At 40.9% G+C, this 72,089-nt stretch overlaps 1 protein-coding gene across 1 annotated transcript; it reads left to right on the top strand.

The window, feature by feature from the left end:
* The first annotated feature begins 28,845 nt into the window (after window positions 1-28,845).
* SLC30A8 (solute carrier family 30 member 8) lies at window positions 28,846-49,949 on the top strand. Its single transcript, XM_017826396.1, has 8 exons — window positions 28,846-28,925; window positions 37,164-37,368; window positions 41,259-41,397; window positions 45,056-45,209; window positions 45,717-45,906; window positions 46,300-46,405; window positions 48,667-48,801; window positions 49,807-49,949. The coding sequence occupies exons 1-8, from the start codon at window positions 28,846-28,848 to the stop codon at window positions 49,947-49,949; spliced, it is 1,152 nt and encodes a 383-aa protein (XP_017681885.1).
* The last annotated feature ends 22,140 nt before the right edge of the window (window positions 49,950-72,089 follow it).

Here is a 72,089-nt window from a genome sequence, read left to right on the forward strand (position 1 = left end):
TAGAAGATAGCAAACAGCCTGAATTCTTTGAGCCCTGCAGGGGTAAAACCAGATTAGAGCCACCTATTTCCTCAGCTTTAGCTCATGGTCCAGAGAACAGGAGTGTGCTGATCCTGTGTTGGTGTCCCACAGCAAACACCTTGCCATAATTTGTCACTTATCTAAACTGCAGCAAGAGGATGGTGAAAATCAGATTTCTTCTATTACTTGTGGAAACCAGGAATGGAAATAAATAATTTACTCAGCAAAGCATCTCCCTTCTTGGAGAACTCTCACAGCGATCTTTTTGTTCCTCAAATCCGATATGGTTTAAATCCATTGCTTGCTTGGTTGTATCCTCTTTTCTGCCTGACATTTTTGACAAGCCAAAGTAATTCTTAGAGTGATGTTTTTCCCTTTAAATGGTACAATCTGGTTTTACACCTAGTCATACTTTCAGACCTAACACAGATTCCTCTTTTTGTCACATTTTAGAGAAAGCATAGCAGAAAAAAAAATTACATATATATATATAAAGCCTTTCCATTAATTCTACCACATTTTCTGCTCTCCACCTTCCCTCTCTGAAGTAGGATTGATCCTCCCTTGCCCAGTATGCATAATGAGCTCAATGCTCCTGCAACTCCACTTAGCAAGTTCCTACTGCAAAGAGACAGCAGGTCAGTGTCCTTGTGTTGTTAATCCATTGAACTAACAACTGAAACCTGGGAGGATTTTTAACCAATTATAAATGAGCAAGTTATTAATGATTAAAGTTACCCAAGCATGACTTTGTACTCCTCGCTTCAACCCCACTCCCTTTTGAACAGTGTCATCATCAGATAAAGAAAAACCTCGATATTGAAACGTTCTTGTACTCACAGACTTGGGAAGAAAGTTATCAAAAAAAAATCTAATGCTTACTGACTCTCTGTTATGTAGAAGTTGAATTGTTTTTAGAGAAACTTGGTACCTGATAAATGAACCTCATCTGAGATGAATCCAGAGCCTTGAGTTGTTATTTTCCAGCATGCTGTTACAAACAAGGAGAAAATGAAACTCATATCCTCAGAGGTGGATAAGCACACCAAGGTCAAGGGGTTTATACTGCATTTCTCACCTTAAAAAAATATTATTGCTGTTCACTGAACTGCTCTAGACATCTTCTTACAGCAACCAAACCAACCCTGTCTAAGTGGGGGGTTGTTCCCAGTGTGATATGCTCTCCCAGCCCCTGAGCATGGTACACTGACCAGAAGGACACGCCATCAGAGGCCTGCTGTTTTGTTAATCTCCTCAGGCATTTCATGAGTTTTTCTGCTCTTACAAAGCTCAAGCAGCTTCACAGCCATTTTAGCTATCATTTAAGCATATGGTCTTATTTCATGGTGAATTAAATTTTAGGTTTTTCCAGCAGAAGGAAAGCAGCAATCATATATGATTTCCCCACAGCTATTCCAGGCATGTAATAGCTGAAATGCACTTGAAAGAAGAGGTCTTGGTCAACGCAAGAAGTTTTAAGACACCCTATCTAAGTTACAAAGTTATTCTGTGGACTCCCCAGGTAATCAATGGAAAGAGGATCCTGAGAGCAATTCAGAGCAGGAACCTAAATTGGACTAAATTTCAGATGTCCATCCTTCTTTTTCTTCCCTCCTACTGGCAGCCCAGTTTCCCAGCCTAACTCTGACTTGAGATTCTTCCTGTCAACATTTACTTCTTGACCGTAACTCGCTGCAGCTTTTTCTCACTCCTGTCCATAACCCTGGGCAGATGACAGGGTTTATGATGCAAATTTTTAATTTTTTTTTTTTTAAGGATCTGTGCTATTGTGAGTAAAAATATTACGTAAAGCAACCTAAAGACGGATAAATCACTACCAACCAGCACCCCAACTAAACATACCTTCCTGGTTTTGCTCAGGTGAGAGTATGGGCATAAGTAGCACAGAGTTTCTTATTGCTTGTTTGTAGTTGTAGGGTCTGCAAGGATTTTCATGAAATCTTCCCAAATCCTGAAGGGAGTCCTGGTGTTTCATTTGTGTTGCAGAAATAAAAATCAACATCAAGCGTAAATATTTTATGGATTTTACCTGTGTCACATCAAAGCCTGGCCAAGTCAAGCAAAACAAAGCAGAACTGCAGGGAAGCATCTGCCATTTCCTCCTTACTCTGATGTGTCCCATAAGCAAATCTGATAAGTAACTTCTGCAAAATGTTACTTGAAATACAACATTTTAATGAAATGCCATAGAAAGTGGTAGAAGTGATACTTAATGCACAGATCTCTTTTGTTCTATTATGCATTGATGAGGGAATTTGCATGATCATTAGGGGATGACTGAAGTTTGGAATCTTTTTAATGAATATTACATTCTCGTCTATTAAAGGGAGGAATGACAGTAAATTCTTCTTGTAGCAAGTTTCTGCCATCTGTGTAACTTTTCCCTAGAGCATCACTAGGAACCAAGTCAAAGGAAGCACCTAAACAGTGCAAAGGAAAGAATTTCAGCAAAGTAAGACCTAACCAGGTTTCCATGTAGCTGGTACCTTCTCTCTGTGGAAGTTTGACTTTTCTTTATTCTTTTTCTTTCTCTTTTTTTTTTCTTTTTCATTTTGCAAATTGACCTATGGTCCATGAAATTCAACTGACCTGTCTTCACATTCTTTTTGTATGAAGTTTATGAAATATTATCAGACATACAAACTTCTTTTATTGTATTTACTGAAGCGTATTTGACAGAAAATTTGGCATGCATAAGTAGGTCAAAAGATACAGTCAGTTTTGCAATAATTTTCTTTTTCTTTGACTCTAAAATTTTCAGGTATTTTCATAGTTTAATTAAAGGAAAGTCAGATGTACTACTTGCCTAGTTTTCAAGAGCATAGGTATATATATTCAACCAGAATTTCATGTTTATGAAAGAAACACGACTTTCTTTTTTCTTAACTGAATATACATTTTAAAAAGATAACAAGTCCCGATTAAGAGGGGTCTGAGCAACAAGTACTTAATCATATACTTAATCAGCTAGCATGTACTAACTAGAACTGCTTAGAAAACCTTTCCCTCCCACTAATTATGTTGAATCCTGAAATCAGTGTAATTTATTCTCAGAATGCTTCTGAAAACAATTAAAAATACAGAAGGTGTGATTTGCTCAAACTCACCATAATCAAATCTCATTAATTTATATATGTCGTTATACTTGTCTCTCCCTTTTTATTGAGAAACTATATACCTCATAAGACCTTTCTGCAACAAAGTATAATGAGAACTGTAATCTTTGTATCAACATGGCAACATTCTAGTAAAAGTTGAACCACAAAGGTATCAAACAGCATATTTGTACTGAAAATAGAGAGAAAACATCCACATTTCCACAGAGAAAACTTTTTGTTTGCAAAGTAATTTATCTGCAAAACAAATGGATTTGCTCTGTTTTCAATTATTGTAGCTGGCAGTTTAATTAATTCTTCAATTTATTTTCAAACTTCAGCCTCCAGCCATTCGATATTGCTGTTAGGGAATGACCTACTATTTCTTTTGAAATCATGCTATTATCTGATATCTTTCTCTTATAGACTCTTCTAACCACTCTGCAATATTCTTTGGCTTTCAAAACTTAAGTTCACTTCCTTTGATTTTCTCTCTTCAGGTCAGAAATCCTTCCTACAGTTTTCCTCTGAATTCTTTTTAACTTTCAGAATTCCTTATGGACTATTTTCTTTGAAAGTTTTTAGAAACTTGTCTTTCCCTTGTAAGCACACTCATAACACTCTTTCTGCTAATGTCATTGTGCAGGTTCAAGAAGACAGGAATACATCTGACTACTTACTTAAAATGTCTCACCACCCCCTCATGCACCAAAAGTAACTCTGCTCCTAAGGTCTGATGTCAAAACTGCACCAAGCCTGTCTGATCCTTGGACCTCTGAAAATGTCTGAAGTTTCAAATCCTTGCTATTGAAAGGATCAGAGCTAAGTAGGACCATGAAGCAGGTTCACCAAGACCCCATAAATAGGTAGGATGTAAGACGGACAGCGTTCTTCAGACAACAAAATTGCTCCACAGTGTGGGTGCATGAAGCTCACATCAGTCATGCCACGGGCAAGAGACCTGTGAAGATCGCCTGAAAATGTGCTACACGCTCCCACACAACATATTTCTCATCTCTTTGGCTACTTTCCATCTTGTAGAGATGGAAGAGAAGGCAGTGAGCTTTGTGTGACCTTGCTTTTCTTGTTTCATGGAGCAGCTGTGACTCCTACTGGAGATTTGTTACTTACCAAACCCGGAGTGCTTTTAGCACTCATTGCATAAATGCGCACATTGGGTCACCACTACATTAAGGAGAAACATGCTTCATGGGAGGCTCCAAGAAAAGAGGCCACTTCTTCTGGAAATTCATTCATACACTGAAACAGATGACTGTTGAGATACTGGTTTCAATGCTCCTTCCACAAAACTCCCTGCGAAGAAAGAGTGGGAAGACCTCTCCTTGAGCTGTTCTTCCTGCACTAGGTGTAGGAGAACTGGTCACCGTGATCTCTTCGTTCAGCCTGTGGCAACTCTTGAGAAAGAAATGAAGCATCGAGTTAAGTGAAGGAAGCAGGTTTTGTCTCCTTTCTTTCACTGATAGAGAAAGCTGAAGCCATCAGTATGGTTTCTGACCTGGGAGAAGACAACCTTAACAACCCATGCCAGTGGAGAGCTGGTGGACTGCAATTTCTCAGCTCTGGTGGAGAAAAGATCCTGGGTGAAGTCTGTAACCACGACCAGGCTGAAACTTGGGTTCCACTGTCTTTGGGGACTTACTAAGATTTAGAACAGAGGTCAGGAGAAGAAATCAATGTAAAGACGAGAAGATACTGTTAAAGCATTTCCTAGTCTATCTGAGCCAAGACCCAGTAGAGGTTAAGTACTGAACTGTACTGCCAAAATGTTTATTGATCAGAGTAATTGTCTATCTTGCCACTTCCAGGAATCCAAGATATGTCTTTCTTCTATTTCCATGGTAGTATTTTATGGAAACCACTAGAAATAGAATATTCAATTTAGGCTGAAGTGAAATACCTGAATCATATGTAGCCATCAAAATCAATAAACTAATTTTCAGAGATGATAATTATTTCTCAGTTCCTATGGGGAAAAGGAGTCCATGGTTGTTTGGAATTTAAATAGACATTTTCTATTTTTATTTGTCTTGCTCCAGTAAACCTTTACTCACTAAGAATATGTGGGTTGTTAGCTGTTAATTATTATTCTAACAGTATTCTACTAAAGGTGGTCTGGAAACCTGTTTTCCCACTTATTGACTTATCTAATTTGAAAAAAGAATGTATTAAGGCTGTTTAAAATAACTGTGACATTGATATTTTATCTAATTCCTGTTTTAACAGAAGCAGTCAATATCTTCTCTTTGTATGAGCAGATGAAACTGCATATTGCCACTCTAATTCTCCAGTTCTGTGACTGGATTTCTTTAGCCTCTTAGGCTTAACAGCAGTGCGTTCCACATATGGAAAGATTTCGTATCCATAAAGATCCTCCCCATAATCTGTGCTACAGGAGGAGTCCCTACCTCCCTCTGAGGAACATGTGATTCTTGCAGACTTCTTCAGTGATTAAAGGTAACTCAGATTCAAAAATCCTTTGTACACAGTACATTCAGCTCAAGACTGAGACATCTAAATTAAGATGCCTAAATGTAAGGTCTTGATTCAGGTGCCTAAACATAGATGCCTAAAGGTTTTCAAGATGCCCTTGTAAATTTGCTGAGATGCTCATTTGGCCTTCAGTTGCAAGTCTAGAAGAGCACAGGTTTCCTGCAGGTCATGGCTATATGTGCCAGCTGTGGACATTTCCTAGGTCATCTGAAATGACACTGGACACCTATGTTTACTAATTGAATAGAACCCTAATTACTATTAGGCTGAGGGACACAGAGAGAGTCAGTAGAGGGATTCAGCTCTCGCCAGGTTGGCAGCTGGATCTCCCTAACCTCCACTGAGGGTACTGACTATAGCAGCTGTTCAGGCACCAAGATCACCTATAGACACTTACCTGCAAACACGTAATTTTAGGTGTCTTTATCCCAAACTGAGACCAACCCACGAAGTGCTCATTGTAACAAAGGATGAATTCAGAAATGGAAGGCAGAACACATGAAAAGGAGGAAACTGTCAGTGACTCAACAACAGATACAAATACTGGCTGGTAGAAGTCCCCCTCTGAATGTTTCAGTGAATGCCATGTCTAGAACAAAGGTGACTATGAAAGGGTTATCTTCTCCTTTTACCTTCCACTCTCTGAGGTTAAACAGTGCTTCTTCTGTGGAAGACTTATATCAGAGAGCAGCTGTAATCCAGATACGATGACAGTTTTTGTCATAATTGTCCTGTTCTTTTATTAACACAATTGGCTTAAGCACCAATCACTGCATTAAAAGTAACCTGAACCTTATTGTGCCCTTCTGTTTCAATCAGGAGCATCTACCATATGCTTGACAGAAAAGGACAATATTGGATGGCAGAACATTTGAAATGCCTCCAAAATTAACCTTTCAGTTTCTTAACACTATTAAAAGCAATTCTCTCCTGCTGCTCAGTGCAATTTGCAGGAGGTGTTGGGAAGGAAACAACCTTGAGTTTTCTTATGACACTAACTTCCATTACAATAAATCTCAAGGTGAAAGCAAACAGGAAGATATGAGCCTCTCTTACAACCATGTTTCTGGATGACATTATAGTCAGAGATGTTCTTTATAGTCTCTGCTGGAAAAAATACACCAAATTTTATTGGCAGTGTCTCTCTGACAGATGCCACTACTGTCCTTGTTTAAACCAGCATCAAATCACTAAATATAACTTGAAAAAAATAAAAACCAAAATGGTGTTATGAGAATTTACATTACAAAAGTAAAAAACACAAACAAACAAAAACAAACAAACAAACAAAACAGAAATTAAAAATGAAATTAGAATTTGCTAAAATAAAAGTACTGCATTAAAGGTGTGTTTTGGAGAATGCTGAATTCCAGAAACTAATCCAAATAGGTGTAAAATGGAATACTTTGAAAACCTGACAAAAGAAGTGCTAACTGTGCATGTTAAAACCCCACTTTCTTTCTTAACCATTCACTGATTTTTAACTTGTTTAATGTCTACGTTTAGCAGACATTTAGCAGACGTTTAGTCTACATTCTAGATGCAGAGCTAACTATTTAGAAAGAGTTTTACAAGACAGTGCCATACCAATAACATGAAATATCACTTTATAGGTTCTTCCTAAGGATTACAGTCCCAGAAACAGAAAATACATTCTTCCTTTTAAGAGCAGAAAACTGCATCCTATCTGACTTGTCATCTTTGCATTTATCAAGATTATTATCACAGGTTATTCTGCAGTTCAGAAAAAAACCCCAGAAAGTTCCCTGGTACACATGGCCAACCAAGCATTAGTCTGAGTGCCTCGGATTCTTGCTTCACTTTCTGTATTCACTGTCCCTGTGATAGCCTAAGTGAGATTTTCTGTGGTAATGTACTGAGTCTTCCAGAAGGCTAAATATAGTTTTCCAATACATAATCCTGCAATCAGGACCTCTTGCACAGTTAGCTGCAACAGCAGTAAGACTCTGGGCATATAGTGAAAAGCTCTGGAAACCGATGTAGAGCTGCTGCTGAGAAACTCACTTCTGTGAAAGATAATAGCCTTCCAGAAATCCCAAGTCAGTGACCTGAATAGGAATGAATTTAGATATTCCAGGCCCAGTTTCTTGCCTTATCTGGTCTGGTGGAGATCTGTGATGTCAATGGAGCTGTGCAGTACAACAGGAGCCATGTGTGGTCATGAAATTGCTTGTCTCATTTGTAATGCTGTTATTAATATTGAATTCCAACATCATAAGCATGGAGTAGCATATATTACTTGTGTACCATTACTTGTGTTAGTGTGTTTGTAGCACATTCAGCAGTGACCTGCTAACTCATTATGAACAGAATCATAGAATCAAGCAGCTTGGAAAAAACCTCCGAGATCATCAAGTCCAACCCTTGATCCAACACTGCCATGGTTACTAGAACAAGTGCCACATCCAGTCTCATCTTAAAAACCTCCAGGGACTGTGAATCCACCACCTCCCTGGGCAGCCCATTCCAATGTCTGATTACTCTCTCTGTAAAAAATCTCTTCCTAATATCCAACCTAAACTTCCCATGACACAGTTTGAGACCGTGCTCTCTTGTCCTACTGCTCATTGCCTGGGAGAAGAAACTGGTACCCACATGGCTACAACCTCCTTTCAGGTAGTTGTAGAGAGTGATGAGGTCTCCCCTGAGCCTCCTCTTCTCTAGGCTAAACAACTCCAGCTCCCTCAGCCTCTCCTCATAGGACTTGTGCTCCAGTCTCTTCACCAGCCTCATTGCTCTTCTCTGGACCTGCTGCAGCACCTCAATATCCTTCCTGAACTGAGGGGCCCAGAACTGGACACAGTACTCAAGGTGTGGCCTCACCAGCACTGAGTACAGGGGAAGAATCACTTTCCCTGGTGCTGCTGGCCACACTGTTCCTGATCCAGGCCAGGATGCCACTGGCCTTCTTGGCCACCTGGGCACACTGCTGACTCATGTTCAGCTTCTTGTCAATCCAAACTCCCAGGTCCCTTTCTGCCTGGCTGCTCTCCAGCCACTCTGTCCCCAGCCTGTAGCACTGCATGGCGTTGTTGTGGCCAAAGTGGAGGACCTGGCACTTGGCCTTGTTGAACCTCATCCCATTGGAATCAGCCCATCTCTCCAGCTTGTCCAGGTCCCTCTGCAGAGCCCTCCTGCCTTCCAGCAGATCAACACTCCCCCACTGATCCCTGGGGGACACCACTAGTGAGCAGCTGCCAACTGGATGCAGCAACATTCACCACCACTCTCTGGGCCTGGCAATCAGCCATTTCCTAACCCAGTAGAGGGTGCTCCTGTCCAAGCCATGGGCTGCAGCTTTTTCAGGAATATGCTGTGGGAGACAGTGTCAAAGGCTTTGCTGAAGTCCAGATAGACCACATCCACAGCCTTCCCCTCATCCACCAGGTGGGTCACCTGATCATAAAAGGAGATCAGACTGATCAGACAGGACTTGCCCTTCCTAAACCTGTGCTGTCTGGGTCTGATCCCTTGTCCATCCTGTAGGTGCTGTGTGATTGCACTGAGGATGATCTGCTCCATAACCTTGTCAGGCACTGAGGTCAGGCAGACGGGCCTGTAGTTTCCCAGGTCCTCCTTTAGCCCTTTTTGTGGATTGGCGTGACATTCCCCAGCTTCCAATCATCTGGGACCTCCCCAGTGAGCAGAGACTGCTGGTAAATGATGGAGAGTGGCTTGGCGAGCTCTTCTGCCAGCTCCTTCATCACTCTAGGATGGATCCCATCTAGTCCCATAGACTTGTGAGGATCCAAGTGGCTCAGCAGGTCGCTAACTGTTTCCTCCTTGATTACAGGAGGGCTATTTGGCTTCCTGTCTCTGTCTACCAGCTCCGGAGGCCAGCTATCCCAAGGACAACCTGATTTACTGTTGAAAACTGAGGCAAAGAAGGTGTTAAGTACCTCAGCCTTTTCCTCATCCTTGATGACTATGTCCCCCCCATGGCCAACAAAGAATGGAGGTTTTCTGTGCCCCTCCTTTTGCTATTGATGTATTTGTAAAAGCACTTCTTGTTATCCCTATCACCATAACTGGTCTACTCTGGCCTCCAATCGGGAGGTCTGAAGACACACCATCTATAACGCTGTTGATCCTTTTGAGAACACCCGCAGGATCACCCTTGAGGAGAAAAGACAACGCAGAAAGAACCGTGTCTTGAATACACCATCTAAGGAGTCTTTCTGCTGTGCCTTTTGCAATCAGACATGTCTATCTCGTATTGGCCTTTTTAGCCACCAACGCGCCTGCAACAAATGTGGGTAGAGCCCTCCCCAAATCTTTGTTCGCGAAGCCTAGCCATGAGTTTCTTGTTATCCCTAACGAAGTGGCTAGATTGATTTCAAATTGTGCCTTTGTCTCCCTAATTTTTTTTCTACCTGACCTAACTATATTGTTAAACTCTTCATGAGTAGGCAGCCCTCTTTTCCATAGTCAGTAAGCTCTCTTTTTGCCCCTAATTTCCTTCAAAATCTCCCTGTTAAGCCAAGCTGGCCATCTTCCCTGCCAGCTCTCCTTTTGGCAGACTGGGACAGCCTGCTCCTGTGCGTTCAAGACTTGCATCTTGAAGCATGTCAATCCCTCCTGGACACCTTTGTTTTCAAGGGTTGTTTCCCAGGGTACACTCTGAACTAGTCTTCTGAGCAGGCCGAAATCTGCCCTCCAGAAGTCCAGGGTAGAAGTTTTATTGATGGCCCTCCTTGCATCTCTGAATATTGAAAATTCTATTATTTCATGGTCACTGTGCCCCAGACAGCCTCCAACCACCACATCTCCCACCAGCCCCTCTCTGTTTGTGAACAGAAGGTCTAGTGGGGCCCCACCCCTGGTAGGCTCATTTAGCAGCTGGAGCAGGAAGTTATCGTCTATACATTCTAGAAATCTCCCAGACTGCCTCTTCTCTGCTGTGTTAAGCTTCCAACAGACATCTGGCAGGTTAAAGTTGCCCACAAGAACAAGGGCTGGTGACTTTGAGACATCTGCCAGCTGCTTGTAGAATAATTCATCACCCTCATCACCCTGATTGGGTGGTCTATAACAGACTCCCACCAGGATATCAGCCTTGTTGGCCTTCCCCCTGATTCTGGTCCACAGGCGCTCAACCTTATCGTTACTGACTTCAAGTTCTACAGAGTCAAGAGAGTCAGTAACATACAGAGCCATCCCTCCAGCTCTCCTACCTTGCCTGTCCCTTCTGAAGAGCTTGTAGCCACTCATGGCAGCACTCCAGTCGTGCGAGTCATCCCACCACGTTTCTGTGATGGCGACTACATCATAGCTTTCCTGCTGCACGATGGCTTCCAGCTCCTCTTGTTTGTTACCCATACTGCACTGATTGGCGTACATGCACTTCAGCTGGCCTGCTGATTTCACTTCTAACTCCGGCTTTCCACCCTCAGGCTCATCTCTGGAGAGCCTGGTTTCAACCCCTTTAAACCTAGTTTAAAGCCCTCCCAATCAGCCCTGACAACTTATGGGCTAGAGTCCTTTTGCCCTTGCTAGATAAATGAAGCCCATCTGACTCTAGCAGGCTAGGTACCATAGAATTTGTCCCCTGGTCAAAAAAACCAAAATTCTGCCAGTGGCACCAATCTCTTAGCCACCTATTGATAAGATGGGTTTTCCTAGTCCTCTCCTCATTCATCCCTGCTACTGCAGGAACTGAGGCGAACACCACCTGTGCTCCTGTCCCATTACTAATCGACCCAGCACCTTGAAGTCCTTTTTAATTAGCCTGGTACCTCTTTCATTAGTGTCATCACTGCCAGCCTGGACCACTAGCAGTGGATAATAAACTAAGGGCCAGATTAGCTCAGGGAGCCTCCTACTAATATCCCTCACCCGAGCCCCGGGAAGGCAGCAGACTTCCCTGTGGGATAGGTCCAGTCAGAATACAGGGCCTTCAGTTCCCCTCAGAAGGGAGTCACCAACTACAACTACTCTTCTTTTTTTCTTTATAGCTGTGGTTGTAATCTGCCTGGTAGATGGGGTGCAACCAGGAGACCCTCCAGACAGATCCTCTTCTTGCCTGCCCTCTGCCTGACTCTCTGGGTCCAGGGCCTCATACCTGTTCTTTAAGGGTACCCAGGGAGGTGATGGGGGTCTGGAGGGGATTCCTTTACCTCTTCAATCAGGGACCTGTTTCCATTTGCCCCCATTACTTGGTTTGCTCCATCTGCCTGATGGCAGGAGGGGCAGGGCTTCATTGTCTCCTGCTGGACTTCCTTTGGGGTCGAAAGGGTATGAGTCCACTCGTCTGTTTCCCTTTCACTCTTCCTGATACTTCTGAGCCTCTCCACTTCTTGAGCTCTGCCACTAAGCACAGGAAATCATTCACCTGCTCGCATCGTATGCAGGTGTCTCTCACACGGTCCTCTGGTACTGACTCCAGGCTCAGACACTCTCTGCAGCCAGAGACCTGAAAGGCTGTGTCCTTCCTGGGGGGTTCTGCTTAGGTTAGCACACTCCCCCTGAGAGCAGCAGCAACGGCTTTCACTCCTTTGGAAACCATTGCTGGGTCCAGCTGAGTTGCAGGGGAAAAAAAAAATAGAAAAAAAATACCCCCACCCACCTCACAAGCCACCAAAGAGAGAGCTGGAGTGTGGCTGTGCCCTGCCTGAGCGAACTGCTGTGCCACACCCCTGTTTGCTTGCTCGGGGTCTCTCGTGCTCCCTGGAGCAGTTTAACTCTCCCGGCAACGAGCTCGGCTCCACCCCCTGCTCAGCTGATTAAGCCTCTCAGGGCAGCTGGGCTGAAACAGTTAGGGAGTGGACCTGTCTGGCCATTCTGGAAAAAGTGCTTGAGAGTCTTTCTATTATTACTTTACAGTATAGAAGAGTGTCTGAAATATCAGTTTTTGCTGTGCAGTAAAAGTGTTGCCTGCACAAATACAATCACTATGATTCTGAAAGCTCCTGTTTAAAAAATTTTCCTTATTTTGCTGTCTCTTGTGACAGCAATTCTCATTTTTATGATTCAGACGTGAGAGTATTAAAAGCCTACAATGAACGTGTACCTTGTTTGTGCTCTGACACTTTCTATTTTCATTTGCTATATATTTTACAGATCATTCTCACTGATTTCAGTTTAGCTTAGATGCCTGGGCATTTTTTACTGCCAGTACTGTTCAGTATTGTTTATTAGTCAGCTACGTACATTTTCAGATACTTCCATACCTTTACATTCTTGTCCTTAGTAATTCTAAGTATTCTGACCTCCACCATCTTGATCAGTATTCAGTAAACCTATACTGAAGTAGAATCAACAAAACTATGCCAGACCCTAGCTCTTACCAAGAAATATTTCTCCTGATACTGCATTAAAGAGCCATATATGAACACCTCTAAGGCAATATGAGATGGAAAGCAAATGCTTGCATCAATAAGTCATTAGCAGCAATTAGGACAGAACAGAATTGTCATCTGGCTATTTCAGATGATGATAGAAGTCTAATTGTAAAAACTATGAGAATGTAAAAGAGGTATTGGAAATCCATATTCAGTGAACTAATGCAGGCAACGTGAGCACAAGCTGCAAAAGTCACTAAAATTTGACAAGCATTTTTGAGCAACACAGTTCTGAAAGCAGAGAAAAGGCATATGAAGTGTGAAATAGTCTGTAAGTTAATAGCTGATAGAACTGCCTAGTCTTTTCCCAAGTTCCCTTACTAGTTCTAAATAGTCAGCAGCAGAGTGAGTATAAACATAGCCAGTCTTCTCTTGCACAGGTGTTACTGCATTGATGTCAAGTGAGTAGCATTTTGTTAGTAAGAATAAAATTTGGTCTATGATGAGAAAGCAAAGCAGAGATGAAATGTCATTTGATAAAATATGGCAAAGCAAGTGACAGAGTGGTGTGTATACAGCTCACAAGTGCAAGCAGGTGGGAACTGCAGGAGATGGGACAGGCACCCAGCATATTCCAGCATAAGGCAATTGAAATAAACTCTACACTGCATTTGGATACCTTCCTACTAGGATTCGTCTGCAATAATTCAGACTGATTTAGACACCCAGCTATAAGTGTATGGATCTCCTGCATGTATCAGTCATGCATGAAATGGCCCAAATTCTCCTTAAATCTGGAAATTTTTTCGCTATTCATGGGGTATTTATTTCCCCTTTGCTAGCTGTGGAAAACAACATGGCTTTTCCCTGCAATGTAAATATCAACACTGGTATTTTTGCACTTAAAAATCTAGTAGTTTTTGCATGTGCAAAAAATATGTGGTATTTTTATACCTGTTGTCCAAAATACTCTGAAATTCCACAGAAATGACTGCTAATGAATGTAGCTTAAGTCTAACATTTCAGTCTCTGTGTCTATTTAGTACTCAGCACTTCTGCTGTGATTACTTCTAATGGGCTGAAAGGCAGATGCCTGTGTGGCTGGAGGCATATTGTTACTTCAGGTGCTTTCATGCAGGTCATTTACCCTTTCTCTGCCCATCCTTATTGGAACTATCCGCATGACACTACACAAGACTTGCATACAGACTTTTTTATTTGTAGCATTGTGTAAGGCCTAAAGCACTGCCAATTCAATGTGAGGATCAAACAATGGTGTAGCAAAAGAAGGATCTACGTTGGCTCAAGGAGCCTGTGCTTGAGGCACAGGTCTGATTTGGAGACCACTGAAATAGCTGGAATGAGTATAGTCATTTCCAGTGAGCTTTGGAACTCTCTTCTGGTTGCATTTGTGAAGTCCTGAGTGTGAAGCAGAGTGGCAGTTGTGGAGCTCTTTGTGTTTATGACTATAAACATAATCCTTCACTCAGATGCTGTGATGCTGAAAGCTGTAGAAATCCCCTAGGCTCATATAAAGAGTAAAGCTCTTTAATAAAAAGGAGAGGGTTTTTTCCTCCTTAAATTACTACAAAACCATGTTATTTCCATTTATTTTAAAACAGCTTCCAAGCAGCCAATAGATATTTATATTGATGGAGTATCCATTTGAGTATGGCGACTTCCTGATTCCAATTTGGTTTTTCTCCTACAATGCTATTAGGTTGCTTTTGTCTCAAAATGGTTTCCAGAGAATACCAGTGATATTATTTGGCTTTTACAGCTAGAGAGACTGAAATCCTCAGAACTTCATCCCCAAGAGCTCTTCCTGGCCCTACTATAATTCAGTTCAAAAATTCTTAGCCATGCACACTTGTCTCACCGCATTTCCTAGTGGATGCATATGAAATGAAATCCTGAAGGAATTAACTCTTCAGAAGAGCTATCACTGATGTTTCAGGTGATGTGATATGACCAGCAGGTTGAGGGAGGTGATTTTCCTCTCTACTCCCCTTTCTCAAGACCCCACGTGGAGTACTGTGTTCAGCTCTGTGATTCCCAGCATAAGAAGGGCATGGACTTGCTGGAGTGAGTCCAAAGGAGGGGCCATGAAGATGATCAAAAGGCTGGAGCGCCTCTCCTCTGAAGACAGGTTGAGAGAGTTGGGGTTGTTCATCCCAGAGAAGAGAAGGCTCCAAGGTGACCTTATAGCACCTTCCAGTACCTAAAGGGGCCTACAGGAAAGCTGGAGAGGGACTTCTGAAAAAGGCATGTAGTGACAGGACAAGGAGGAATGGCTTCAAACTGAAAGAGGGCAGGTTTAGATTAGATATCAGGAAGAAATTCTGTACCATGAGGGTGGTGAGGCACTGGAACAAGTTGTCCAGAGAAGTTGTGGATGCCCCAGTCCTGGCAGTGTTCAAAACCAGGTTGGATGGTGTTTTGAGCAACCTGGTCTATTGGAAGGTGTTCCTGCCCATGGCACGGGGGTTGGAACTAGATGATCTTTAAGGTCTCTTCCAAACCAAACTATTCTATGATTTTATGCTTACATGATATCTGTCCTCAAACTATTAATACTTTCACACTGTAGTAGAGGGGACTTGTATCCTTGTTTGTAAATGAAAAATTAATTCCAGAAAAGTTATAGCCACTATTCACCTTGCTGTTTAACTAGAAAAATAAAAAAAAAAAAAAAAAAAAAAAGAAGGAATTATCTATGGCTTATTTTGTGTACAAAGCAGAGCATTACTTGACCTTTGATTCTCTGAATTTTCCTCAGTGTGGCTGTCTTTCGTTCTTTCAGAGGTTCCACTCTGTGTGTAGTCAAGAACTGGAGAATAGGTTGATCACAGATCCAAAAATCTATCATTACCTCTTTGGAATAGACATTTCTATATTTTCTTATATAATAGGCACATTTCTTCTTTCCTCCCCCCGCCTTTAAATATCTTTCATGTTATTTTTAGCCCATCCTAATCTCCAAAATACAGTGTAGTCTTTTATTTTGAAACTATCAGTCACTATGTGAAACCATTTCATGTGCAGGTGATTAAATTCATTTAACTTAATTGCACAGATAATGCTAAGAGAAGTATCAAAAGTCTCAGAAGGCTGGTTGCAAAGCAGGAGCTGCAATGTTTTGAACTGAATTTTGTACCATCGTTGCCCTCTCCACACTAAATATGTAGGAAAAATCATGTGGAAAGAACCTTCAAGGATGTAGTAAAATGTACAGTTTCTCAGTCTGGGAAATGCATACACAGATTAAATACAAGTAGGGCTTTGTTCTTATTGCTGACAGACATCACTGCTGGGTCAGGAAGTATAGTTTGCATACAGCAGATGATAGGTCTTATCTACCAGCTCCGAAACAGTAATTTAAACTACATCTCTATTACTTCCTGATGCAGGCAGGCCATTATTAATTTGCTATCTCATCAGGCTTATGTGCTTCTAAATTTGTCCATCAAGAAAAGATTTTAACAAAGAGCTTCAGTTTACAATGACAAGTAGTGAAAGCATAGAGAATGTGCTCTTTTGGGAAAGAGTAAAAGCAGTGCCATGGGAATTAATGAAGTGATAATTGGTGCAGAGGATGCTGGCGCACACAGTGTGCCTAAATTCGAAATTCAAGTTTTCCTACAGCTGTAAGTGTGGTGTAGCTGCGGATCAGGGATGTGCCTGGCTGTGCAGCCAGCACACTCCACCCTTAATTCCTGATCTCAGAGCTCCCAGCCAGCCTCTGCATGCATGAAAAAAGGGGTCTGCCCAAGGCAGTGCCTTGTGAGGAGGGGATTGCCTTAGCTCTTGGCCCCAGCACAGCAGAGCTGTTGGGCAACTGCTGCAGGAGCCCTCCAGGGGGAGCATCAGACTGGCCTGCAGATTCCCCTGGGCAGCTCCTGCTGTGCCTGGATGGATTGACAGGCAGTATTTATGTGTGAGATGTGTTGATTAACCTGGACAAGAACCCAGCCATCCAAAGGACCCACCCAGGCAGTTTCTGCTGCAGAACTGACCAGACTGTGCATAGGTCATCATGGCTGGGCTTCACGAACAAAGATTTGGGGAGGGCTCTACCCACGTTTGTTACAAGCGCGTTGGTGGCTAAAAAGGACAATACGAGGTAGACATGTCCGATTGCAAAAGGCACAGCAGAAAGACTCCTTAGATGGTATATTCTGCAAGACACGGTTCTTTCTGCATTGTCTTTTCTCCTCAAGGGTGATCCTGCGTGCTTTCTCAAAAGCATCCACAGCGTTATAGATGGTGTGTCTCCAGACCTCCCGATTGGAAGCCAGAGTAGACCAGTGATGTTGATCAATATGGCCAAGGCTGAGATGTTGTTTCAGGGAGTCCTTGTATCTTCTCTTCGGGGCTCCTCTCTTGCGGCAGCCAGCGGCAAGTTCACCATAAAGCAAGATCTTAGGGAGGCGGTGGTCCTTCATCCTGGAGACGTGCCCTGCTCAACACAGCTGTGTTCTCAGCAACATGGCCTCAATACTTGTGACTGCTGCTTGTTCTAGGTAAGATACTGGTGAATAGTGGAAACTGCGCAGATGCAGAAATGGACACCTAGCACAGTGTTTGGTACATAGTCAAGATAGATATTTTGCGCATAATTTAATACTATCAGTAGAAGCAAACCATACATGTGCTGGAGTGGTCATGCAGGACCATAACAAGTGAGCAGAGGTTTGGGGAGTCTCACCAGATCTAGCTGAAGGTGCACTTGCAAGGACACTCACAACAGAGACTCCCATGAACATGTGGACAGTAACCAGCCATGCTGTTTGATGGACTAGAGCATTACCCCATGCAACAACCCTTCAAATCTATTTATTTTTAACAAATGCTCTGTCTGTGAATGCTTGTGCAACAGTAGTGCAATGCTCCTGGGGCACTGAGAGAATGTGCACAGAGCAGCCCTGGACACATTCAACCCTCAGAAAAGAGAAACATAATTTTACCTCCATTGGAGCAGCCCTCCTTTGTCATAGAAAGCAAACAGAACCTGTATGTTACTGCTGAAACTCCTGTTTTGGACTTCAGGTCTTGTGCTGATGCATATTTTATTATTTTACTGAAAGTGGGATCTGTAACAAATATTTTCTGTCATCTTATATGTACCATGTGGTGATTAGACAGTCTTCTTACAGGGAGAATTGAAGGAAATATTATCATATATAATTAAACATGGATCCTACGTATCTCAGGAGTCTATCTTTGTAACTTTGAGTAAGATCTCTTGCAATCTTATCTGCCATCTTGCTTGGGACTCCTCTTACTAATAAAAGCCTACTTAAGAGCTGGGAACTCATGGCTACCCTTATAGGGTGCATTTTGAAGGAGCAATTCATATCTATTTTAAACATTTCTCAAAATCTTTGGTGATGGAAGCTTTGGTGATGGAACGTTTGTGCCCTTGTTTACTTGTTGTTTTGTTTAACTATTCTAACCAGACTGTTTCTTGTCCAGCTTTTTGTTTTACTGCTGCTTGTCCTTCTTGTCCTCTGCACAAGCTCTGTGATATCACCTTTCTTCTGCTTTTCTACCAGCCTGCTAAGCTAAGTCAAACCTTTTGTATTTCAGTCATGCCCTACAGAAAATGTTTTCAAAGTGCCACTTTTCTTAACATCAAACAGAGGGTCTTTATCTCTGTGGATATGTAACATCTAAACAAGGACATGGCAATCCTTGTCAAGCTTTAAAAGTGCTGGTGAGAGGAGCACTACTGTCCATTTTCCAGGACAGAAGCTGCCTTTCTGGCAACAGCACGACATCAGTTATGTTTAGATTACAATTCCCTACGACGATCTTTTCTGCTGTGCTGCTTCTGCCCAGTTATTTTTCCTTTATCATTTTGTTCTACTTTCTAAGTGTACCACTTTTTGCTGTTATCTGTGCCTTGCTTCATCTTCCTGGCTTCAGATCATTTCTCCAATGCATTGTTTTAAATTCTAACCCTCTCAAGTGCTTTCAGTTCCCCTTTTGCTCATTATTTTCACATTTGAGGACATCCATGCTTTTCTGTTATCCAGGTCATTAATGGGAATATCATACAATACACCTAACCATGTAGGATACAGCCTGTGTGGGTTATTGAAAATTGAGTGCAATCTTACAGCAATTTGTGCACTCACCTCTGTAGTGTTTAAATCCACTAAATTCATACTCATTTCATAAACTTCATTAAAAAAACAGAGCTATACAGGCTAGGCAGTAAAAAACAAAGTGTGATTATGAAGAACTGGATGGCCAAAGTACCCATTTAGATTTTCAGCAATAAAACATTAATCAAGCTTTTTATAGAAATCTCACCAAATCCTTGGCAAAACCTCAAGTTTCAGCAATGGAAAATATATGGGAAAATAGGACTGACCTTTTCATACTTTACTTACAACACTTTATGCCCAAAAAGCTATTACTCACTATCACTGCTAAGGTTATGTTTTGAACTCTCCAGAATGTCTTTTACTTTTCATTTCTTTTCATAAGATCCACTACAAATGAGCATCTCTCTGGACATCAGTGTAACAGAAAGAACTGTTATCCACGTACTTCTGTGAATAGTTCAGGAAAATTTGGCTCAGTAAAATCTAGGGCTCTGGCTACTGTTAAAGTTATTGCTGGCTCAGGTTACTAAATTTTTTAACTCCTTGATAAGTAATTTGAAACATAAGCTTCCCAGACTGTTTCAGTTTATTACTCTTTTTAAGTGAGCAGATCTAAATTAGAATCTCCTCAGATCAATAGCTCATTTTTATCACAGAACATTTGGACTGTACCATATAGATCAGATAAATCATCTTTCACTGCACTCAAAAGTTTTAAACTGCAAATCTGTGGTGAAAAACTACCATAGATTGAGTGCTAGGAAAATGATGCATTACAACTGCTTCTACCTACCAGTGGCTCTTCCTGAATAAGTGCCATTTTCCGGAACAGCAATTATTTTAATTGCAGATGTTTCCTCAGACTGCATGACATATTTCTCTCTCTTAAAACAGGCTGTTTACTTTTACATTACAGCCAGAGTCTCTTCACTGAGTGTCATAGGTGCTGTTCAGATTATTTAAACCATGAAAAACACTAAATAACGTATTTGACTACATGTGCAATTCAGAGCTAAATGCATGAGGAGATTCAAAGTGGAAGTTAAAATCACAGCAGTGTCCTTGTCAGTGTACAAATCACAGGATCATGGAAAATTCATGCTGGAAGGGACCTCAGGAGGTCTCTACCTCATCCTCCTGCTTATATCCAGCCTGAATTTCTCTTTTTTTTTTCTTTTTTCATTTTATGCTTATTGTCTCTCATCCTCCCACTAGGCACAGCTGTGAAGAGCCTGGCTCCATCTCCTTGATGACCAACTTATGGACGTTGGGGGCTGCTTTTAGGTACCCCCAAGCTGTCTCTTTTCCAGGATGAGCCAGCCCCTGCTCCCTCAGCTTGTCCTCACAGGGCAAGTGCTCCCACCCTGAGCATCTCTGTGGCTCTCAGCTGAACTCACTCCTGTTGATTGATGCCTTCCAAAGATGATTGCTCCTTGGTTTTGATACTACTACAACTCATATATTAAGCCATTATATGTTGTTTGCTGATCAAAAACTGCCACAGCAAAGGTCATTACAGGACTTCAGAGGCAGATGAAATGACACTGAATAGAACCAACTGAAATTTTTTTCTGAAACATTTTTTTTTTCCAAAGAAAAATAACCTTGAAACCAAAACAGGTTTTTATAGCAATTTTTCTTTTTTTTTTTTCTTTTACTTCTTTCAACAGAAAAAGTTCTTGAATGCTTAGGAGATGTTTTTTCCTTAATTTTGCCTAATTCATATGCAAAAATAAATAAAGGACTTTTAATCTCAGTTTAATGTACAATTATTTTTAAACAAATAAACCTCTTTGCAAGCCCTGTAGAAAAGAGGAAGGATCCTGTGAGTTTCAGGGCAGAAGGAAGCCTGATGTAAATGGGGACCACGCAGAGCCACGAGAGCAGAACATGTGCTCACTACCCCAGGATACTGGTGTGGAACTGCAGTCACCAAATCCCCACAATAAATCAACTCTCAATGCCTTGAACTGAGTCTTTCCATGTGGTAAATATGAACAGCAAACTTTCAGAAAAATAACAGGTACAGACCAACATTTCCCCATGTTCTTGGGCACAGGTGTTAAAGAAATTCCTGAGGCCTTTTTCCAGGACACCGTCTGTTACCCTGGTCAACGCATGGTTCCAGAAAGGATTTATACTGCTGTTGGAAAATAAGGATAACTTCCAGAGTTTTTCACTGTGCTATCACTGCTTCTGTTGGTCTTGCAGCCGTATGTTACAGCATCTCCATGACGATCACAGGTAGGCATTCACACCTGTGAATTCCGTGATAGATCAACTGAAAATAGTTTACTCTAATGCACTTTAATTCAATAAGGGTTTCATGGTGGTTTGTCCTTCACCATCATTATTCTTCAGTATTTTCATTATTGCTATGGACAGAGGCATAGAGGATATGCTTGTTAATTTTTCAGATGACCCCAGTCTGGAAAGGGTTACCTGGAGGACTGAAAAATAGGATTGGAATTCAGAATACTTTTGAAAAATTGAATAAATTATCAAAACAAAAAAAGAAGATGCAAGTCAATCAGCCCAAGTGAAAGGTATTTATACAGGTGGTGGTAATTGTCTACTCAAATACACAGTAGCCAAAGTGGGCTAAGCTTTAGTATAACGGCAGAAGACCCAGCTGGGGAGAGAGGCCACTTAGTAAATCACAAGATGAACCAAAGTCAGTAACATTACAGTGCTTCCAGAGAAGTATTTATTGCCAGGAGACTTATAAGCAGGATTTTGTCTTTGTGACACGTAGTGGAAATCTTTCTTCTTTCAGCACTGGCATGGCCCCAGCTGGAGGGTGTGCCCGGCTGTTGCCGCTCAGAAGTGATGCAGCTGCTGGTGTGTCCAGGAGAGAATGGTCCAAAACAACAGCCTGAAGGAACTGAAGCCTTTTGCTAAAGGAAAAGAACAGAGAGGCATGACTGCCACTTCTAACAGATAAAAGGTGTAGAGAGGTAGAGAGGGAAGGAATTAATTCTCCATTATGAAATAATGGCTTAAATTACAGTGAGGTTTAAGTTAGGCATTTGGAAAAGCTTTCTAATAGCAAAGGTAATTTAGCACAGAAATAGACTGCACGAGGAATATCCATCATTGGAGGCTTTAAGAGGAGTCTGTGTAAGCTCTACAGGAACATGCAGCCCAGACATGAGCCTAAAAAGGGGGAAGAGCTGTTCTGATTTGGGTGCTAGCAAGTGGATAAGACTTACACTTTCCAAATGCAAATCCTATGCTGCTGTCTGCATAGCACTAGCACACAGGTGACCTGGAGCAATTACTTAATTTATTGATATGCATAAACCTCAACAACAGGCCTGTTTTTACAGGTGGCACCTCGAAATGTTAGGAACATAAGGAACAGGGCATCAAAGCAAACCCTCTGATTCAGCCCTTGCTATGAGGTTAGCTCAGATGCTCTGCAGGAATTGGGGTCCAGCTGACACTGCAATGTCCTAGTATTGATATGCAGGAAAAAGCGTAGCAGCTGAGTACAACCAAGCTTTGTAATAATCAGCATGGTCTTACTTAGATGCCTTCCTGACAGATTTTGCTTAGATCAAATTTTTATTGGTGTTTGAAAACCCCAAACAGTGGGGGAGTGTGGAGGGAGGCTGGTGAAGAATTTTTTTTTGTAGTAGGAATGCTAACTTGTATTTTACCAAATCAGCTCATATGTTGGTATCCTACAGATAACTACAAAACCCAAATATTTTTAAAAGAGAAAACTAGATCCAAATTTATCAACAGGCTTCAAATATTTGAAGAAAAAAAAAAAAAAAGGCAAGAGCCAGAGTCTTTAAATGTCATATTCAATGCAGACTTATTCTTATTTACCAGCTTGATGCTATCCCTGGTATCATCAGGTAGCTCGGGGACTTGATTACAGTCATCATGACAATGCTATAATAAAAGATTATGAATAGCTTGTTGCTGACTTGGGAGCATTCTGGAAATCTCATATCATAAAACCAGCATTCAGTCTCTTTAACTTTATTATATTAAAAAAGTTATAAAAACTCACTGTGTAATTTTTACTGTGCTTCATACACAGGAGGGCCATTATTTAACTCTTCATTTAATTTCCAGATGCTTCATATACACCATATAAAAGGTATCCAGAGAATCTGAGCAGGAAACAGACTTATGGTGGCAGCTCAAAGGTATGCAAGTGGGGAAAATGCCATTAAAATTATAGCTTATCCAGTGTGATTTGCTTCCCTAAACTAGAAGTGTTTCAACTATTTCCACAGGTTGAGCCTCAGGCTGCAAGGTCAATGTCTCTTCGGCCTGTCTGGGAGTCCAGGTGGGCACTGCCTGGGGATCACATATGTGCTACACCTCTGAGATGCTGGATCCAGGATCCCCCGGTGTTTTCTGCCTTGAAACACATGTAGTGTGTCCCATTTGGATCCCTTACATCATGGGAACATCGCTGCGTGCAAGCAGTGCAAGAATGGCAGTCTTTGAAGTCCCAGTCTTGGACTTATGCTGGACTTTTCAGTTTTACTTTAGCAAAAAGAGAGAGAAAATATGTGGCTGCAAAGAAAGTCTTACCCAGGTAGCAATTTCCAAGACCCATTCTGCATTTCACCAGAAGGTTTCAGGCATGCCATGCCTGTGCAATGACACAAGTGTGGCTGAGGAGCCTTCACCCTGCAGCGGGGGTGCACCCAGCCCCCATACCTGAGTGCGCTGTACATCCGCAGAAACTAGAGAGGGAGTAAGCAAAAAAAAAACCAACTCACTTCTTGAAAGTTTCATGGTTCTTGAGCATTTGAATTGTGAGCCCTGGTTTCCTTCCTTCCAGTCGTATTGCCCATTATTGAAAAGAAAATTTTGGAATTCATGCAGGAAAGAAAAAGTGCTTGAGCAATGGCCAGTGCCTGCATGGCCCAGGCAAGAAGGACCTGAGGACTGTTTCAACACTCACTGCAATTCAACAGGCTTGAGAAATCCTGGTTGCTGGGAAGCCTTTACACAGATTGTCCCTGCAAATGCTTTTACCAGGTCACTCTGTCCTTTTCCTAATTCAAACTGCAATTATAGAGATGATAAAATGGAAAATAAATATATATGCAGTAGCTGAGAAAAACCAATTAGTTTTGCACCAGTGAAAAATAATGCAGAACTCCTTGTGTCTTTAACAAACTGGCTCTCAATGTATATTGTAATGCATCTTCATGATCCAAATATGCTTAGGAAGAGCATGACAACAAAATATATGTTGGAAGTGTAATAAAGGAACTAATGCAGTAAAGTTACTATATTTTATTAGTAAAAAAACCCAATTAAAATGATATCCAGGTAGTAACTTAGGAGCCAAATGTCATAGCTGTCTCTTTTGCTGCCAAAATATGTGTACTCTCTTCCTAACAGTCTCTTTCCCCAAGGAAAAATAAATGTGTCTAAGAAATACTTGTTAGCAATGCAATTACAGGCTTAATTCCCCAACCAACTTCAGACATCATAAAAACAAAACCAAGCAGAAGCCCTTTGCAATTGCAATGGAAAACAGACAGAAAACCACTAAATGCTCCAAGAAAGATAATATATTTTTATAACAAAAGCTGACACACTCTTTGACAATAACATTTGAGATGACATTAGCATTTGTTTTTCAACTGCACTTTCTTTTTCTTTTAAGCTACAGCCTAGAATTAAAAACTTCTTCTAAGGGTAGGCTGTGCTACTCCTGAACAGGACTTTTGGGACACTCAGACGCCAAAGTAGCTTGCCAGACTCTCAGAAAAGCAAAGCAGCTTTGTATCAAAATAACATTTCTTGGCACTACTTACTTCTGAAGGTCTGATATCTCCAAGGAACTTAATGAGAGCTGGGTTATTTGTACGATGTGGATTCAACCATGAGAGATGAAACACTGGGAAGATAATTCAGAACACTTCTGAAGTGTTGGTGCTAGCAAAATGAGATCAAAATAAAAGTTTGAATAAATAAGATGAAAAGGACAAAAAATGCTAAACCTTACCTTTTTTTGTTTATTTCCTGCTACCATACAGAATAGATCCATATTCATATCACAGTTTGGAAAGAAAACCTTCAAGAGGCCTGGCACAAACCATGGGAAGTTCATAGCTGTGCAAGCCTCATGTCTGTGGTGTTCTTCAGGATTCCCACTCTGGGGTCTAGATTCATCCATATTTCCTCATGTATTTACCACTGTGCTCCCTGCCCAGCCTGGGCACCCTGGGCTCTCTCACTATCCAAAGCAGGGTCTTGAGCTCCTCCAGAGATGCCTGTCTAGGGAGGGGCTGTCTCATACTATTGGTTTCACCAGGGGAAACTCTGAACTTGGACACTTTGCTGTGTGGGGAATAGATGCCTGATACTCCTGACCTGAAGTTCCAGGCTCTGTAGAAGGATTCCCACTTCATTTGGTAGCAGCATAGACTTTTACTGTTGGAGGTACAGGTGTACACCACAAAATAGTGTCATACTGTGCTCCTGCTAGATCCCCACTCCCAATGCAAACTTGAATTTCTTTGACAAGTGGCTGAAAAGTCTTTTTCTCCCCAATGACTTTGTGCAATTTCAAATCCCATCTAAAACATTGCAGATGACTTCTACCTCTCAGTTCAGTTACTATCGAAAGTTTCCATTCTTTTGAAATGCTGGCAGCAAACCCAAGATAAATATATTGAAGTTTAAAAATTTATTATTTTAAAATATTTAACATTAACAAGTTTTTAATGATTTTTAAATTGGATCTAAATCAGGGTAGATATTTTCCTTTTGACACTCACTTATAAAAGGTTACTCTATTCATAGGTTCACAAGAAGAGGAACGTGGTTTTTCTTTCAATTTGTCTTGCCTCCAGCCTTGGATCACAAAATGACAGATGGCTGGAAGGCACTGGAGCTTCACTAGGTGAAAAAGCATATTCTCACTATGAATATAAAAACTGTAATAACCAAGCCCCAGAAATCACAAATGCCAGGATCCCTGGGTTACAGGCAATACAGTATAGAGCTACTAGAGCTGATGCCAGAGAAAGGTAGAGAGGAACTTTGCAGATGATCTCTAAGATGTCTCATGGCTCATAAAAATGATCGACTTCACTGGCATTTTCAATTAATAGATGCACCAACTTTTCCTCTGTACATTTAAACTGTCAGTATCTACTCCCATAATGACAAGATAGAGGGGATGTTTTTTTTTTCCCCATATTTAAAGTGCTGCTGATTAAAGTTAAAATGGGATCAAGGATATGCTTTTTTTAACTAATGGAGATTTTGGATAATAATGATGAGAAGCTTTCATTTGCAAAAGCCAGTGTGATGCCTCACATGTCTGTATTGGATGTAAATCTTGAGAAATGTCCTTGACTAGGGTTATTAGAACTGGTATGATTGGATATGTGACATTTTTAATGTAGACTCAGAAACAAACTGCTTTATTATTGAAAGGCTAAGATGAATTTATTGAGATGGTCTGAATAATTTTTCTGAAACAGAAATTCCACAGACAGCTGCTGTCTCTCTCTTAATGAGTTTCAGAGACTGTATAAAGAGGAAACCCAAGTCTTTGTGGAAAGCTCTGAAGAGATTTCTTTCTATCCTGCCTCACAGCCTGTCTCCTGAGAAGCACAACCATCAGCACTGACAATAATAAACACAAAACAGAAGTCTAGATTAAATGCCGTGAATGATCTATGGCTTTGTTTTGCTGGTATGCACCTGAGGCTCAAGACCCTTTTACAAAATGATGGAAACTCATCTCACTAACAAAAGTTACATGGTTACAGTGATTTGAAACAGAAAATGGCTTTATCGGCAACCTTCTGAGGTGGATTTTAAATTTCCCTTAAATTGAGGGTACTTAGACCTGATACTTCAGCTTAGCACCTTAGAAAGGCTGAGATCCACTGTAAATCAGGTCCTAGGCCAGGTTTATTTTTCAGGCATCTCCAGTCTGTGACAGGATGTTGCTGTTTGGTAATTTCTAAAGGAAAGATGAGTTCAGAAGCTCAGAGAGACACTGTAATAACACTAACATTGATGGGAAGATGAGCCAGCAGAAGCCCTTGTTGAGCATGAATTATAAGCCTTTGTCAGGTTCCAGGGTGCACAGCTGGAAAGGCTATCTTCTTTTTCCTGCTTTACTCCCTCTTGGCAGCAGAATAAAATTTCTACTTAATGGCCTTTCTGAGGTGGTAAGAAGTGTGGTACTTCTGTTTTGTAAGATTTCTGCAAATGCCCTGAGTCCACACTATTCACCCTTCGATGCGAGTTTCTTCTCAAACCAGCCTTGCCAGCATTACACATTGTCACGTCCAGCAACTTTAAGTGGCAGCAACTTTAAAAAACATTAAAGACCAACCTTCTAATGTTCAGAAGGTGTTAGGAAGTTCCAGACATGAGTCATAAAATCGATCTCTTCCACCAAAGAGACTAATAAGGGTGCAGAGGTGAGTATAAGCACCTGGGAAAAGGCTCTCAAGGAAAGAGCATTAGAGAGGCAAAGATGATAGCACATTGTGGAAAAAATCCATGTATTTCTGCTGTGGCTGTTCATAAAAGCACCCGAGATACAGTCAGCTACTTGGCTCACAGGTTCCAGGGAAATGTTTGCACAGCTGATATGCAGGAGGCAACATGTGGATCTCTGATGACATAAACCCACCTTTTGCATTTATATCATGTACAAATGTGCCATGTGGATCTCTGATGACATAAACCCACCTTTTGCATTTATATCATGTACAAATGAGCCCCCCACCCTCATGAATCTCAGAGAGAGTATGTGTTCTGCAAACTGGGGGAAGGGAGGGGAGATCCCAGCTCATCATATCCACATTAGGCTACCCATGGTAAAAAAGACTGCAGAATTTAAGCACGGTCCCCAGCATTTGCTCACTGCCTAGTGCTAATCTCTTCTGTGAAGGCTGTGCACAGGTAGGGATCTCAATCACAGTCTGTTTCTGCTGAGAATATAGTAAAACACAGACAGCACCGGTGCAAAATTTCCCATTAGTGCTGAAGTGAATGTCTGAGGTCAGGCTGTGAGAAAGGTGAGGCTGGAGGTCTTCTCCCCTCCAGGGACTGTGGCTGTTGACAGAACTAACAAACTGAATAAAGCAGAAATAACAACCTGCAGGCTTCCTGCTGAAATAAAGATTTCAATAACCTGTGTTGCAAATGGCAATAGTAAGCAGTCTCTTCTGTTTCAAACCATTAGGAGCAAATATGACAGGGGTAGAAATCAGTCTTCAGAGCAACTGCTTACGTTAAAAGGCTTGCACAAAGCCGGAGTGATGGAGGTTTGCTTTCCTCACAAGCCAAGGAAGCAGAAAGGCAAACAGGGGTTTGACTGTTTCCAGGCAAATGGGCTGTTTTAATCACCTTCCTTCTCCCTTTCTGTACGTCCATACGAGCGCGTGTGAGGACTTTGATGTGTGCGCGCTGTGCTTGACCCCCAGCCCATGACTGCAAGAGCACGCACCCAGCGCGTGACCAAAGAGCATATCCAGCATCAAACATGGAGGGGAAAAAAGAAAAACAAGGAGTGAGGCCCGAAACATCCAATCTGCTGTGCTCAGCAAGTTACTGGCTGTTATGGTAGTGACGCCATCGGGACTAGGAAAGCAGCTTTCTCTCGCAGTGGGATTATTGAGAAGATTATTAAAACATTTTCATTTAAAACTATTTGGCAGAGACTTCTGCATAAGTCAAGAGGACATTTCTGCCCATATCTTCTTCCGACAGAGACAATAGAGTTTAAGGGGGAAAACAAAACCAAGCAAAACCCCATCGACTTTCCTTATGGCTACCAAAAAGGGTCTTGAAAGAGCTTGTCTTGTGAGCGAGAGGGACACCAAGAAGTACTCCTTGGCCCTAGACAGGTAACGCAACTCTTTGTTTCCTTCACTGCCGTTTCTGTCTCTGAGCAATAAGAGATCACCACTCTGCTGAGGGGCTGCAGGAGTTAAAGCCTAGAAAGTTTTACAGTGTATAAAGGGAGTATCTTTTACTACTTTCAAAATGTTTTGTTTGATTTTTTTCCTTCCCAAACTTTCTTATTAAATGTTTGAAGCATTTACTAGACAGCAGTCTGATGTGCCTGCGTATGTGATGGATTGAACCAATCTACTGTTGAACCAAGTGTCTCCTGCTATGTATTTTATAAGCTTAGTAGATTTATTGTAGGATGCAAAACCTCATGGATTATGCTGCAATTTTAGATTGAATTATAATCGTGCTATTGACACCGTGTTTGATTCAAAGCTCCTTCATGCTTGAATGTCTAAATTATCCATTTGGTTTGAAAGAAAGGTGATGCTTTATTCCCGTTGATGGTCTATTGGACTTAGAGCTGAAGTACCTCTCATGTGCCAGAGATCTTGTGAGTAAATGCTTGTTTGAGTGAAGAAAGATCCTCTGAAAACGTAAGATATCCTGTAGCTTGGGTTAAAAAATTAGTATAAATGTCCATCAGAAAATAGTTTTGCAGTTTAACTTATTTTCATTCTTCCTTTTGACTCAGACCAGAAAGTATTTTTAAAAGAAAATAGCTGCTCAGTTACAGCTTAGCACCTCTTGACATTTCCATTATCTCATTGGTTTTCAGGTTATTTATTGCCTGGCTCTCTTAAAACGCGTGGGACAGAAACTTGGCGTAAACACTGTCAGTTCAAATGGAAATCTGTCTCTCCATGTTCTTATACTGGGGTCACTGCCATCGTATTTTAGTCATTTGAATGTCTGGGTTATTATTTAAATATTACTATGTGGCTCCATAAATATACATGGCACTGTCCAAAATGACTTTTGTGGTAATATTTATATTTCAGAAAGATCCCATATGATTCTGCAGTTCATTTTAGTTACTGACGACTCTCAGAGTTTTTTTGAAAGTTTGCAGTTTTGTGATTAGAGCTTCAGTGCTTGAGGTCCTTTGGTCTCTCATTACCTCTGGACACCAAGGACAATTCTGGACAAACCCTGAGACAGGGGCAATTGTTAGGCTGCCTTCTGAGGAAGCCCTTGGTTTCCCTGGATCACTGGTAACAGGGAATATTCCTGGTAAGAAGAGGGGTAGGATGCACACTGGGGGAATGAATACCTGGCAGCTGATCCTCCCCTCTGAGCTGACTCACCTTCTGGAGGAGTTGATTTGGTTTTGATAATTATTTCTTAATTTAGGGTTGAAGTTAGTTGGGGTGAATCACTGCAGCAATTGCAATTGTTGGGCTGATGGCTGCAATTACCTCCAACAGCCCCTGAGCTGGAGGACTGGTCCCAGGAGGGTTCCCCAGTAGCTGTCCTGAGGTGGCTGAGTGATGGAGGTGGTACACAGCACTCCAAAATGAGGAGGATTTGTCATCCAGCCATGTGGCTTTTGTGCTGCACCTCCATTTGGCTTTTTCTGTCACATGAAATCTGATTAATTGCACAATCTAATTAGTCTGTCCATTCCCAGAAATAACCAGAAACAGGGACTGAGAGCCAGTCTCCCTCCTTTTGGGAAGAGCTGGCAGCCCAGGGTTAGTCCTGCTCCCCATTACAACCCAGAAGTGCAGGTTGCCAGCCCAGCTACCTGGGGTGCCAGCCCAGTGACCCAGGGTGCCAGCCCAGTGACCCAGGGTGCCAGCCCACGGGCCAGAGCCAACCCATCAGGGCATGCAGCCCACTGGGCTTGGGCTTACACAGACCAGCTGCCTGCACAGCTTCAGGTGTCTTAAGCTGATCAGTAGCAATAAGCTCATCTTAGCCTTTGGTATAAATTAACACATTTTTCCATTTCCCATGTGTAGGCTTAATGAACAGCTCTAATGCTTTCTACAGACTTTATTTTGCATACAGGTTGCATATTTCTTTGCCATCCTCCAGCTTCTTTCTGATACGTGCCATCATTACGACACACACGGAACAAACTGGTTTTATCTTGACCATGTGAGTAGGAAGCCTGAAAACAAACCCCTTTCCTTGTACTCAGGGCTGGAGGAGGGTATTTTGCACATGCCAGGCCTTCTGTAGTCACTAGCAGATTTGGATGCATTGAGGTTTCCCATGCTTAACTTGAAAGGCTTACAAGAGGGCGGGCTTTAACTGAGCCCTCTGAAAAACAGATCAGTTGTAAGCTTGAAGAATAATTCACACTGGAAAGGACCTCAAGGAGGTCTCTGGTCCAACCTCCTGCTCAAACCTGGGTCAGCCAAGCAACTGAACAAGGTTGCTCAGGGCTGTCTCTGGTCAAGTCTTGAAAAAAATCTCTCAGGATGGATGCTGCACAACATCTCTGGGCAATCTGCTCCCAAACTGAATTAATCTCACAGTCTTTTTTCTTTTTTTTCCTCATATTCAATCTGAACTTGTTTCACTTTATGACCAATGACCTCATTCTTCCTCCATGCACAGCAATAAGGCTCCATCTTCTCAATAGCTTCCTCAAAAATATTGGCAGGCTGCAGCCAGGTGCTTATGGAGCCACCTTTTCTCTAGACTGGACAAGTCCAGTCCCTGCAGAAGTGCTCCAGCCTTTAACCATCCTAGTTACCCTCTACTGAACCTGCACCACTTTATTGATCTTTCACATTAGGGACACCAAAACTGGACACAACATTCTAGATGTGGTCTCACGAGTCTGTCTGTCCCATGTGCATTACTTTTGATTCATCCATCCCTGTAAAATTTCAGAAGGCTCCTGTTGACCCCTTCCTCCAGCCTGTTTATGGCAGCCTTGTCCTCTAATCTATCAGCTGCACCCTCAGGTTGGCATCATCTGCCAACGTGACCAGGTGCACTACACCTCCTCCTACAGGTAACAGACAAAGACATTACACAGGATGGGTTTCAGGAGAGGACACCACTTCCCACCAGCCTCGAGGAAGGGTATGAACCATAATGATAAAAGGGTCTGAAGCTGAGCGCTCAGAACCTCCCGCTTCATGCAACAAGTGTTGTCTGTAAGTCATCCAAAGATACATTTGTATCATCTCTCTTTAAATTAGGTCTGAACCAGGTGTCTAAGGTGGTTTTCCATGGTTTTTTCACAATCAGTTATAGTGGTAAGAGAGATAAGTTTTTCCAATGATTAGCCATTTATTATGTCATTTTTTTATTTATTATCACCTATCTAGTGATCTAGATAACCACTTATCACAGTCTAGATAATATCTCAACCAAATTCCTGAAGTTTCCAGGAATGAAGACAGACCAGATGATTTTATTTCTTGCTGTCAATAGATCAGTGTAATATTAAATCAGTGAATATTCAATATCCCACTTCATAAATATGTGAATTTACCTCTGATTGTGCCAGTTATACTGTGAACTAGATTTTGGCTTGGTTCAGTATGATTTTCTGAATTTCTGATTATGTCCTTTATATGTCATTATAGTGGGAATTTGAATACCATCACACAGTGAAACTCAAGGCTTTTAGTCTCAAGGTTTTGAGTTTTATTCTGTCTCTGAGACAAGAGAAAAAAATGAGTGGGGAACAATTCTGAAAGCAAAAAGAGATGTGTTAAAACCTTAGGGCTTGTCTTCATGCAAAAGTTTTAACACAGGGCATTAAGGTGACCCGTAGATATTGCTGCCTATCAGTCTTAGGCTCATGGTTGATTCCTGTCTGCCAGGCTCATACCAATAGGCAAAAGTTTGAAGCGAGCCTGGGAGATGATTTCTTCAGGTAAAGAGTGATTTGTATAGCAAGCACATAGGGAATATTTTCTTCTTTTTTTGCCTTCCTGCAGGCAATATGAAAACTCTTACGAGATCAAAGAGTCCTCATCAAATAAAGGCTTTCCACCACTCATTATGCTTTACAGAAGTGAATGCTTAGGAAAACTGTAGGTGTTTTTCATGACTTCTGAAGTGTTTTAGCTGAGGGCCCTGTGATTATATCTCCTTTGTACTGGCTTGCCAGCTGGTCCCAGTAGCACATAGTATTTTAGCAGACTCAGCAAAACCAATCCCATTGCCTTTGCCCTCCTGTTGGTAACATTAGGACCCTGTAGAAAGGACTAATGTCTAAGACTGTGTCTGCCCAGTACTGGCCACATGCCACCTCTATTATGCCCACTTCAATTATGGCCACTTCATCTCAGAAAGAAAATTAGAACGAAGATAGTAAGTGGTATGAAACAGAAATTAAATGGCTAGGGCATCAGCTCAGAAAATTGATAGTTCAGAGGTATAACAATGATACATAAAATCATGAATGATGTGATGAAGGTAAACAGGGAATAGTCATTCATTATTTCTAACAGTACAAGAACTAATTAAAATAGCAGGCAGACAGCTTCAGAGTAACAAAGGATGTATTATTTTTACACAAATCATAATTAAATTGTGGAACTCAACACTTTCAAGTCAGCTGGGTTTGTGGAATAAAGATCTGTAAAGGGCTGTTAGACAGGAGCTCTGGTTCAGCCACCTCCCAGCCTCCAGATTTGTGTAACTGGGAAGCAGTCCCTCTCTGGACATGTTCATTTTTGGTTCTTTGTCCTTATGCATTTCCTTCATGATCATGACAGAGTCTGGATACTTGGCTACATACACCTTTGGTCTATCTCTGGGCAACTACTGCTTTACTGTTTTGCAGAAGGAAATTTATTGACAATACATTTATATATATGGGGCCAGGTCCTCAAAATGTGATTAAATAAAATAACCAAGGCACAAATTCCCAATTACTAGACATCTAAATGTATGCAAATATATAAATATTTGCATTTATTTTGTGTCCACAATAAGGAAAATGAGAAACTGGACAGCCAGGCTATTAACAGGGTCTTAAATGCCTTGGAAATATTAAAAATCAAAATCAGAATTGTGCCAGAATAAGGGAGGTGACTGTGGCTTTGATAAATTTTTCTCTGAAGGCACTTTCATTATCCTTTCAGGCACCAGAAAATTACTATTTTCCCTTGTGAAGGAGATGATCTCCTGTGGGAAGTGCAGTGATTCCAAATTTTGCTCTTTTGACTGGGGAACTCATAATGGTCTAGGAGGATGGCAATTATTCCCATCAGCCTGCAGATCAAGGCACCCAGCAGATCAAGTGAAAACAAACAAAAGGAAGTTGTAATAAAAAGCTGTTGCTAATGATTTGTGTGGAATCTGCACTATGTATTAATATTTTTTACTTTCCCCCTTCTGGGCATGACTCAGTAGGAGCCTTTCTGTGACATTCCCCTGACTATCTTTTTTACAAAGAAAAGAGAATTTGAAATGGAGAAAAGATTATTTTTTTAATCTGTGACTCTGTAATGTGCAGGTGCAGAGATCTGATACTCAAAGGCTACATCTTGCTCTAACACACTCTGAAGGGGTTTCTGGTTTAACAGAGCTGATCTTTGCACCTTAAGCTTTTGATTCACACTTTTATAAAACTACCTCTTAGATTCTTTTAATTAGTGGCAGGCTGCTTTTGGAAGAGAAAAATAATGCACAGGAGCTGGCAGGAGTTTTTGCAATTCATCAGGCCAGATGCGGTTCTGTGAGTTCAGTGAATGCTCACCACCTCTGGCAACTGGGGCACTTTTATTTAGGTGCCCTTTAGGCAGAAAAAAGTGACATTTGTGGGTTTATGTTTTCTCTGTTTGCTTTCGCATCTGTCCAACAATATCTGTGGATAGTGCTTTCCTGCCCCTCTGTGATGCCCCAAGGTTTTGTTAGCTGATAAAGAGACCTGAAGATTAAAAAAAAAAAAGGGAGGGTGATCAAAGAGCAACCTATTTTGTTAACAGCAAGGAAAGGATTTGGTGGCTCAGAAATATGCAGCTGCAATTTTGCCATCCCTGCCCTGACAGGCTGTTGAGCTGATCGTGACTCATGTAATTAAGATGATTTTAACGTTTAATGCCAGCTGATGAAAATTGAGGTAAGGGGAAATTAATTTTACATGCAAACTATAGAAAAGCATTGGAAGTTAACTCCAGAGAGAGATCACGATAAAGAAAATCTTGCCTGCCCTGATCTCCAGGGGAGAGTGAGAGAACTGCAGCATTTTATTCAGCCATCTGGAAGGAATTAATTTGTGGTACCTTCTGTGTCTAATTCATCAGGAAAATACTGTACAAAAGTGACACAGAGCACATGAGGACCCTGATGAATGTAAAACTAAAGGACTGGAGAAGGACTGGCTAGTGGGGAACCCAGCTGCCAGATGGGTAGCCCGTTCCCCAGACAGTCCAGCTCCCATTTATTCATTGTTGTGAGGAAAATAAAGAAAAATGCTGACAAAAGGACTAAAAAAACTCACTGTCTCCAAGCACTAGGCATTAAATCTGACCAGTTGCTCTTTCACACAAGCTCCTCACATACAAGGGGAATCAGTCGCCTTCACTGAGCAAACAGAGACCACATGCTAACCAGGCTGGGAAACAGGCTGACTCAGGGGAATGTTGTATCCTTGGAACATCTCAATAATATTTACAAAACCAAATTCACACTGATTATCTACAGTTGCAGGGCTTGGCTGCCAAGGTAGGTCAGCTTTTCTCCTTTTGCCAGTACCTCTGTGGTGCTGGTGAACACAAAAGGCCAAGGCATCCATAGCTCTGCAGGTGCCTTTGCCTCTCGCCCATTGGTGTGGGGCATCTGGCAGGACTTCAGACCCGCTGAGCAGCTGCAGCCCTCTCAGGCTGCCCATAAAAAGCAGCTGGAAAAAGCTTGTGATTTCAGTACAGTTTTTTTCTTGACATTGACTACTGCAGGTTGGCAGCCACCAGCTGATTTCTTTCCAGCGAGATTTTAGGCATCTTGACACTTCAATGATAAGAAACACTACAGATAGTCACTTGGATCCATCTTACTTCCTGGAGCCCAGGTTTCCTTCACTTAGCTGAAGAAACAATTCTTCTGTGTCCCAAAGGAAAGTCTGAAGTCAGAATGGGGAAAAGAGGCTGTTATTACTGGGGCAGCTAAGCCCAGTCCCACATCCTGCCTCCAGGCTAATTTCAGACTTGAAATAAAGCAGTGGAGTTTGCTGTGTTCCTGGGTAGGCCATGCACACCCAGACCTCAAATAGCTGCAGCTCATGGTTATATGGATGTTATGTATGTGCATCTCAGCAGAATTCGCATTCTGATGCCACAGTCTCAATACACGGTTATCACATCAGAAGTAGCTCTGGCAACAAATGTTTTATCTGGAGAGATGTAATGGTTTTCAGTCAAGCTTTCTAGGACAGAGTGAGCCTTTGGGTTTTTCTCAGTTGAAAGGTAAAGAGAAGGGAACATCCTTGCTCACCAAACCACCCTGGTGGCTCCCCCGGGGCAGTCTCTGTGTTACTTTAGTGAAAGCCCCAGATGTCATGGCAATCCAGGAGCTCCCACAGTTGTAATGCCGTGGCCCAGGACCTCTCTATCCCCACTATGTATTTGCTGTGCAGGAACCCTGACAGGGACAACACTGAGGCTTTTTGGCAGAGCAGATTTGGCTGGGAAATCACCTTGTGATGAAGAAATGCTTGAAGAGCCACTTCTACTGAACTTCTCACTATTCCATGAAAGCGGTGGCACAAAGGGGTCAGCATACTATGAAAAAATTATTGCTTTGATTTTTTAAATACCTTTGAATTTTCTATGCTCAGGTTCTGCAGGAATATTGGTAGTTTTTGTACATATCTGGAAATTTGAGATAAAATAGTTCTGCATGTAAAGAAAGGAGAGAAATATCTTTAGCCATTTATATTTGAGAAAAAGTTTTTATTTTTTTACTGGTCTATCTGACAAAGCTATTGGGAATAAAATCCTGAATTTTTCAGTAGAATTGTCTCTGTGATATGCTGAATTTGGTAACTATTTGCATGAGGTATGACTTTTTGAAAATCATATGGTGTGCAAGAAATACACAGCCTAAGAAAGCCACCCTGCATTTCATAAACTGCTAAATGATGTAGGAGAGCCCAAAGAGCTGGGAAACACAACCAGAGCAGTCATTTCATGTGCAGCTCCCTCCCACAGAGACCTGCTTGTGCGAGCAAGCCTCTTCTGTGGCCTGTGCTGCTGTTCCCAACTCTGCTTTTATCCTTTGAAAACATTAATTACATAGTTTCTGGGTCTGCAGGGCTAGAAGCCCAAATAACCAGGGTTTTTCTTTTTTAACCTCTGTTTCTTTCTATCCTGAAGGATGAGCTGGCTTCAGAAGAATTTAAATGAAGACAGGCAGCAGCAGGAAGCAGAAGTTGCTGAAGCTAATCCAGCATATCACTGTCACGGCTACTCACAGGCCTATGAGAACAGAAAGAGGGAGCAGCATCAAGCCAGGAGGAAGCTCTGTGTAGCATCAGTAATTTGCATCTTCTTCATGATTGCTGAGATAACAGGGGAGTATGTGTGTTCAAAGAGAGCTCAGTCTGGTGCCCAGCACAGCCACATTCATGCCTTCTCTATACACTGTGCCTGCAGGGACCCACAGTGCACAGACGTGAACCCACCTGGGATTAAATAAACCTCCTTTGTCACCAGTCATTAAAAGAATCATGGGGGAGGGGTGTGTGTGGGGGTGTTAAGTGAAATTATCAAAGTATCTTTATATATTCATTCAAGGATTGCATCTGGGTAGGAATACAAAGATCAGTTAATAGCCTGAACTGTTCTCCCAGGTCTTTAAACTTGACTAAAAGTGACTAGCATGTCTTAGCATCATGTCACAAAAGGTTTCTAATAAACTGGATTTTTTTTTTTTAAAGATTAAAGGATTTTACATATTTATCCCGGCCAACAAGACTCAGCATTGATGAAGGTTGCTAGCAGCATAATCTGATAATAAATGCAAGAATCTTCACAAAATCCAGGGAAATCCAGGGCCAGATTTGCCATCTGTTTTTCTACAGTTAAGTCAATGTATTTATATCGGGCACATTTATCTTTTAAATTGGCCTGCTGGTGTGTCTCTGGATCAATGGAAGATTATTCCCCTACCTAATTAGCTTTCACTTCTGGACCCATCCTACAATATCCAATATAAGTATTTGGCTTGCTCATAGAGCATTAGCTTTCATTTTGTCCCACTGGTCTGCTCTTTCCATGGATTCTGTGATATTTATATCCACCTGATAGTTCCTGGCTCTTTAACTTGTCCTTCTCCACGGTGAGGTGAGGTAGGGAAAAGCATGAGAAATCCCACAGACTTTTGCCATATGTGCTCCAGGCGATGTAACAAAAATCAGCCAGGAAAGCCTCTGAAACCCATACTTTCCTAGCTCAGGGACCTCTGGAGCCCCATGAAAATGAAAGAGAAAAGCTTTGTCTTCCCCACAGGTGAGAAGTGGAGGCACTGAAAGAGTTGTTGCATTTCTACCTTCTCCCCTGGCTGCCAAACCCAGCAGGGACTTCTCAAACTATTCCCTCCCGTGCTCTCCATCTGCATGAAGCCCTGTTGTTTGTAGGTCACGTGCATTTCCCCTGTGAAAACCCATGCATATTGCTAATCCCCATGCAGTAATTTCCAGTGCCAGAAGTAATGCATTATTAACAAAACCATATAATCAGTAGGCTTAAGTTTGGTGAATGCAGCAAGGCTAGAGGATAATTGGAAGGACAGATGATATGTTAACTAAATGTTTCATTTTGCTTAATGAATCATACAGCTTTTTTGCAGTGACAGCTTAAGTAACAGGCTTGAAGACCATTTTGCTTCAGACCATTAAACTTTGACAAACCAGTTATTAACTGCAGTTACAGACAGCACTCTATGGAGATTTTTGTAATTATGAACCATACATTTAATTTTTTTAATCATTAAGCAAGACTGCCTCTGCCTGATGATTGACCACTGAGTGACTGACAATTTCTACTGCTTGTGGTATACAAAGCTATAAACATCCATTGTAGGGAATAATAAGCCATAAAGGCCCCTTGTTGGGAGTATTGATACAAGGCAGGAAAAGCCTATAACTATTACACAGGCTTTACTCTTGAAAGTAAAGGATATGTTCCCCTTCCTTCTACTCTAAGGGTAAACGGCTTCTGTGGGCATTATTATGTTAAACAGAAGAAACAAAACTGCATCCCTCTCAGAGGTTGAAACGTTGTGCTTCTTTGAATGCCTAAGTATTTCCATGATATTTTTGCTCAAGCCATCTCTGCTGGCCATTACTGCTGTCCCAGAAGGGCTAAGCCTGATACACTGTCTTTGAAAGACAATTATCTTCCATTCTTCTAAAGCAGACCCATCACAATCTCCATAGATTTGGAGATATCAGTCAAACCAATAGCACCCAATGTAAAGCCCTGATATGAAAGTAGTTTCCAAAGATTTTTAGTGGCTATGGACCAAACGTGGATTTCAAAGTACTTCATTTCCATTTGAGCACTAGAAAGAAAGACAAACCCTGCTTGCATCCTCATGTCAGAACAGAATATAAAGACTTGACCAAGTTGCTAAGATAAGCAGACTGAGATCTCAGAAATTCACCCAAGGCATTAGTTACACCAACAATACATAAAGTAAAAATTTGCAAACATTTTTCAAAGGCAGAAGGCTAGAAGCAAGCTTTTGAGATGTTGTCCCACAGAATATGGAAATACAGTATCTAAAATGTGATGGGGTTTTGCATGCAGCTTGTGTTTTACATATTTGTTTACTGAAAGATAGCTGCTGCCTTGGTTGTTAACATCTGTGCACTGTGAGACAAGCCTTCCTCCTTTTTCTATGCAAAACTGCCTCCCACTTGAGAGTGAAAGTCTAAGACCTGTGTCGTGACCAAAAAGTATATGTGTATTTATACCTGTGCATGTCCTGGGAAATATCTGTTCTGCTGAATTTACTGCAAGGAATGAAGTGCCCCCAAATTCTGCAGCCATGCTTGCTCCCTTCTGGGAAGTAACTTTCAGGCAGTTGTAAATGGGAGGCAACAGAGAAAAATAATATATGCCTTATATGTGCAAAATACATTCTCCTGTGGTGACAAAACATATGATGTGTGGTATTCTAATCTAAAATCTGCATACAGGAGGAAATTAAACAGTCCATCCTGCTGGCATGAAGACCTTGCATCTATAAGGAAACAAGAGATGTGCCTACATGTCCCTTTGACAGTGATATCCTGCCAAAGGTTTGAATGAGTCATTTTACGAAGTTTGTCAGGATTCATTGATTCTCATATGGACTGTGGTTAGGAGAAATGGGTGAGCTGAAATTAATTAAATGACTGAAGAATGGAAATGTATTGCCAAATGCAGAAACTAGATATTTTGGCTCTATTATTTCACATTTCCATTTTTCTACATTTGCACTCTGATGAAAAGATTCTCCTGCTGTAATGAGTTGGCAGGACATGTAATGAGTCCTGCCTGTGATCCTTGTCTTCTCCTACAGCCACCAGCAGTGGGGATAGTTTAGAACAAACTTTTAGTTCATCTGGGTTTGCCCTTAGCCCTGAGACATGGTTAGAAGAATTTGGCAAAACAATGATATTTGGCTTTAGTGGGTAAAAGAAATGTGGATTACAATAACCTAAAATGGTTTGAATTTGGTGTTTGGGGTTTTTTCTTTAGAATTCACATAAAACCCAACCCTGGCAAAATAAAATTATATTCAGCCACATTTTTTGAGCTTTAGCAGGAAAATTAAATCATGCATTACAGATGTAAAATGATAGATTAGTCCTGAAAACAGAACATTTTTCTCCATGCCCTCACTAAATTGGTTAGTTGTTTATCACAGGCCTTCTACTGGGACCTTTCCATGTATTCCTGTTTTAGTGTTGCCTGTGACAAATAAACAGTCGGGCATCCAGCCACCCAAACCTCAGGAAGAATATGCATATTTTCCTATAACAAATAGGAAATGAATCCCATAAGCTACATCTCTGAATGTTTGTACATACATAAAAATATCAGAAAAGATAGTGGGACAATACTGGAAAAATTATTCCTAATACAGCTTTTCATGAAGAAATCTGATACTAAAATAGTCACAGTAAAACAGTCCAACAGTAAAATAACCACAGAACTAATGTATCACAACTCTTAATGTTCTTAGGTCTCTCTTTCTCACAAAGAAATTTGGCTTATGTGTTTCTATTAATTCATACCTTTTATTACATGAATGAGGTAGAAAATGAAACGATCTTTGAAGTGGTTTGAGTCTTGTGTATGATGACTGAAAATTGAGTGTTCCCTCTTATTCCCAGCAAAGCAGGTCTTGAGTCTGATCTGGTTGACTCAAACTTCTGACCAGAGCGATGATACGGATGTGTGTTTCACACAGGTGGGCAGATCGCCGGGAGCCTGGCGGTGGTCACGGATGCGGCACACATCCTGGTGGACCTGACGAGTTTCTTAATCAGCCTCTTCTCACTGTGGCTTGCCTCCAAACCTCCTACCAAACAACTAACTTTTGGGTGGCACCGAGCAGGTAGCAAACATCTCACAGTATGAACACGTGGAAAGGGAAAGGTAGATTATCATAGCCAGGGACTGGAAAACGTGCTGATGTCCAACACAGTTCTGCAGGCATTTAGAGACAGCGCACTAATGCTCTCAAAGCCCCCAGGACTCAAGACAAACAGAGTAAGACAGTGAGCTTCAAAGAAGTAAAGAGCATCTCTTGTCTACAAGTGTGTCTTTCAGATCACTATTTACTATAGTTTTGGGTTGGTGCTAGCTTTGGCTGAGGTAACAGCAATTTCCCTCATTGAATTGAGTGTGAGGAGGACTAAGCCCTCAATCTGTAATGACAGAAACACAAGTTTCTGTCAAAGCAGCGATACCCATAAAAATGAAGGTTTCCTCTATTTATAAAGAAAATTATTAAATTATTTTAAAAAGTCAACATTACATTTGTAGAAAAGTGAGATCCTTTAACACTTACCCTTTTCTAGATCCTCTCTCTGAAATTCTCTTTATCATTGCTTGTTTTTATCAGATGCAAACACAGGCAGATTTTTAACATACTCTACCCCTAACCAAAATCAATACTTTTACCAATGACACCTAATATCAAAAGCCCGATAATCAAACACAAGTGTTTTTACAAAGACAAGACATCAGCAAAACATTAACCATGAGAAAAAGTTTCTCGGAGTATGAGTCTGTTCAAGATTTAGACACCTAAATATCAATGCTACATATACACGAGCACATATAAATACAGGGTCTGATACATTCAACAGAAATGTAGACTCCATTCAGCTCCATAAACATAGAAGTCTAGTGCTACGTCCCTAGAATGTCTGTCTTATGCATGGGAATGGCAGCTGTCGCACAAGTCCCGCAGGAGACTGCACAGGATGCCAAGCACAAGACCAGGGCATCTCAAATGTGATCAGACACTCATAGTTAAGAAACTAGTATGTGTTCCCAGTCAGCCAATGGAGCAATCACCATTAATTTGACATCCATTGTTCATAAAGGTAGCTTAGCTCACACCTGCAGGTAGACATTTCAATTTAATTATCTCAGTCTGGAAGTGAGTCTCCTGCTGGATGTCTTGGGACTCAGTTTAGTTGCTTGTATGTGAATGATTTGTGCTTTTTGAAATCCAGCTGCCACTCCAGAAGTCCATGGATAAATTATACATCTTGTGTCAAGCCATACATGAAGGTGCCAATGTATCTTAAATGACTTTAGACACCTGTGCACCTGACCCAAGGACTCAGATGATAAATAGTGAACATCAAGGATGTTCAGTATGAAGGCCCAGAAGCAGCTTCTGACTCAGGATGTCTGTAGGCCAAGGTTGTTTGTAGCCACAGAAAGTACCAGGGAAGACATATGCCATGCTCATCCTGTCTTTATGTAGCTCCCTAAGTATATTCTATCAACTCTGCTGGAAACAAACTGGGTGAGAGGGAGGTTCAGTATTACTCAAGCACTGCTGGTATTATAGAGACAACACACAGCTGAATTTTGTAGCCTTAGAGAACTACTACTTACCATCAGTAAATCATTCATTACTTTTTGTGTTTATGCTCTCTTAGCCTGGGGGAAAAAAAGTGAGAGACTTCTCTCTTGCTGATGTAGGCAGGTTCAGCCACCTCATGTAACTTCATCCTCAGTCTGAATTATATTATTTCTTTTTCATTGCAATGCAGAAGTTCAAAATCAATCCTTTCTTGCCTTTTTGTATGCAAAGAGAGCCCTATATCAAATGTTAGAGGCTACTTAATTGCATTCCATGATTGCTATCCTGTTTCTTGCTTATTTTCCCAGCTATATTTCCAGTGTAATATGCAGATGGGTACCTTAATAGAGTAGCCGAGGGCAGTCAGGCGACAAAGTCACTCTTCACTGACTACCAAGGTCTTACAGGTGCAGCCCTCCACGATACTGGAAGCTGTTTGTTCACTGCTTCTCTCAGACTGATAGATATTGCCATGAAAAGACTGTATGACACGGTTCAGGCTTAGCAGAGGCCATGTGAGTGCCTCCTGCCCTCCAAGCCAGAACCAGTGCAGCTACTTTCAGCAACACAGATTGAAGCACAATATTGAGTAAGACTGATAGTGTGAGCCAAACCTACTTCCAGGTACAAAAACTCACTTGCACCTCAGTTTCCCTCTGCTATGATTCACAGATTCCCACACAATCCTACACTATTGTTTGCTGTACTCTGTTCGTGCCAGTAGTTCTAAAGAAATTTACCTCACAACTGAGTGCTGCTGAACTGGTCTGTAAACTTAGCTAAACTTTTGCTAAGATAACACATTGAAAATTAATATGTATTTTCACCTATGTAGGTAAAGATGAATTCTAACATATTCTGTTGTGGAGGATATGCACACATCCACACAGATATGAACACAGGTGTTCACAAAAGCTGTTGGCTGCTTTCATGCCCATGATAGCACAGCCATCAACACCTTCAGTTGGGCCAAATTTGCACTTTCAACCTGTAACCTGAAGAAAAAAAATTGTATGCTTTATTTGAGCTTCTCTCTACTTTTAAGCAACACTAGATTCCCCTGTCAGTGCATTTTCATTTGTTATTTGCCAGTTTTAGAATAAAATGGTTATTTGATAAGTATTTGGAGCCTGGACTGCTGCAAAAGGGGTGACCCTCATAAAAATATATTCAAAATCATAAGCTGTTTTCAGGGATTGTTAGTGGAATTCTGTGCAAATGCTTTCTGGGTATCTACTTCCTTTCACTTTACTGTGAGCTTTCATTTTCCCTGGTACTCTCTCAGTTGTGCTCACTTACCCATTCAAGTCACATGGCAATTACTAGTCCCACATCCTATTAGAAGCATGCTGCACATTCATGTGCACTTCCCTGGACCTCTTCTATGGCAGTGCAATAAAAGGTGGCCTTGGGGACTGGATTTATTTGAGCCCAACTCAGAGCCAATAGAGACAAAATTAAATTTTGCTGCCCCAGGGAAAAAATAACTTCTTTTGTTCTCATCACAGCTGGTGGCACAAAAATTATTTTGTGGCATTGGCAGGACGAGTTCCAGGATAAGTTTTGCTGGCAGGACCTCTTTGGGGGCTGTTACTGCTTTTCTGAACTGTGAAGTGATAAGAAGTGTGCAGAAAGAGGGGAAGGTAATCGACAGGGATTATGTCTGCCAGTGTGTTTGAGTGAGCTGTGCCTTTCTCCTTCCCTCCAACTTCTGCTCCTGTGATCAAGATAATCTTGTTGGGGAAGGAGGGCTGGTCTTTGGAGTTTTCACACCACACTATCAGGGCCAGGAAACTACACAAGATTTGCTTTTTTATCCTTCCTTCTCATTATAGTTCTTTTTGCTCCTACCAGAACTGCCCAAATTACCTTTTTCTTCTCTCCAATTTCTTTGAATGACACACGAACTCAACACTGAAAAGGAGCCAAAAGTAGGGGCAGGTAGAACAGGGTAAGGCTATCACATGCATAAGGCTGCCCTGGGAAGTCACTGGATTTACTATGACCAGAAAGGGGTTTAACCCATTCTTTGTATGCATTCTCTGCCAACATACAAGAAGCCAGTCTCCTGGCTATAAAACTCAACAAGTCTGGAACCATTACCATCAACCTCTTAAAATTTCTTGCATTTCTGTTCTGACTGTTAAAATCAGATTGTTTTAATTCCTAGAAATTCTGGGAGCTTTGATGTCTATGATAATTGTCTGGATGGTGACTGGCGTGTTGATATATTTGGCTAGCATGAGGCTGCTACACCCTGATTACGATATTGACACTACAGTGATGCTCATTACTTCTGCTTTTGCCGTGCTCGCCAACATCCTGTAAGTTATTTTGTTTTCCTCTCCATATAGTATTTGAAACTTGAGCCTGCTGCTGTAATTCAATAAAAAACTATATAGAGATATTGGCCTCAAAAATATTAAGTACTTATGATGTTCATGAGGATATGGAAAGGAGTCGAGAAGAGAGATCGTGCTTCTCATTGAAAGTTGCAGTTGCTCTCCTACTTTCTGTTAGCTGCCACACTGAGAAGGCAAAATTCCAGGAAAAGATTAATCTCCATCTCGCTTTTTATTCGATGTCAGAATATTCAAGAACTCTGTAGAAAATGAGGTCTCATTAATTACCCTGTTCATAGACTTTCTTGTTTGTATGCAAACCAGTGAAACACGCAGGAATTATCTGCTTAACCACTCTGTATTTCTACCTAATGTGTCAGATTTTACCGTTCAGCATTCAGAAGTGAGAGGGGTGATGATGTGTGTGACATCACTGCTTTCAGAGATGCAGTATATCCGCTGGTATTTGCAGCTTTACATCTCTTGCAGACTAAGCCTGATTCTGCACCAGACCAGCCACGGGCACAGCCATGGGGCACAAGCCATGGAACACGTGTCAGCCCCTCGAGAAAAGCCAGCTCTGAGCAATGCCAGCCTGCGGGCAGCCTTTGTGCATGCCGTTGGAGACCTATTCCAGAGCATTAGTGTGCTAATTAGCGCACTTATCATCTTCTTTAAGGTTAGTTTTATTAGTTCACTTGCCTTCCTTGCAATTAAGGATAAGTGTTACTTTCACAGCGTTGTGACACCGAGTACTCTGTAAATATTTCCTCTGTCTTAATGATACACATTGTAATTTAGTCGAAGAGAACTATACTTGGGAACTGAAATGACTGTTGAGAGTGTAACACTTGCTTCTTAGTGTTCCAAGCGGATACTTCAGTGTCTCTCCATTTTGTCGTTTGTAGCACCTTCATTTTCTGTACTGAGGCTGAGGCTCCCTGACAAAGGAGGCCAGCACTCATTCTGTACTAGATTAATTGAATATATTATTCTTTGATATTAACTAATAAAAAATTCCAATAACAAACAAAAATGAAATTAACAAAGTGATGTGTTCATATTTTTCTAGCCAGAATACAAAATAGCTGACCCAATCTGCACATTTGTGTTTTCCATCTTTGTTTTGGCAACTACCATCACCATTTTAAGGGATATTTTGATTGTGCTAATGGAAGGTAGGACCCGATTCCAGAATCAATAAACTTATATTTTGGGTTTGTTTTCTTCTATCTCTTTCTCCATAATGCTTATATGTGCTGAAAAATTATAATAACACACTTCTACATCAGTTTCCAATATTCTTAAGATTCTGATCATACTTTAAACTACTTTTAATTTTAATCAAAACTGTTTTTTGTAAACTCTAGGTTTACACATATGCCAGTTTTTGTAAAAATCAGTGTATTGGTGTTTTGCTAATGAGCTCTGAGTTGCTTTTGTCTGTCGTATGTGTAGCATTGCTTTTTATCACCATTTTGGCATATGAGATGCCTACTCACCTCATTCATCGTGTATTTCCTTTACTTGTGTGAAATAAAAGTCTTTGTGGAAAAAAAAAAAAAAAAGAAAAAGACTGTGCCTTGAACTGTTTCTGTTAAATGGACTGAGTGCAAGAGGCAGAAGTTTGAAAGATTTTTGGTTACACCAGTCTAGAAAAGCAAGCTATTGGACCTTTCCAGTCAAGTTAAAGTGCACTGGAATAGACAATTCTCAGTACATCAGCAGCAAGAAGAACTAAGCTTAGCAATATTTAATCCTGTCAGCTATGGGCTTGAACATTTGATTTGTAATGCCAAATGACTTGAGCATTCACAGAGGCATGTTTTTGCCTTCCTCACACTGAATAATATGATGCAACCTCTTTCTCAGCCATGAAAACACAAGGATTAAAGGGAAAAGTAGCTCTAATGGTGCAGGTTTTTAATGGATACTCAGTATGACTGTCTGCATGGCTATTTACTTCTCTCTTTCACTTTGCACCTACTTATGTTTCAAGAAATAATGTTTCCAATATTGTTTTACAGTAAAGCTTCATTCTAGCGTTGTTTTGCTTTCAGTGATTGTGAGATAGAGATACATCCATGTAGAAGTGTACCTAGACGAGAGTGCAGCAACTGGCTGTATTCTGGCTGTCAAAAAATCAGAAGATATCTTCATTACTGAAAAAAAATCAAACTACCAGGAAGGTCTGGCAACCTCTGACACCTGAGTCTCTTTCTCAGGAGCGACTTCTAGGTTCTACAAGCAGCGCTGACATGCCAAAATCACAGTGCTCTGATCCCGCTTGCAGCAAGACCTTTTACACTGTCCTCCTGGAGAGGGCTCTGAAACCAGGCTCCTCTCTCCTAAATAGCATTCTGCCCAGAGTTTTCTGAAGACAAATTGGATGTTGGAGCTGGTGCTGGAGGTGGCTCTTATCTCATGCATCCAGCCTTGTCTCAGACCATCAGCTCCACAGCCCCTGTGACTGGCTGTGTCATGTAGGCACTGACTGTCCGTGGTTTTCTGTAAAAGAGCATGAGCATGTCAGCATCATATTCTATTAAGTCAGTACTCCATATAGCATATCATTCTTGTAATAAATGGATAGGACAAAGCATAAAACACTGAGGTCATTGACAATCACAAATAAGTATCAGTTAAGGTATGAAAGACAAAATTAACCAATACTGTGCTCATCATTATTATACTTCATAACTGGTGGAATTAAAAATATTTTTCAGTTTACTGATCCAAGCAGATCATGATGAGCGTCCTAGCTCATAGCTGCTCACATGAATTTGCAAATTCCCAGGCCTCACTCCAGGGATTATGTGTTGTTAAACTTCTTATTCAAATTTGGACTTAAATTAAACTCTGAATTTCATGTTGCAACTCATCCTGTCACAATTGTCCTCACTCTGAATGATGGTCACCACCATCATGTATTGTAAGAAGGCTTGTCTAGGAAAACAACCACTGGCTACTCAATAACTAGACCTGGGATCTAATCTCGTTTAAGATTCCTGAGTCAAACCATTTTAACCTTTACATTCACCTTTCCTTCCCTGCTAAATAGATGCTTCTCTATTGTGTGAATGTATTGAGGACAAAATGCCCCAGAGGTATTCAAGTGATGCCATAGAATCTGCACTCACAAAATATGTTGGTGCAAAACTAGGACATGTTCTGGCTAAATAGCTCATCCTATGTAAACTGAACCCTCAGGGTATCTCCTAAAACATGCATGAGTCTACACCTTCCATGGACAAGTGTATAACAAGGGATAGGATTAAATAGCACAGTGAACTCTGAAATAGATGGGCTTTCAAAGTATTAAATATTTTTATAAAAATTATACATTTAAAGTGAATAAAGGTTCATGATGCATTTTCCTCTATCAATCATCATTTCTATTCCTTAAAATATTCTTTTCCCATCAATTTCTCCTTTTCAGGAACATCAAAAGGATTTGCTTATGATGAAGTGAAAGCAAGAATTTTAGCAGTTGAGAAAGTGGAGTCTATTCACAACCTTCATCTTTGGTCTCTGACAATGAATCAAACTGCTCTGTCTGCTCACGTTGCCACAGGTCAGTAAATTTCTGTAAGCAGGGAGTAAGTATTCAGCTGCTGTCTAGTAAAGGTCAGTCTTTCCTGATTTGGATGAAACTGACTGTATATCAGTTGCTCGTTAAAAAACTTGGCATGATTTTGTTGGAAAAATAAAACCAACAACAATAACAAGAAAAGCTCTCAAATCCTCCTCTCGGAAATCTTGCCAAAACAACAGGGACCTCTACTTAGTCCAAAATTTGAAAATTACAGAGGCTGTGAAGCAAGGAAGTAAACCACAAGGTATTTTAAATAAATTAGAAGAATTGGGCTCAGACTGTATTTTTTTCACAAATAGATTCTGGCGTGGATTTGTCAAACTTGAAAACTGTTGATCCCTATAACAAAAACTTACAGGGCCAATCTGCATTGCAGATGCATCTCTAGTCATAAAACAATCTTTAAACATAGTTTGGAATGTAGAGAAAACTCCATGGGAATAGTTAATATTATAAAATATTTTTTAAACTGTAATTCTTATCCCAGTTGACAAATTGTGCACTACCCAGATCAATTTTCTCATCCATATGTTTGCTTTGTGTATATTAAGGTCTATTTAAGAAAAAGAATCCACCTGTGTTTGGCCAAGGACAGGTTCAGTGGTGAAGTCCTCCATGGTGTCCCTACTTCCCAAAAACAGAGGGTCTATCAGCCACCCAAATCACTTGGCACTGCTGCTACTCTCTGACTGGATGAACTAATCTTTATTAAGTATTTCTGCTTTCCTCCAGTCTTCTGCCAAACTGAATTTCTATGGTGATTACTCTTAGCTTAGCTCTTGCCAAAAATTGCATATTCCAACCACATTTGAATGAACAATCTTTTGCTGACATGGAGGTTCCTGAAAGAAGGATAAAAAGGACAAGAAACACTTCTCAAACAAACTTCTTGGTACAAGTTTCTGTCAGTAAACATTTACTTTCCTTTAAAGTATTATAAAAATGTATGTATTTTGATTATTTTCTGCTTGCTATCTATAGCAGACACAACGGACAGCCAGAAGATTTTGAGAGATATTACCCAAGCCCTATTTGAGCACTACAGCTTCCACTCCATCACTATTCAGATTGAATCAGGAGAGGATCAGAAACAAGACTGTATCTTCTGTCAAGAGCCCAGGGACTAAAGGGAGCAGTACTCTGTGCCAAATAATGATTACCCCTCTTACAGGTCAATGGAGACTATATTTGCTGGTTTATGTAACTGATTAACAACAAATGGCAATTAACTGACATAACAAGCCCTGCCATTGCAAGCAGTGCATGGTCCTTTCATTGCTGGTATCATCTACCATGAGAGAACATGTATTGGATCCATCCATCAGCCAGATCGCCTGTCCATCAGCAGTTTCTTTCAACTACAAGAGAAATTTCTAAATTATTCTTGACTAGAGCAGCAGATTGGCACTAAAGCAACACTTAAAGAGTGGCTGTTTGTAATTAAAGGTAACAAAAAACTAATCAACCTTCAAATTACCAACAGACCAATTATCACAAAGCGTAATGAAATGTACTTTTAGTGTTAGCAAAGCTCAACATTTACTCGGGATGAAAGAGAAAAATTAAATTACCACAAGGGATGAAGGGAAAGAAAGTGATGGTGGCATGTCTGCTTTTTGGCAGACACTCCTCTTCCTGATACATGTAAGTATCAGATGTGTACCATGCTCTGCAGCATGGATCACAAGAGAATTTGCTCCATTCATATTTGGCAAATAGGTCTTTGGTTTTTTAGCTAGCCCTCAGGCAAACTCTTTTCTGCCAGACATGAGCAGTATTCTCTACTATCAAGACAGCCCAAAACTCATATAGCATTGCATCATGATGAGTTATGATAGAAGATTTGAGGTGGACTTTTGCGTGTCTGTGTCACAAGGTACAACTGAGTCATGACAATAAAACAGATCAGGTGCTCTTAAAAATGAAAAAATAATTATAGCAAAGGAAGAATGGGGCCCATTCTGAACATCCTGTCTAGTGTCATAGTTCATGGTACAGCCTGTGGGGTGTTCCCCAGTAACACTACATCCTGAAGTTAAAAAAACTTTTGGCATGTCACACAGCCATTCACTGTAAAGGGAAGAGAAGCATCTCTCCTTCAGGTAGCTAATTTCCACATTTCCTAACAGGATGTGTGTTGTGGGTTAGGAATGGTATTCCCCAATTTTATGTTCCTACCAAAACATTCCAAACCACCACGTGCTGCTAGCTCACTCCCCCGTTTCCCTCGCCCCTCCCCTGCAGCCAGATGGAGAAGAGAATTGGAGTCACAAAAGGTAAAGATTATGGATAGAGATAAGAACAATTTACTGGAAACAGCAACAGAATAAGAAAATGAACAGTAATAGCAACTATATTAATAACAGAGTGTAAAGAGGTGAACCATTCCCAAGGGAGTGCTCACCACTACACCACGCGTAGACCCCCGACAATACCTCACCGTGCCACCACACTACATGACCTGTACAGAACCCCTTCCCCTGTCCCTGGAAAATGTTTTGTGGTGTTGTTTTGATGTGAGGTGGTACAGAATAACCTCTGTGTCTTAGCCATGCCCCCTCCTGGCTACTGCAAAAATCAACCCTGTCTTGGCCAGAACCAGGGCGAAGTGTCAAATTTCCCTCCTTTTTATGCCTGAACTTTGCCTCCTTTTCATGGCAGAACTTTGAACAAAGAGTCAGGTCTTGCTGTGCCTCTATTTTTGCCCAAGCAACTGAATTAAACTCTCACCTGTTAGCAAAAGCAAGGGTTGCACTTCAAAATGTATGCTCCAGTGCTTCAAAAAACAACTTCAATTCTGCCCCTGGCCACAATAATGCAGTTTTGTTTTCTCTGTGGAACTGACCAAATGTTTTGCCACTCTACAATCCTCTCTCCAAGAGCTGTAGGGCTCACCTTACTAACAGGTTTGTTAGAACAAAATAAATTATGTCATACCAAGTGGTACTGAGTTTCTAGACTGACAGGTGGAAAGACCATTGTGTTATTAAGGTATAAGTAGGCCTTGCTTTTTAGGGAATTAAGTTTTATTTACAATAGGTTCACGTTAATTTTCTATTTTATCATCCCAAGGAGATTAGAATTTATTATTGGGACTTTTGGCTACGTGTAACACATAACTATGTGATGATGGATTGACGTATTAAGCTGGCATTTGTTACCTGGTAGGGGGAACAAGAAATTATTCTGCTTTGTGGAAGATCTTAGTCAGGTAAACCTCCCACTGAAATCAGATGAGATATTAACGCAAAACACCCGCTAAGAATTTCATGAGTATCTCATTATTTACCAGCTTGAAAGAACTGAGACCACAGCAGTGGTATTCAGCACAAGGATAAAGACAATTATTGCCCTTCACAGCTGAAACTCCAGAAGATAAGGCACAGATAAATCAAAGCACAGTAAGAAATTCTAAATGGAGAAGTTAACTTGTATTTTGGCCAGTTTCTCTTCTGGTATAATTTAGCATAGCTATCTCCTACCAAAGGCAACTCAGCTGTACTTGTTAGGTAACCTGAGTATTCTTTTCATTAGTTAGGGAGAACAAGTTAATAGTGTGGCCTTTATATGAAAAAAAATATCTTTCCAAATGTTTGGAATAAAATGAGGACACAGACCTGAATATAATAGTGACTTCTGCAGCACGGTTTTATGGTCAAGGACAACATAAAAGATAATGAGTGGGTGACAGAAATGCCCATATAGGACACAGATTCAGTTCTGAGATTTGGGTCAGGGTAGAGAAAAAGACAAGGATTTTAAGAGCAATAGTGGATCTTGGAGAAAATTTAAAGAGAAAAGTGATATGGTCCACGAAGAAAGTTATGCTGAGTAGTAGAGCTGTGAAAAAGCTGGATGGAAGCAACACAAGAGCGATTGGAAAAAAGAAGATGCAGCAGTCAGCAAGAGGACTGCTGAGGCTATCATGCAAATTAATTGAAAGGATGGGAAAGTGTTTCATTATGTTTTGGAAAAAGGAGCAGTGAAATATAGAGGTACAAGGAAAGAAGGATATAATCCAAAATAATGATACTTTATAAAATAAAGTGAGGGAAAGTTATAAAAAAGGTTTAAGAAAGGACTGAGGGAGCAGCTTCCATCCACAGTAATGTAACCTGGGTATGGAGTAGTAAAGATCAGGGCAGGAGTGGGGAGGCAGAGGAGAAGTCTGGGTTTGTTAGCAGCACTAGATATATTTCAAGCAAAAGAATTTAACCACTTATCTTTAGCAAAAGCTAGAGACCTAAGGGAATTTTACCTAAACATGATAGATTGAAGATGAATTTAAAGCAAATATTTACCTGTAGTTATGAATATTGCTATAAGGAGCTGAATCTTTAATGCTCCTGCTATGTATATGAATGTAAAATGTATGTTTGTTCTTCATTCTTGTCTAGTTTGATCCTCAGGGATATTATCTTGGTACAAGGTTGTTTTCAGAATACTGTCTGACTGGCTGAGAAGGATTTCTGCAGAAATGCTACTGCGATATACAGAGGCTGAGAAGTCAAGAGACGATTTCTAGACTTGTCTGCTTTTATTAACTTTTTGTCCTTTTGATTGTCTGAAAAAGAACTACAAGAAAACTGACCAAAAATTGCTATCTCTAAATCATTCTTGGAACTACTGTGAAATGGAAAAGGGTTTGTCATGTAAGTGGTCAGTTTTCGAAGCCTAACTGTTTTTTGATGGAGTTCAGTTCATATGGGCAAGTACATGGCTTTACTGGGTAGCCCCTACTGAAATGTTATGAACATAGGTACATTCATTTTCCTCTAAATTTTAAAGTAGTCATTTTGCAGCTTGTAAATTATATATTTGTCTGGTCCCCTAAAAGCACTCTCTCTTTTTCACTTTCCACAAGGATAAGGAGTTTGTAGAAAGTCAAGACTTTTTGGAGTAGAAATCACAAAATGAGCAAATGCAGAACTTTCCTCTTTCAGCACTGACAAAGAGCCTAAGTGCCAATAGTGTGCTGAGATGACCAAACAATGACGGAAGTATTTATAATTACTTGAACTGGGAACAGTTAAGGCACAACAAATCTGTCATTAACACCAATGGAATGATCTCTTACCGTAACTAAAGCCATAGACATAATTCTGTATTCTCCTCTCTGAGATGTGATTATGAGAACTGCATATGAAATTGAGGATTATATTGCCTACTCAGTGTGAGAAATCACAACAGTAATTCATCATCTCTGGAGGAAAGCAAACAGATATCCCTGACCATGGCAGCAAATAGTGGCCTAAGCAACAAGGACTGTGTAGGTCTGCAATATGGTTCTTTTCAATGTCAAGAGGTTGTATCAATTTTTGCTCTCAACACTTTTTCCTCTATTGGAAAAGCTAGTATGCCCCAACACACCTTCCCCAGTGCCTTCCCCCCAGCCATAGCAGATGTGCTCTCCTTCTTTTTTTCATCCCCTTTGACTGTTGTTCCCTTCTTCTTTGCTCTTCTATTTTTCCCCACTTGGCTTGTTTCATCAATGCTCTATTACCTGCCTATTCAAATTTCAATGCCAGCATATACTTACATATCCTTTCTGTTTATAACCCTTCCCATTTCTCTTCATCCTGTGTGTTAGATAAAAGCTCCTCAGAAAAAAACTGCCTTTTGCTCCAAGTTTGTTGAAAATATGGCATAATGAACTATCTTTTTTCATAACAGGCACTTAATAAAACCAAAGAGAAAAAGCCATTCCAGCCATCACATATTAGTAGACATCAAGCACTCATATGTACTTACTTTGTACTAAAGTCATTTAGAACTTTCATCACCAAAAAATTATCTGAACTATCTCCAGCTTATGATACTCTTTCATGTTCTCAAGCTTTCTGATAATCTCTTTCAGCTCAGAAAAATAAAATCCTTTCTCACCTGAGTACATAAAGTTTAAACAAGAAAGGAATTAAAGACATCCTATTGCTTAACATTCTCCTTCAACTTCTCTCTACTTGGACTTTGTGTCAGACAGTCAGTGTCTAGGAAGAGTGCACTGCAGCAAAGGAAGCTTTGGATAGCAGCCTGGTGGGAACAGTGTCTGGAATGGGAGCACAACAGAGGGGTTATTACATGGTTACTGGAGAACATTCAGAATTTTCCATCCCAGGTGTTATGTTGCTGAGAGACATGTCTGCTTTTCACTACAGTCTCAGGGTTTGACTTTTGATTTTTGAAAAAAGGATTAAAAGAAATGAGTGAACGGAAGGTAGAAGGGTTGTATTGTGAAACATTCCTGGTGGCAGCAGAGACATTTTACCCCATAGCTTGCACTCTAACAGCAGGGCTCTGTAGCTTTGCCTTCCAAACTGCACTGCCACATGTTCTTCCAGGCTGTGCTGTCTCTCCTTACCACACACCATAGAAACTGCCATGGCATGCAATGAAAGGTGTCCTGCTGGGACACATGCCATATGACTCCTTGCATGGTACAGCTACGAGCTTCTCAGCTACGGGCACCCCTCCTGAATTGCAAGGGCAGAACTACCATCCAGGCTTTGGTGATCACTGACTTCTTTTTTCCTACTGTGTAGTTATATTCTGTACTAATTTTCTTCTTGGAGACTGAAGCTGACTGGAACAGTTTATGTACCTTCTGTCTAAATAAGAAAGAGCAGGAATTCATGAATCATGGTACAACCTGCTAATCCACAGAGGCATAAGGCACTCTGGGCTAGCTCCTGGTCTAGTCAGTAATTCTGACATCAAAATGCTTGGAACTGGTGTGCTTCTGAGCAGCAACATGCAACCTGGATCTTTAACTTTTGGCTCCTGCCCTGTTTTCTCATGTGCTGACAGGCAGGTGTTATCAGTACTTTGAAGGACATGCTGTGCTTTGAAGGGTGTGGTGCACTTTGAAGGATGTGGTGCACTTTGAAGGAGTAGCAGAAAATGCTGATGAGCTTATGAGGATGTCGCATCCAGCTCTCCTCTGCCATAGAGACAGTTTTTGCAAAAGCAGGATGGAAGAAAAAATAATAAGGGCATAAAATGGGAAATCCTGTGGGCTAAAATGTTATCATGGTGCCAAACACCTAGGAAATGGCTGGGAATGAGCTACAGAGCTACAGAGCTACTCTGCCTGCAAAGGAGTGCATTCCCCCTCAATATGCATAAGCAGCAGCAAAATTCCACAGGAGTGCTGACAGAAGAGTGTGAATGTGAAATGAAATTTAACAACTCCCTCTGCCCTTTAAACTGCACTTACAGAATTAAATGCAGAATCAGGTATCATAAAAAAACATTCTCTTAAAAAGAATAGTTTTGACTTTCTCTGAGTACTTTCTTCACTGTGAGTGTTTTTAAGAATTGACCAGGCACACTCATTTCTACAGTGTATTAGCAGAAAATAGCTGGTCATCCATTAGTCCTCTGCTTAGTTTCAATTGCAAAGATATGACTGAAAGCTGGTATTAACTGTGACAGAGAGGCTTAAAAACCATATAGGCTTCAATATTGTATAAAATATGTAAGTCAATAAGGCATTTTAATAGTAGTTTAATGTCATTAATTTGTATTCTCCTAGCATGTAGAGTTTGTAGCAGGCACAGCTCAGGTTTTCGTGGACAGAGATGGGCTCAGCCCCTAGGAGGCTCTGCTCTACCAGGGCTGGACAGACCAGGGACAGGAGAGGGAATATGATGAGGAATATCAGAGAGATTTTTGTGAGGTCATATCTGAGGTCTGTGGTGAAGGTTGTTGCACAAACCAGCTTTCTCTGAGAGTGCTTTAATGCCCTGCCAGGAACAGACACAGCCATATACCTCTCAGGACTTACCTGTACAGACCAGGTTGCATTAGACAGCTACTCTAATATTATGGGAAAGAAGAAAGTCAGAGAGGACTCATCCTTAACCAAAAAAAGGGATACCAAACAAGACACAAGGAGAAAAAAAAACAAACCAAAAGACCAAAATCTTCTTTTAAAGGTGCTGCTGGAATTGTATATTGGAACACATCACCTTATATATCTTTAAACTTTTTGTTTATTTTTTCATAATGTATCCACTCAAGCAGGCTGACTTCAAGGACAACCAAAGGTGTGCCTTTTTGCCTTCAGTGAGACTGCAGACTTATGAGATTTGTAATTTGTTCTCCATGAGCCCTGTGTTGCATCTTCTGCGTAATGTTCAAGGAAGGGAATGAGCCTTTATAGTGACAACACAGTCAAGGAGAGAGACAGCAATGCACAAAGTACTTGTCTTCCTACAAAAAAAAATATAGAAAACATTTTATATTTATCATGGATATGTTCCATGTTTTCTCTACCAAAAAAGCTTTGAAGACCTATCCAGCCAGGCACATAACTGAGAGCCTGGGCTGCAAGCATGAGTCACTTTTTTTACTAGAGAAATGAAGTTTTCTTTTTATGATCCACTAAATGGTGAGAGGAGACACCCTGTCATGGAACAATAAATTCAAGCTTAAATCCTGAGGCTGGAAAAAAAGATTTTATCTTTCGTTGTGTAATTCTTCAGGCAACTTTTAAATTTCCCCAGAGTATTTTAAGCCTCAGCTAACACAGTGTTATTCCATACAGTAGTTGCCTGTAGAATACTGTATTTTGTTTCATCTTTTCACTTGTGTAAATCCAATTCTTCCATAAAAAGGAAATGCCTATTAATCAGGCCTGAGTTATTATAGTGGAGGTGATGTCCTATCTTGGTGTAAAAACGTACATGAAAAAAAAACATGCATGGAAAGGAAACCTTTTTAGTGCAAGGACATGGAGTAAATTAGTCCTGGCTTTCCAGGCACTTTCTGTGCAAACCTTAACACATGGACATATCTCACTTCTCTAGCATCACTGCGTCTCTGAGGAGCTCATCTGTAGCTGGTCATTAGTGGAGGGTGCTCAGAGTGTCTTAAGTATGAACTTCGAATACCCAGGGATGTTGTGTTTCCCTGTTGGTAGGTTATACATTTGGGAAGTCCTAGGGCTGAGAGAGCTTTCATTCTTCCTTGTCACACACTCCTCTTGTGGTGACCCAGCTTGGACACCATTTGTGCATCCGCCATGGGAACAAGATTGTGTTGTCTTGGAAAGCCACTACCAGGACCTGGTAAGGATTTACTCTCAAGCAGCTGCCACTTACATCAAACCCCAGGGATCAATACATTCTGCATAACAACTGCACCAGATCTCATTTGCAGCTTTCTCTTCACCAAAACACTGACCTGGGTTAAGTGAGTAACAAAACATCGAAAAAAATATTTTTTAAAAAAATCAGTGGAATTATTAACTACTAAAAACCAGCAAAGCATAGGAAGCTTATTTGATTATTTTTCAATGTATGTAACAAAACATTATTGAGAGGAAAAAATATAATCAATACTGAGTAGCATTATAGCTAGCTGTGCAGCAATTTAATGTTAGAAATGGATTAAGGTGACAAGAAAAGTCAATGCAGTCTTAAATTAAAGGTGAGGAAAGTCAATGAAAAGTCAAAACTGGTAAGGAGTCCATCAAGTAATAGAGGCTAAAGCTCTGGTAGGCACAAAGTGCCTCAGTAACCTTACCTTATCGCTGTAGCTCTATGTTTTACATGTTTGTTCAAAAGAGTAACTGGGTATGTTTGTTCTCAGTTTGAACCATTAAGCCATTTGAATTCATTGGGCTATTTCAAAGAGGATTTCCAAAAGGTGAAAAGTCTGGAGTTTTATCTTCTTTGCTTAGGGAATAAAAAGGTGGAATTTTCCCCTCAGTGTTTTATTTAACTTTAGCAAAGCCTTTTCCCCTGGAAGAACCTACAAACCAAACTCACTGGAGAATAAACAGGATTATAATGCTACTAGTACCAAGAAGGAAGCTTTGGTTAAATAAGGGAGAGATATTTTTTACGTGCAGTTTTAACCTAAATTGTGCTTTGCTTTGTTATATTAAAACAAATGATAAGGGAAAAAATCTACTGCATTCCAGCAACCTCTCTGCCTTTAATTCTATGAGGTTTAAAAATGCTCTGATAAACTGAGAAAGCCCAACCTAATATCGCTCCTATTTCTTAAACAAACAAAAAAAACTTCTGTGTCTCTGAATTCTGTCATACTACTCAAAAACTTGGGTATTCAACAACCCTGGCATGCTGTCAAAAGGCTCTTAAGTCCTTGAGTTCTCATACTCTTACTGGAATATCAGGCTGGCCAGAAGGAACAGAAAATGTCATGACCCATGTGTTATCATTTACATGCTAACGTCTTGAATAGCTGTTGAGATGCCAACATTTCTTAAGCTTTGACCAGTTCATAGCAGGAACTAGCTCTGGGGTTTGTTAGTAATGTGGAGAAAACATACTGATGGGGTTGTTCAAAGGGATGCTTTTGTAGCTTTATTTTTGATGATGCTGAAGCTTACAGTTATGTGTCAAGCTACCTCTTATTGTTCAGTCAGAACCTGGAAAATATATTTTGCCTGTCTTGCAATTGCCAGTACTTAAGATGCTCGAGCAGAGCTTTCTCTGTCTTTTAGCATCTCCCAGGTGTGTGTAACAGCACTTGAAAGAACTTCCGTCTCTCATGCTGTTGTTTTAGTGCAGGCTTTGCTCCCTTGATGCTTAACACTTACCCCACTTGGTAGAAGAGCTGTAGTAGTCACCAATTATTTATTCCCTACTGAAAAAAAAATGTGTTTAACAAAGCTGCTTTACCTAGGCACAATCTGTAGCACAAAGCTGTGTGAATTTGCCCTCAATCCAGGACCAATAGGTGATATTTCAAAACACAGTGCTTTCTGATATGAAATGACAGTGAATCCACACAGAAGTATGTATCGTGTTTCCCTCTCTGCACATGACCATACTTTCTGACAACTAGAGGAGGTTGAAATCTCTGCCATCAAAAAATACAGATAATGAGACAATGCAGTTAGCATATTCGGTACAAATTTTGGGGCTGCCAGTGTTCAAGTCCAGTTTACAAACAATTCCTTGCACCATAAGAGCAGAAGATAAAAAGAGTTATAGCAGATCTAACAGTAGTCATGTCAACTTTGCTTTCAACTCTGACTGGTGTTGAAAGTGCAAAGGCTTTTTGGTTGAAAGGCTTTCATTCCAACAGCCAAAGAGCACAATGCAGTCTAGTTCCCATAGAAACCTGGAGAATAAAATTTGCAGGGAGAAGACTTTAAGACTCTGCTTGCTAATGTTTTTCCATCGCTCTTGATCATTAACAAGAGCACACCAGGAAATGCTTATGACTACCATGAGGTCAGAAGCACTGATTTATTTACTCACTTTTCTTGTAGTGGAATATGTAAAAGAGGTTTGAAGTTCATGGCAGTGGTTATGCTGCTCTCTAACAGAGAAATGCATACTGCTATTTAGAGGTAAATACCTGCAGAAAGTCACTTAAGTGGCAATAGCCAGCAGACTGGAATAATTGATTCTGATTATGTGAAAGGGTCTATTTAAAATGACTATCTAAACCTACTTCTTTCTACAGTGGAATCAAATCCAGACTTTCCTCTAAGTTTAGTCAGTTCATCATCAGACTTGTGGGGAATTTGGTCTTAGGAGACCACCCCAGATGACTTGGTTTTATATCTGAAAACAACATGAAATATGGCGTAGCAGCCTTAATTACACTCCTCTCCTTTATAGACCTGACATTTGGATGGGCAGTGTGTTTCACCCAGTCATACATGCCCCATTCACAGCTGACCCTAGTGGCCTCTCCATGCTCAGGACACCTTTGGTCTGAGGATGGCTGTGGGTAATAAATCTTATGGTAAATACATGACATTAAACCTGTCCTTCCTGGCTTATATTTCCTGACTGCTCCAAAGGCAGACAGAGGAGACAGGGGCTTGAGAGCATTTTCAGTGAGCTTCAGACTTCCTGTTACTGCACAGTCTCTTGCACCAGCCTATGTTTTTTGTCATGTCCAGACTAGACACCAGAGCTTGGGACAGTTCTGGGAAAGTTTCAGTGTATCTCTGTGGCATTGTTATCACTGACAGTAAGTTATGACATTAATGAGGGATTTTGTCTTACTCTCTCTAGTCTTCCAAAAAGTGCACATGAAGTCTTCTTGTGAGAGCATCCAGAAGATTTGGCTTTGAGAAAAGTAAATAGCACTAGGAAAGCTGATTACTGAAGTATTTAGTAATTTTAGTTGCTTAAGGGAAGAAATAGAGAGAAAGGACACGTCATTTTTAATGTGATGTTGCTTCACCAAACACAGGTTTGGAGAGATTTTAAAGTTCATGGATTTTTGAAGAGTCATACCTATACTTCTGCTAATATAGTTCACATTTAACCTTGCCTTCATAATCAAACTAGAACTGAATGAGTTTTCAGTCCACAAATCCATCACATACACATTCTGTTCTAATCTTACTCACACACCATGGGAATTTTTTTCTCTAGCTAAATCCCTACCACAACATTACACAGATAACTTGACAGGTTATGTAACAAGCACAGTTGGGGCTAGTGAATGTGTATGGGGAGTGTGGAGAAAAGGAATAAAATAAGAAGTAGGTTCATATAGGAGAGAAAAGAGTGCTGTGAATTATTCTGCTTTATAAATGTTTCCTTGAGCATGACAGTGTGGAATGAGATGAAGCACCAAGATTAACCTGAAAAACAGAGTAGTGTTTAGTTCTTAAAGGAAAATCCAGGAAAATGCTCTCAGGCCTTATCTACTCCCATCTACCTCACTTGACATATTTCTGTCAGACTTCAGAAGTAGGCTTGGTCTTAGCAGTGCTTTTATATCTTTTATTTTATCACACTTGCACTAAATGGCCTTAATCACTTTCTCTGCTCCTCCTAAGGGTCTGAACCAGCAGCTGCACCTGAAATATGCAGTATTTTACAAGACCTCCAAAAAAACCTTATCGTTCGACCTGAATAATAACTTTTAAGGGGCTAAATAAACAGAAGTTTTGTACTCCAAATGCTGAATTTAGCTATCACCAGTGGTGCTGCCATTCAGCCCCTTCCTTCTGCCTGAGTGTGGTCCGGGTATTGCTCAGGACTATAAGGATCCAAGCAGGTCATGCTGGTACCCACTGTAGCAGAAGCTAGGAGCAAGGCTTACTACTTCCCCCTCTGATTTCCACTCTTCTGACACTTCAGAAAGACAATATTTCAATGTGTGGAAACCACAAGCTTTTGAACCACCAGTGAAAACAGTCACATCTTCTTGATGTGGCTCATAAATTTGCAGGACAATCTAACTTGGAGGGGACTTGTGGAGGTTACCTAGTCCAACATACAGCTCAATGCAGACTGAGTTAGGATAGGCTGCTCAACTCTAGTTGAGTTTTAGATCTCTCCAAGGATGTATATTCCACACCTCTTGAGGCAACTTTTTGCATTATTTGATTGCTGTAATGCTAGAAGTTTTCCTTATATCAAAGAGGAATTTCCCAAATTTTATATTGCATCTGCTGCCCTCTGATCCTATCAAGAAGAGTCTCTCTGATTTCTCTGCACCCTCCCATTAGGCAGTTCAAGATAGCAGTACAATCTCTCTGAGGTATTTCTTCTACAGGCTGAAAAAATCCGGTTCTCCATCTCTTTTTCTAGTCATATGCTTGAGCCCCTGACCATCTTGGTGGCCTGTCCGTTGACTTGCTTCAGTCTGTAAATGTCTTTCTTGTATTTGGGAGTCTGAAATCATGATCACAAAGTAGACTTTGACCAAAGAAATCAGTCGTGAAAGAATAATGAAATCTCAGCAGGAACTTTGGGATCCTGTATCAAAATTTTCTTTAGTCTTATATCAGGACATGGCTATCCTAGCACTAAGATCTTAACAGGTTAAGATGAGTATTTGTCATTCTGGAGTACAGCTTTTAAGAAGCACCAACTTTACCCACTAATTCTTCTTGGAAGCTGAAATTAGGGCCTTAATATAAAGTTTAGTATGAAGATGAATGTAACCCACATCAATTCACTGAAGTTGTTTCTCTAATCCTCTTATGTGCATCAGCCCTTCTCCCTCAGGGGACACAACACACACGAAGTGCTTCCTTATCTTTATTCCAAGCTTAACTGAAGCAAACTCTTCACAGATGAGGGCAGAGTCTTCTCCAGTCACAAATTTACTGAAAGGACTAGAGGGGACCTGATGCAGCATGCTTGCTCTGTCTGTTTTTGTAAGGCAAAGGCTGATTTTGAAGGGTACTTGTTCAGAAGATGCTGGTTTGACTTTTCTCACTAATACCATTAGCAGTTTCATCAACATGCAGCTTACCTGCAAGTAGCAAGGTCACCGTTTCCCTCCATATTACAGCTTCAGAATCACAGAATCAGTTGCTAAAGACTTTTAAGATCCTTAGGTCCAACTGTTAACCTGGTACTGCCAAGTCCACTAAACCACGTCTCTAAATGCTACAACTACATGTCTTTTAAATACCTCCAGGGATGGTGACTCAACCACTGGGCAGCCTGTTCCAGTGCTTGATAATCCTTTCCATGAAGAAATTTCTCCTAATATCCAATCTAAACCTCCCCTGCTGCAACTTGAGGCCATTTCCTCTTGTCCCATCATTTATTACCTGGGAGAAGAGATTGACCTCCACTTCTTTTCAGGTAGTTGTAGAGTATGAGAAGGTCCTACCCGAGCCTCCTTTTCTCCAGATTAAACACTCCCAGCTCCATCAGCTGCTCTTTATAATACTTGTGCTCCAGATCCTTCCCCAGCTCCATTGCCCTTCTCTTCAGTCTCTCAATGTCTCTCTTGTAGTGAGGGGCTCAGAACTGAACACAGGATTCACGGTGCAGCCTGACCAGTGACTAGTACAGCGAGACAATCAGTGCCCTGGTCCTGCTGGCCATACTGTTTCTGATACAAGCCAGGATGCTGTTTGCCTTCTTGGGCACCTGGGCACACTGCCGGCTTGTATTCATCCACTGTTGACCAGCACCCCTGGGTCCTTTTCTGCCTGGCACCTTTTCAGCCACTCTGCCCCAAGTCTGGAGTGTTGCATGGGGTTGTTGTGGCTTAAGTGCAGGACCTGATGCATTACCCCTTGTTAAAGCTCATACAAATAGCCTTGTTCCATCAATCCAGACTGTCCAGATCCCTTTGTAGACCTTTCCCACCCTCTGGCAGATCAACACTCCCACCAAATTTGGTGTTGGCTACAAACTTACTTGGGGGGGGCCATTTGGTCCTCTCATCCAGATAGTTGATAAAGATGTTGAACAGAACTGGCCCAAATCCTGAGCCCTGGGGGACACCCCTGGTGACCAGCTGCCAGCTGGATTTAATTCCATTCACCACCATGCTCTGGGCCCTGCCATCCAGCCAGTTTTTCACCCAGGAAACTGTTCACCAGTCCAAACAATTTTCCAGGAGAATGCTGTGGGAAATGGTGCCACAGGCTTTATAAAGTCCAATTGGACAATATCCACAGCCTTTTCCTCATCCACCAGGCAAATCACCTTGTCATAGAAAGAGATCAGGTTGGACAAACAGGACCTGCCTTTCCTAAACCTATGCTGGCTGAGCCTGCTCCCGTGGTTGTCCTACATGTGGTATGTGATGGCACTCAAGACAAACAGCTTCATCACCTTCCCCAGCACTGAGGTCAGGCTGGCTGTAGTTCCCCGGATCCTCCTTCTGACCCTTCTTGTAGGTGGGTGTCACATTTTCTAACTTCCAGTCAGCTGGGACCTCCCCAGTTAGTCAGGACCAATGATAAATGATGGAGAGAGGCTTGCTGAGTTATTCCACCAGCTTCCTCAGTACCCTTGGGTGAATCCCATCCAGCCCCATGGACTTGTGTGTATAAGTAGTATCACAGGTCACTGGCCATTTCATCTTGGATTATGGGGGCTTCATTTCACTGTCTTCCAGCTCAGGGGGCTGGGTACCTGGAGAACAACTGGTCTTACTGTAAAAGACTGAAGCAAAGAAGGCATTAAATAACAACCTTTTCCTCATCCTTTGTCACTATGCTTCCCCCCACATCCAATAAAGAGTGGAGAATCTCCTTAGCCCTCCTTTTATTGCTTCTGAAACACAAAAGGACGTAGGGATTGCATCTCTGAGAGTCTCGACACAGGCTGAAGCTGACCAAACATCTAGTTTGCCCTTGGTAAACTGTACTTGTTAGTTCATATTTGGTTTCACAACCATTTCTTTTACACTACATTCTGTAAATCTGAACAGTTTCAACAAGCACTTTGTCCCTGTCAATGTAAATAGTCCTCTCTGCAGAAATACTCTCCTTTTTAATTTTAAGGGTGCTTTTAAAGACTTCCCCTGAGCCACTCTAGACCACAGAATTGCCTCAGGACAGCTCTAAGATCTCGGTTTCCCTTTATGAATCCAGCAAAATGGGATTTTGATTCTAATTAAAAAACTTAAACTGCCAATAACAAACAATTACCAATCATGGCTCCTGTTTCAAGATGAAATATGCTTGAATGGTGCTCATTTCTTGCCCAATATATCTTTTTTTAATCTCTGTTTTCATTTTAAATAGTTTGTTTCTCCAATAGAAAAGATGGTTTCATCTGAGATAACACAGACAGAACTGGTTCCAGTTTTTCTTTTTTTATAGTTCACCAGCTATATTCAGTAATTCCAGTGCTGCTCTCTGCACTGATCCAATGTCTATTGGGAATTTTCTGTGTACTTGTATTCAAAGGCAGGCTGATGGATTCAATATGACTTTTGCTATTTTGGTTTGGTTTTGTTTTTTTTTTCTTGGCATTAAGAGAAACACAACTTCGGTTCAGAGTGTGCAGATTTTAATTGCTAGCACCTCAGGTAACATGAGGGCTGACTCAATGGGTAACCGAGGCAGTTTGGCTTTTGTGATGGACAGGAGACAGCAACTACATTGTTAAGAGTATCAGAGCAGCATGTTTCCTGCTGCCTTCATTGCTTTCTGGGATTTTAAATGCAAAATATTTACCAGAATATTATTTGCTTTATCACTGCATCTAACTATCACTGATATGCATATGGCAAATCTAGGGGTTTGCTGGGGCTTGTATCATGTAGTTATCATGTGGTGGGTGTTTGTGACCTGGTGCCATGGAGAAATATTGCTGATTTTACCCAAATATCTTTTGGAACATGTCCATTGGGGAAGGAAAAGAGAAACAATCTGCAGGAGCCATTTATCAAGTATGAAGAAAGAAAAGGAGAGAAGGGCACAGGTATGACTTTCTAGGTCTCTTCCATGCCCTGTGATGTAGTGATACTAAACAACTCCTGTTCCAGATGCATAAGATCATGAAGATGACTTTGTATAAAAGGAACACAGATGAGCCCACACCAGCTGTAAATGGCAAGGAACTACATCAGAGCACCAAATGCATCCTAATGATTACATATAGCATGCCACAATTATACAAAGGCTTTTTGATAATCCTTTCAACAGCAACCTTTTGGGCTTCTGGAGTGTTTGCCTTTAGAAGAAGAAGATTCAGTTTTCATTGTTTACAAAAGATAACTGTGATACGTGTTTGCTGATGACCGGGGCTAACTGCTGTGCAGGTAAGCAGATACTCATGCCCCCTGGCATGCTGTAGACCAGGCTGAATTATGTAAATCATCAGCAATGTAGAAATTACACTGAAGAAAAAAAAAGAATTCCTTATCCAGGGTCTTCTTTGCCTTCCAACTGTGCCCTGTTACACTGATAAAATGAAGTCCTTCTGGTGCTATGTGGCAATGCCGGGTAGCCAGAAAGACTTCAGCTTCTGAAATGAGTTAGAATCTGACTTAATGTTTGGGAAAGAAGAGACTGCACAACAAAGGCAGGGTGAACAAAGGTGTTCAAGTCTGTCAGAGTAGAGACTGACCATTTTGGGAACAGTCTCAGGCCAATCACCATCTATGACTGTGTCTAAAAATTAAAAGAGCACGAAATTCACTTTGAAATAAACTGTGGGCAAAATATAATTTGGTCAACTCCATCTTAGCTCAAGGCAGAGGTAGGACCCTGAGCTGAATAACAGTGGGAATCCCACATGAACACTGGCATATTCATTCTCATCTTTAAGTTATTATCCCTACTTTAGCATACAGAGAAGTGAGGCAGAGAATAAGTGATTTGCCCAAGGTCACAATTAAAATCTATAGCATGGATAGGAACTAAATTCTGATCTATTGAAATCAAGTTCTGCAAAATGACCCTTTCTTCATTTTATAGATAGGTAGTTAGAGGACTTAGCAATGTGAAAGTAGTTTAATAATCCTAGCAAACATGCCACAAATCCTTAGCTGTTGTATATAAATACCTCTCAGATATCACTGCACATCCCAATCTGTCCTCCATTCCTTTTGCTAGCTCAGCAAGGTGTCACATAAAATTAGACTCAGAAGTTAACACATTAAGCATTTATTGATCTCAATAAGTTACAGTCAAATATGTCCTGTCTCTTAATGAAGAAAAGTAAAAGGTCATCTAAATGCTCATACAGTAATTGTGATGGGATACAAAATATTAGTTATTTATTAGAACAGAATAAGTATTAAAGTCTTTAACTCTTACAGTACCAAATAACAAGGGTCAAGATACAAGATTATCCTATTTGTCTGATCTACTTGCAAGACATCCCAAATAACTAGTACATGCCTTGTTATCACTATAAAAATCCTCGTCTAAAGTCACTTACTTGTAATAAGTGACAGATCTAACCTAGCAATATCAAACAGACAGTAGTCACTGCTTTGTCTTTTCCATGGCCAGGGTATCAAACAGGAGATTAAATTCGCTTTATAAAGCCACTGAAGAGGCCTTTTTTTTTTTTTTTTAACGGAAAACCATTCTTCACTTTGGTTCCTCAGGAAATCTACCCTTCCCTCTCTGCACATATTAGCAGAGAAGAAAGTCCCAAACTCTGCAGGTGAAATTTTTGCTTTATTCAAGGTGATGGCAAAATATCAATTTAAGGCTGTAGTTTCACTGCTGGCACTTAGCAAGATACAGGAGAAAAACACCCATAATGAAGATCTCTGCCTTACAAGTCCCAGTCTCTGACGTCTGCATTTGGATGACCAGCTACTGAAATACATGTTTTTGCCAGCTGCTTTGCGTGACTGAGAGCAAGAAGCATCTCTTGCTAGAGACAAAGGAAATTCCAATTAGTCCTTAGATGTCCTTGCTTTGATCTAGCAAAAACTTTGGAGCTAGGAGTGGTATGATACTTGCTGACTTGCAAAGCCTTGAAGAGAGAAAGTTTGGGGGTAAGGCAGGACAGTTTCTCTTCAGCCCCAGAGGTTTAATGAGAAAGCAGATTAATTTTTCTTTTACAAATGCTCATCTTAGTTCAGAAGAGACATGGCCTAAAGGGCATCCTGACAACATTCAGTTTTATATTTCTACCTCAGAAAGTTTGATGAATATGTTTGAGCACCTCAGGAAACCTCTTGGTGAGGGTCTGGATAAGAATGAGGTAAGTGAGAATTTGGGGAAGCACAAAAACACGTGAAAAAAACAAAGTTGTTTTATACTGTTACAGTTGCAGTCAGTCATTCTCCTAGCACTGAGAATTCAGTTTTTGATCCTCAGAGCCACAGGTTTCAGTGAATATTAGGGATCTGGTTGTCTTTTGGAGAGCCCATTCCCTCCTGGCAAGTCCAAAATGGATTCTTGCTTGGAGGCCCTCACCACATACCACAAAGTTTCCCTAAGAAGGGCATCTTGGGGACATCAGCAGTGAAGGTGTCTTGGTGTCCTTTAAGCTTTCTTTTGGCACCCCTTGCCTTGCCTGTTTGTTAGCATTTGCCATAACACCATCAAACTCAGTGGCTCTCTTTGGATGCCCCAAGCAAACCCTTCCGGATTTCCATTTACCTCAGCCCTACAGAAAGCAGGTGACTGATGAGCACTTTGTCATTCCTGCTGACAGTAGAGATGTCAGAACAAATAAAAGATATCTTCACAGCAACTGTGTCATTTAAACTTTAATAAACCCTTTGTCTCAGCCCTGCCCTTTGACTGACCCCATCCAGAGCAGCCAGGCACAGGGGAGCTCAGTCAGTGTTATCGGCACAGCACGTGGCCAGACCTTGGTGCCTCGCCAGGCTCTGCCAAGCAGGTCCACTGCTCAATGAAACTCCTGCTGCAGCACATCACCAGGACTCTGCAAGGGCTGCAGTCATGCTGACAAGCACCCAAAAAGAATGAAGCAATGAAAGGTAAAAATAAGAGATTAATAGATTAATGTGAAGTCAGTTGAAATGCCTTCCTTCACATCAGTGCACCACTGCATTTCACTTCAGCAAAACTGGTTTGGGCTCAGACCACTACCACCAAAAATAGGTCTTGGCTCTTATCTGGGAAATAAGGGGAACAGAAAAAAGTATTATTCTGTCAGGGCAGCCTTCTGCCCCAGATGCCAAGAAATGTCTTTATTATTGGATTACTAGATACCAAATTAAGTCTAAACTCTTAAGTCTGTGGAAGAATTTATGTTAAACAAAACATCTCCCTCTTTAAGATATCTTCTACAGACACAGAGAAACTTTCAGATTGCAAAAATTCCTCAGCAAAAGACACCTGGCAAAAAAAAATTGCTGATAAAGGAGAATGTTCTTCTTCAAACTACTCTAAAAAACTCTAAAAATCCTGTGAGCAGAAGAAAAGAAATACGGCCATTTGGGAAGAGGGAGAGAGCCATAGGGAAATGAGAACATGGGTCTGACAGAAGCCTTGCTTGCTCCCAGTCCTATTTGCTTTGAAATTGCACTTTTTGTTATTTTTGCAAAGCCAAAGTCAGGTTACTGCCACTTTTTAGCATACCTGGTGCTGAAAACTGTCAGCATCTCATTGATTCTTGTAAATAGTCTATAGTTTATCTCTGGAAATTTACCTCTGGAAATAGGTGACTCAGTGCCAATCTCAGCCCCTCTTTTTAAAAGTAATAAAGGCAGCCACAAGGTCCAACCCTAATGGTCATAAAAAAATTTGAGAATGTAACACAAATGCCTCCTTACTAGAGGAATCAGGTAGTAATATAACAAATCTAACCTTTCATTCAATCTTGTGAGTTTCAAGCCAGTCTCAATATTTGTAGCTTGAGCATGACCTTGGAGATAGCAATAACAGAATCTCCTTGTCTTCTTTGACAATAGGCGTTGCCCTTCTGTCCTTTTCGTTCTTCTGAGGGTAATTTGTCTTCCAAGCTGTCAGCGTATCCTTGGCCCATGAGGCATTTAATGCAAAAATTATATTAAAAAGAATCAGGTGATTGCATAGGAGATGCCCATTTTCCTTCTTCTGAATTGATTTCTTCTCTCTTCTTGTAGTTTCCTTCTCCTGGCAGTCATGCAGCTCTGCTTACACACAAAGCCAGATCTGCATGAGTGGCTGGTTCTGCTGCAGTGGGAGAGGTTTTCCTCATCTCATTACTTCCGTCCCTGCTCCCACCCTTTGCACCTGTGCAGATCCCCGCTCTACAGCTGTGCAAGACTTTCCTTTTGGGAGCTTTTTCATGCCTCTAAAAGAAGCACTGAAACTATTTTGGGATTCTTCCTCATAAAACATCAGATGATTTAACCAAAATTGGACACACCAGCTTCAGCTTGGGGCTGGAGAGACTGACATTTGTGTTTACTGCAAACTGACATCTGTGCTCCTGGATTTTTATTTTTTTTTGTCAATCTCATATGTTTGAATGACACGTATTTACCAAAACTGGAATTTACCTGACCAAGTAATGGCAGAATTAGTCACAAACTTTCTGAGAGGAACTGATAAATTCCTGACATGCACAGATGCCATGGGCACAGGCGGACCACTTATTGGCAGGTCAGGAATTGATTGTCTTAAGGAAATGAGTCTGCTTGTTTTTCCAGTAATGAAGTGCAGTTTTCCCTTTATTTTCTGGTGCACTTTCTGGTGCACTTTCTGCCATGGAGATATTAAATGTAATATTCCTTTCTGATAGTTGCATCAAATTGTATTCATTAGCACTTTGTATAATTCAGCGTCTTTCAACATTTGGATTGAATTTCCTTTCCAAAATACTTTTCCTCCAGTTCTGGAGACTTCTTCATCTTTGTGTTGTGTCAAATACTGTCTTCAAGATTGTACAGAAGCTGCTCATCAGTTCCTTTAACACTTTCTGTTACTTGGAGGACTTGGCCTTTTCATTTGCAGGTGTACTTGGAAAATTATAAACTGAGCAGGTATTTGCTTTACTCGTGATGATGCTGTTCATTAACTGTAGCTATAAGGGGAGTGACTATCTCCTGATTTCTTATAATTTTTGATAACAGAAAGTAGAAAGCAGAGCCTTATCCCAATATAACTTTTATTTTTATCATCTCTGAGCAGATGTTCAAGCTTCCTCGCTTTTACATGCATCAGCTGACTGCTCTGGAGTAAGAAAAATGGTAAATCTCTTTGTTGTTGTGTGTGCATCATGCTGACTGCATCAGGAAAACCCCTGCTACAGTGGGAAATATGCAAATCCTTTGTGGCAACACCATTCCCCTAACATCAAAACAGGAATGTTTTGTTGTCTGAGCAGTCTTGGACTACATCGATGAGAAATACAACAAATATGCAGCAAGGGAAGATGCTCTTGAAACACATCTTTTGCAAGATTCTATGTTCTAGGAAGTTTTATTCCCGTGCTGTGGGACTGACTAATTGGGTAACTTAATAGTATAAGCCTCTGAGTACAAAAAAAAGCTGAAAGATAAGACTTTCAAAAGCACAAATATACACTAGAGAGTAGGAAAAAAAGAACATATTTTATACCAAAATATAACTTTTAAAAATTATCCGTGGTTTGTTTTTGTTGCTTGAGTTGCATGGGGGTTTTTTTGTTTATTTTTAAACAAAAGAATGTAATGAAAGACATAAATGTATTAATTGATTGTGAGTGAATACAATGGAAACCCTCTGAGCCTACTTGCATGTCCCAAGCTGTACAGCCATGGTAGAGAGACAGTGCTCATAGTGTTCCCTCGCTGAGGAATTCCCAGCAACCCAAGGGCACAAAGCCATTTCCAAAGCTAAACCATGCCAGGGGACATAGTATGGTTACTTCTGTGTCAGGTCCACTCACGCCTCATGACTTACTTTATCCTGCTTTGTGTATATAACTCAATAGTTTTATACATATAGGTGTTGGTATATGTGGGGGGGGTTACTTATACGGGAAAAGATGAAAGCAAACGTGCTGTTCAAACATGCTATTTAAAACTGCTTTGATGCAAACTAAGGAAAACTGAGGAGAGTTAGCGTTCACAGCACCATTTGAATGGCATTTACTGAGAAATCAGACCTAATATAGACAGTGTCACGCATTCCTGCTAACTGTGGTCAACCAGAGCAAATA

Source organism: Lepidothrix coronata, unplaced genomic scaffold (genome assembly GCF_001604755.1).
Source record: "Lepidothrix coronata isolate B3197 unplaced genomic scaffold, Lepidothrix_coronata-1.0 Scaffold126, whole genome shotgun sequence".
Taxonomy (NCBI): domain Eukaryota; kingdom Metazoa; phylum Chordata; class Aves; order Passeriformes; family Pipridae; genus Lepidothrix; species Lepidothrix coronata.

Excerpts from the sequence above, each read along its gene's own strand:
- SLC30A8 (XM_017826396.1), top strand. The coding sequence starts at position 28,846 with ATGGCTACCAAAAAGGGTCTTGAAAGAGCTTGTCTTGTGAGCGAGAGG. Across the intron at positions 37,369-41,258 it reads CTGAGATAACAGGGGAGTAT|ATCGCCGGGAGCCTGGCGGT; the intron begins GTGTGTTCAAAG and ends ACAGGTGGGCAG. Across the intron at positions 41,398-45,055 it reads TTTTGGGTGGCACCGAGCAG|AAATTCTGGGAGCTTTGATG; the intron begins GTAGCAAACATC and ends TTTAATTCCTAG.